The following is a 70,584-nucleotide window of genomic DNA, read 5'->3' on the forward strand; positions in this document are numbered from 1 at the left end:
GACAGGGGAAACCACCCCAGTCACAAGACAGGGGACACCACCCAGTCACTAGACAGGGGACACCACCCAGTCACTAGAAAGGGGAAACCACCCCAGTCACAAGACAGGGGACACCACCCAGTCACTAGACAGGGGACACCACCCAGTCACTAGACAGGGGACACCACCCAGTCACTAGACAGGGGACACCACCGAGTCACTAGACAGGAGACACCACCCCTGTAAAGCGTGTGTCCCCGCTGTGTGTGCAGTGTACCTGCTGTGTGTGTAGTGTGTGTACCCGCTGTGTGTAGTGTGTGTGGCTGTGTGTGTAGTGTGTGTGCTGCTGTGTGTAGTGTGTGTGGCTATGTGTAGTGTGTGTGGCTGTGTGTGGTGTGTGTGGCTGTGTGTGGTGTGTGTGCTGCTGTGTATCGTGTGTGTGGCTGTATGTGCAGTGTGTGTGTGTGTTGCTGTGTGTAGTGTGTGTACTGCTGTGTGTAGTGTGTGTGTGCTGCTGTGTGTAGAGTGTGTGGCTGTGTGTGTAGTGTGTGTGCTGCTGTGTGTAGTGTGTGTGGCTGTGTGTAGTGTGTGTGGCTGTGTGTAGTGTGTGTTCTGTGTGTGTAGTGTGTGCGTTGCTGTGTGTGTAGTGTGTGTGCTGCTGTGTGTAGTGTGTGCTGCTGTGTGTAGTGTTTGTGGCTGCGTGTAACGTGTGTGGCTGTGTGTGTAGTGTGTGTGCTGCTGTGTGTATTGTGTGTGGCTGTGTGTGTAGTGTGTGTGGCGGTATGTGTAGTGTGTGTGCTGCTGTGTGTAGCGTGTGTAGTGTGTGTGCTGCTGTGTGTAGTGTGTGTGCTGCTGTGTGTAGTGTGTGTGGCTGTGTGTAGTGTGTGTGGCTGTGTGTGGTGTGTGTGTGTGTAGTGTGTGTACTGCTGTGTGTAGTGTGTGTGCTGCTGTGTGTAGTGTGTGTGGCTGTGTGTGTAGTGCGTGTGCTGCTGTGTGTAGTGTGTGGCTGTGTGTAGTGTGTGTGGCTGTGTGTGTAGCGTGTGTACCCGCTGTGTGTGTAGTGTGTGTGGCTGCGTGTGTAGTGCGTGTGCTGCTGTGTGTAATGTGTGTGCTGCTGTGTGTAGTGTGTGTGGCTGTGTGCGTAGTATGTGTGGCTGTGTGTAGTGTGTGTGCTGTTGTGTGTAGTGTGCGTGCTGCTGTGTGTAGTGAGTGCTGTTGTGTGTAGTGCGTGTGGCTTTGTGTGTAGTGTGTGTGCTGCTGTGTGTAGTGCGTGTGCTGCTGTGTGTAGTGCGTGTGCTGCTGTGTGTAGTGCGTGTGCTGTTGTGTGTAGTGTGTGTGGCTGTGTGTGTGTAGTGTGTGTGCTGTTGTGTGTAGTGTGTGGCTGTGTGTGTAATGTGTGTGCTGCTGTGTGTAGTGTGTTTGCTGTTGTGTGTAGTGTATGTGGCTGTGTGTGTCGTGTGTGTGTGCTGTTGTGTGTAGTGTGTGGCTGTGTGTGTAGTGTGTGTGGCTGTGTGTGTAGTGTGTGTGGCTGTGCGTGTAGTGTGTGTGCTGCTCTGTGTAGTGTGTGTGGCTGTGTGTAGTGTGTGTGGCTGTGTGTGTGTAGTGTGTGTGGCTGTGTGTGTAGTGTGTGTGCTTCTGTGTGTGTAGTGTGTGTGCTGCTGTGTGTGTAGTGTGTGTGGCTGTGTGTAGTGTGTGTGGCTGTGTGTGTAGTGTGTGTGGCTGTGTGTAGTGTGTGCTGCTTTGTGTAGTGTATGTGGCTGTGTGTAGTGTGTGCGCTGTGTGTGTAGTGTGTGTGCTGCTCTGTGTAGTGTGTGTGCTGTGTGTGTAGTGTGTGAGCTGCTGTGTGTAATGTGTGTGCTGTTGTGTGTAGTGTGTGTGGCTGTGTGGCTGTGTGTGTAGTGTGTGTGGCTGTGTGTGTAGTGTGTGTGGCTGTTTGTGTAGTGTGTGTGCTGCTGTGTGTAGTGTGTGCTGCTGTGTGTAGTGTGTGCTGCTGTGTGTAGTGTGTGTGGCTGTGTGTAGTGTGTGTGGCCGTGTGTGTAGTGTGTGCTGCTGTGTGTATTGTCTGTGCTGCTGTGTGTATTGTGTGTGGCTGTGTGTGTAGTGTGTCTGGCGGTGTGTCTAGTGTGTGTCCTGCTGTGTGTAGTGTGTGTGTTGTATGTGTAGTGTGTGTGCTGCTATGTGTAGTGTGTGGCTGTGTGTAGTGTGTGTGGCTGTGTGTGCAGTGTGTGTGGTGGTGTGTGTAGTGTGTGTGCTGCTGTGTGTAGTGTGTGTGCTGCTGTGTGTAGTGTGTGTGCTGCTGTGTGTAGTGTGTGCGTTGCTGTGTGTGTAGTGTGTGTGCTGCTGTGTGTAGTGTGTGCTGCTGTGTGTAGTGTTTGTGGCTGCGTGTAGCGTGTGTGGCTGTGTGTGTAGTGTGTGTGCTGCTGTGTGTATTGTGTGTGGCTGTGTGTGTAGTGTGTGTGGCGGTATGTGTAGTGTGTGTGCTGCTGTGTGTAGCGTGTGTAGTGTGTGTGCTGCTGTGTGTAGTGTGTGTGCTGCTGTGTGTAGTGTGTGTGGCTGTGTGTGGTGTGTGTGGCTGTGTGTAGTGTGTGTACTGCTTTGTGTAGTGTGTGTGGCTGTGTGTGGTGTGTGCTGCTGTGTGCAGTGTGTGCTGCTGTTTGTAGTGTGTGTGGCTGTGTGTGGTGTGTGTGGCTGTGTGTAGTGTGTGTACTGCTGTGTGTAGTGTGTGTGCTGCTGTGTGTAGTGTGTGTGGCTGTGTGTGTAGTGCGTGTGCTGCTGTGTGCAGTGTGTGTGGCTGTGTGTAGTGTGTGTGGCTGTGTGTGTAGCGTGTGTACCCGCTGTGTGTGTAGTGTGTGTGGCTGTGTGTGTAGTGCGTGTGCTGCTGTGTGTAATAAGTGTGCTGCTGTGTGTAGTGTGTGCTGTTGTGTGTAGTGTGTGTGACTTTGTGAGTAGTGCGTGTGCTGCTGTGTGTAGTGCGTGTGCTGCTGTGTCTAGTGCGTGTGCTGTTGTGTGTAGTGTGTGTGGCTGTGTGTGTGTAGTGTGTGTGCTGTTGTGTGTAGTGTGTGGCTGTGTGTGTAGTGTGTGTGGCTGTGTGTGGCTGTGTGTGTAGTGGATGCTGCTGTGTGTAGTGTTTGTTGCTGTGTGTAGCGTGTGTGGCTGTGTGTGTAGTGTGTGTGCTGCTGTGTGTATTGTGTGTGTCTGTGTGTGTAGTGTGTGTGGCGGTGTGTGTAGTGTGTGTGCTGCTGTGTGTAGTGTGTAGTGTGTGTGCTGCTGTTTGTAGTGTGTGCTGCTGTGTGTAGTGTGTGTGGTGTGTGTGGCTGTGTGTAGTGTGTGTACTGCTGTGTGTAGTGTGTGTGCTGCTGTGTGTAGTGTGTGTGGCTGTGTGTGTAGTGCGTGTGCTGCTGTGTGTAGTGTGTGGCTGTGTGTAGTGTGTGTGGCTGTGTGTGTAGCGTGTGTACCCGCTGTGTGTGTAGTGTGTGTGGCTGCGTGTGTAGTGCGTGTCCTGCTGTGTGTAATGTGTGTGCTGCTGTGTGTAGTGTGTGTGGCTGTGTGCGTAGTATGTGTGGCTGTGTGTAGTGTGTGTGCTGCTGTGTGTAGTGTGCGTGCTGCTGTGTGTAGTGAGTGCTGTTGTGTGTAGTGCATGTGGCTTTGTGTGTAGTGCGTGTGCTGCTGTGTGTAGTGCGTGTGCTGCTGTGTGTAGTGCGTGTGCTGCTGTGTGTAGTGCGTGTGCTGTTGTGTGTAGTGTGTGTGGCTGAGTGTGTGTAGTGTGTGTGCTGTTGTGTGTAGTGTGTGGCTGTGTGTGTAGTGTGTGTGGCTGTGCGTGTAGTGTGTGTGCTGCTCTGTGTAGTGTGTGTGGCTGTGTGTAGTGTGTGTGGCTGTGTGTGTAGTGTGTGTGGCTGTGTGTGTAGTGTGTGTGCTTCTGTGTGTTTAGTGTGTGTGCTGCTGTGTGTGTAGTGGTGTGGTTTAATTCGTGGTTTTGTGGTAATTAATTGAAGGTGGAGGGGTTACCAGCCCCTCGCACCCGTCCAGAGCTGGAAATCTGTAATCATCGTCGTGGTGACGTCACCGCCACTTAGTGGCGAATGGCGGTTGTTGTTGTTGTTGTAGTGGTGTAGTGTGTGTGGCTGTGTGTGTAGTGTGTGTGGCTGTGTGTAGTGTGTGCTGCTTTGTGTAGTGTGTGCTGCTTTGTGTAGTATGTGTGGCTGTGTGTAGTGTATGTGGCTGTGTGTAGTGTGTGCGCTGTGTGTGTAGTGTGTGCTGCTCTGTGTAGTGTGTGTGCTGTGTGTGTAGTGTGTGAGCTGCTGTGTGTAGTGTGTGTGCTGTTGTGTGTAGTGTGTGTGTTGTTGTGTGTAGTGCGTGTGCTGTTGTGTGTAGTGTGTGTGCTGTTGTGTGTAGTGCGTGTGGCTGTGTTTGGGCGATGTGTGTAGTGTGTGTCCTGCTGTGTGTAGTGTGTGTGTTGTATGTGTAGTGTGTGTGCTGCTATGTGTAGTGTGTGGCTGTGTGTAGTGTGTGTGGCTGTGTGTGTAGTGTGTGTGGTGGTGTGTGTAGTGTGTGTGCTGCTGTGTAGTGTCTGTAGTGTGTGTGCTGCTGTGTGTAGTGTGTGTGCTGCTGTGTGTAGTGTGTGTGGCTGTGTGTAGTGTGTGTGGCTGTGTGTGGTGTGTGTGGCTGTGTGTAGTGTGTGTACTGCTGTGTGTAGTGTGTGTGCTGCTGTGTGCAGTGTGTGTGGCTGTGTGTGTAGTGCGTGTGCTGCTGTGTGTAGTGTGTGGCTGTGTGTAGTGTGTGTGGCTGTGTGTGTAGCGTGTGTACCCGCTGTGTGTGTAGTGTGTGTGGCTGCGTGTGTAGTGCGTGTGCTGCTGTGTGTAATGTGTGTGCTGCTGTGTGTAGTGTGTGTGGCTGTGTGCGTAGTATGTGTGGCTGTGTGTAGTATGTGTGCTGCTGTGTGTAGTGTGCGTGCTGCTGTGTGTAGTGAGTTCTGTTGTGTGTAGTGCATGTGGCTTTGTGTGTAGTGTGTGTGCTGCTGTGTGTAGTGCGTGTGCTGCTGTGTAGTGCGTGTGCTGTTGTATGTGTGGCTGTGTGTGTGTAGTGTGTGTGCTGTTGTGTTTAGTGTGTGGCTGTGTGTGTAGTGTGTGTGCTGCTGTGTGTAGTGTGTTTGCTGTTGTGTGTAGTGTATGTGGCTGTGTGTGTCGTGTGTGTGTGCTGTTGTGTGTAGTGTGTGGCTGTGTGTGTAGTGTGTGTGGCTGTGCGTGTAGTGTGTGTGCTGCTCTGTGTAGTGTGTGTGGCTGTGTGTAGTGTGTGTGTGTAGTGTGTGTGGCTGTGTGTGTAGTGCGTGTGCTTCTGTGTGTAGTGTGTGTGGCTGTGTGTAGTGTGTGTGTGTAGTGTGTGTGGCTGTGTGTGTAGTGCGTGTGCTTCTGTGTGTGTAGTGTGTGTGCTGCTGTGTGTGTAGTGTGTGTGGCTGTGTGTATTGTGTGTGGCTGTGTGTGTAGTGTGTGTGGCTGTGTGTAGTGTGTGCTGCTTTGTGTAGTGTGTGTGGCTGTGTGTAGTGTATGTGGTTGTGTGTAGTGTGTGCACTGTGTGTGTAGTGTGTGTGCTGCTCTCTGTAGTGTGTGTGCTGTGTGTGTAGTGTGTGAGCTGCTGTGTGTAGTGTGTGTCCTGTTGTGTATAGTGTGTGTGGCTGTGTGTGTAGTGTGTGTGGCTGTGTGTGTGGCTGTTTGTGTAGTGTGTGTGCTGCTGTGTGTAGTGTGTGTGGCTGTGTGTGTAGTGTGTGTGGCTGTGTGTGTAGTGTGTGTGGCTGTTTGTGTAGTGTGTGTGCTGCTGTGTGTAGTGTGTGCTGCTGTGTGTAGTGTGTGTGGCTGTGTGTAGTGTGTGTGGCCGTGTGTGTAGTGTGTGCTGCTGTGTGTATTGTGTGTGCTGCTGTGTGTATTGTGTGTGGCTGTGTGTGTAGTGTGTCTGGTGGTGTGTGTAGTGTGTGTGTTGTATGACTAGTGTGTGTGCTGCTATGTGTAGTGTGTGGCTGTGTGTAGTGTGTGTACTGCTGTGTGTAGTGTTTGTGGCCGTGTGTGTAGTGTGTGTGGCTGTGTGTAGTGTGTGTGACTGTGTGTGTAGCGTGTGTACCCGCTGTGTGTGTAGTGTGTGTGGCTGTGTGTGTAGTGCGTGTGCTGCTGTGTGTAGTGTGTGCTCTTGTGTGTAGTGTGTGTGGCTGTGTGTGTAGTGTGTGTGTCCGGCCAAACAACCCCCTACCTCATCGTGGTGCCGTACGGGCAACTCTGTCGTGGACAATGCTGTGAGGGGAGGTCCAATTCCGATTGGCTCCTCCCCTCATGGCGTCTGTGTCCACCACAGTGGCTAAACGGGGGCTCTGGACGGGTGCGAGGGGCTGGTAACCACTCCACCTTCAATTAATTACCACTAAACTACGAATACAAAATTTTACTAACAAGCTTGTGCCGGAGACCCCCGGAGGACAGGCGTCTATGACGTCTCCTGGCCAAACCCCAATTGGCGGAGCCAGGAGATTGAATATCTACCCTCGTGGCTCCTCCAGAAACAACGAAAAGCCTTTACGGATGGCCACGTGGAATGTTCGAACGCTCACTGCGGAGGAGAGGCTGCCACTCTTCTGTCGGGAGCTGGACCGGTACCGCCTGGATCTCTGTGGCATTCAGGAGTTCCAGTGGACCGGTTCTGGCTCCTGCCACCATGAGGGGTGGACAGTCCTCTACTCCGGGCAGCAGAATGCCAAACAACAGGGTGTGGCTCTTCTTTTGAACAAAAGAATGAAGGGGGCGTGGGAGCGTGGCGGTGAGGTGTGGGAAGCTGTAAGCCCCAGGTTACTTTGGGCTCGCCTTCAAATCAACCGGAGGCGAGGAGTGGTGGTCGGGGTTACTTATGCCCCCACCGAAGACGAACATCCGTGGAGGGATGCAGGCAAAGCCGATGAGTCAGATGCCTTCTATGACCTCTTGTCACAGGTGCTGGCTAAAGTGGCCCCTCGGGATAGAGTAATCTTGTTGGGTGACTTCAATGCCCGAGTTGGTCATGATGCTGGCACCTGGTCTGGAGTAATTGGAGGGCATGGGTCAGATCAGCTCAATAACAACGGTAGGAGGCGGCTAGATTTTTGTGCAGCCCATGGGCTTGTAATTACCAACACGCTGTTCCGGCATCGGCGCATCCACACAACATCATGGATGCATGCCGGGTCCAAGCAAGAACATCTGCTGGACTACATAGTGACGTACAAGCGGATGCGAGCTCATGTCCTTGACACCAGGACCTACCGTGGAGCTGATCTGCCCTCTGACCATCGAGTAGTCATCTGTAAGATGTGACTGCCATTCTTCCACTCCAGCGGTGGGTGTACACCCAGGACCCCATTCCAACCTAAAGTGGCCTGGTCTCAGTTATCTGATGAAAGTTGCAAGCGAGAATTTCATCATCGCTTGCGGCTCGGGTTGGCATCGTCCCCCACTCCTCCTGATGTCGAGGGTAAATGGGCGAGGTTTAGGACTGTGACTCATGCAACTGCAATGGCTGCTTTGGGTACGCGGTCCAGACCTCCCCAGAGACCCTGGCTGACAGAGGAGGTGTTCAGGATGGTTGAGAAAAAGCGACAGGCCCACTGTCATCGGCTACAGAATCCCACGTAAGAGAATGAGGAGGCTTACCGCAGCCTTCGCTCGGAGGTTCGGAGAGCCGTGAGGCGCTGCAAGGATGGGTGGTGGTCGCGGGTTGCTGAGGAGATGGAGTCTGCCTCAGTGGCCCGCGATCACAAATCTCTATTTAACTCCCTCAAAAAGTAACCTGCGGCGCCACACCTATTACCATCATTAGGGGAAAAAACGGTGATCCAATCTCCGACCCCCAGAAACAGGTTTGCAGATTTGCTGAGCATTTCTGTGAGGTCCTGGGGGAGGGGAAATCCCTCAGCCAGGAAAACATCGTGGCACAAAGTGGGGATGACCCTGCCGAGGCTGCGCTGCCTCAAATATTGGAAGAAGTCACCCCCTGTGAGTGGCTGGCTGAGGTGCCATCTGTTGAGGAAGTACGGAAGGCGATCCGGAGTCTGAGACCAAGTAAGGCAGCGGGGAGAGATGATCTCCTAAGCGACATATTGAGGGCAGGTGGCGTTTGTGCACAGACTGCCCTATATGACATCATAGCAACAGTCTGAACCACTGGACAGGTTCCGCAGGATTGGAAGGATGCCCTGGTGGTCCCCCTCTTTAAGAAGGGGGACCGCACAGACTGTAACAACTACAGGGGCATCTCACTCCTCAGTGTGCCTGGAAAGGTCCTGGCAAGGATTATTCAACATCGCCTTGCCAGGCACGCTGAGGAGAGGCTTGAGGGGTCCCAATGCGGTTTCAGGAAAGGGCGGTCCTGCACGGATGCCATATTTTCTGTCCCTCTGCTACAGCAGAGGTATTGGGAATTCCAGCAAGACCTACATCTCTGCTTTATTGACCTGGTTAAGGCCTATGATACCATCAGTAGGCCTGGGCTCTGAGTTGTTCTTCGTGGTTTTGGAGTACCTGACCCTCTGCTCACAATCATTAAGGACCTTCATGATGGTGAGCTGGCCCGGGTAAAACTACATGGCCAGGAGTGAGAGCCATTCCCTGTACACCTTGGGGTGCGACAGGGATGTCCTCTGGCTCCCGCATTATTTAACATCTATTTTGACCACGTTAAGCCTTCAATAGCTGTACCGGGGGAATCTCCATATGGTACAGATATAATGGGAGGCTGATCGATTCCCGGGTGCGGTCAAGGGATGGCTCCCTATTGCTCAACCACGTTATGTATGCCGATGATTTGGTAATAGCTGCTCATTCAGAGACGATGCTGCTGCTGAGACTGGAGCGTGCCACTAAGAGATGGGGCCTTACCATCAGCCCCACCAAAACTAAGCACCTGCCTGGGTATTTTGTACCATCGGACACTCCACCCCCACAACTCCCAATCGGTGATGGGGCAGTTGTGCAGAGAGTGGAGAGTTTCCCATACCTGGGCAGTGTGCTTATGACTGGCTCCAGTTTAACAGCAGAGGTCTCACTCCGAATCAGTCGAGCGGCAATATATTTTCATCGGTTGCGTAATGCTGTGTGGAAACTACCTGGTCTGTCGCTCGCACTAAGCTTTAGGTCTTCTCGGCCACGGTCATTCCCTCTTTTCTCTACGCTTGCGAAACGTGGACCCCCCTAATGAACATCTTCGCTGGTTAGAAACATTTAGGTTGGCCTGCCTACGATCCATCCTGGGTTTAGCCAGACTGGATTGTGTGAGGAGCTCACAAATCCTTGAAAGATCTGGGCAAGGTCCTATCGGTGAGCTCCTCCGGCGGGCAAGGCTGCGATGGCTGGGTCATGTAGCCCGCATGCCCAGCCACCGCATGCCGAAACAGCTTTTGTTCGGCCGGATCGAGGGGGCTAAGCGGGCGCGGCACGGGCTAGAGAAGAGATGGAGTGATGTGGTACAGGAGGACGTGGAGCAGAGCGGACTTGCCGATGACTAGTACCAGCGGTGTCAAGATCGGCTTCTGTGGAGGAGGCTCGTGAAGGATGCTACTGGGCAGTTGGAGGTAGTCGCCCTCCAACAACAACGGAGGGCGGAGGAGCGACGCTCAGAACAACGAGCGGAGCGCCGGGTGGCTAAAGCACAGCAGGTTGGCACAGTAGGGGGCACAGGTGGTGCATCAGCCAGTCATCTCAGTCAGTCGACCCGTGGCACCTGGGTCTGCCCCGTGACCTCCTGCCAGCGGGCGTTCGACACTTCACGTGGCCTCAGGGTGCACATAGCCTGGCATAAGCGTCGTGGTGACGTCACCGCCACTTACTGGCGAATGGCGGGTGTTGTTGTTGTGCTGTTGTGTGTAGTGTGTGTGGCTGTGTGTGTGTGGCTGTGTGTGTAGTGTTTGTGCTGTTGTGTGTAGTGTGTGTGGCTGTGTGTGTGTGGCTGTGTGTGTAGTGTGTGTCCGGCAAAACAACCCCCTACCTCCTCGCGGTGCCGGACGGGCAACTCTGTCGTGGACAGTGCTGTGGGGGGAGTTCCAATTTTGATTGGCTCCTCCCCTCATGGCATATGTGTCCACCACAGGGGCTAAACGGGGGCTCTGGACGGGTGCGAGGGGCTGGTAACCCCTCCACCTTCAATTAATTACCACAAAACCACGAATTAAAGTGAAATATGTAACAACTAAGCTTGTGCCGGAGGCCCCGGGGGGCCAGGCGTCTATGACGTCTCCTGGCCAAACCCCAATTGGCGGAGCCAGGAGATTGAATACCTACCCTCGGGGCTACTCCAGAAACAACGAAAAGCCACTACGGGTGGCCACGTGGAATGTTCGAACGCTCACTGCAGAGGAGAGGCTGCCACTCCTCTGTCGGGAGCTGGACCGGTTCCGCCTGGATCTATGCGGCATTCAGGAGGTCCGGTGGACCGGCTCTGGCTCCTGCCACCATGAGGGGTGGACAGTCCTCTACTCGGGGCAGCAGACTGCCAAACAACAGGGTGTGGGTCTTCTTTTGAACAAAAGAATGAAGGGGGCGTGGGAGCGTGGCGGTGAGGTGTGGGAAGCTGTAAGCCCCAGGCTACTTTGGGCTCGCCTTCCCATCAACCGGAGGCGAGGAATGGTGGTCGTGGTTACTTATGCCCCCACCGAAGATGAACATCCGTGGAGGGATGCAGGCAAAGCCGATGAGTCAGATGCCTTCTATGACCTCCTTTCACAGGTGCTGGCTAAAGTGGCCCCTCGGGATAGAGTCATCATGTTGGGTGACTTCAATGCCCGAGTTGGTCATGATACTGGCACCTGGTCTGGAGTGATTGGAGGGCATGGGCCAGATCAGCTCAATAACAACGGTAGGAGGCTGCTAGATTTTTGTGCAGCCCATGGGCTTGTAATTACCAACACGCTGTTCCGGCATCGGCGCATCCACACAACATCATGGATGCATGCCGGGTCCAAGCAAGAACATCTGCTGGACTACATAGTGACGGACCAGCGAATGCGAGCCCATGTCCTTGACACCAGGACCTACCGTGGAGCTGATCTGCCCTCTGACCATCGACTAGTCATCTGTAAGATGCGCCTGCCATTCTTCCACTCCGGTGGTGGGTGTACACCCAGGACCCCATTCCAACCTAAAGTGGCCTGGTCTCAGTTATCTGATGAAAGTTGCAAGCGAGAATTTCATCATCGCTTGCAGCTGGGATTGGCATCGTCCCCGACTCCTCCTGATGTCGAGGGTAAATGGGCGAGGTTTAGGACTGTGACTCATGCAGCTGCAATGGCTGCTTTGGGTACGCGGTCCAGACCTCCCCAGACACCCTGGATGACAGAGGAGTTGTTCAGGATGGTTGAGAAAAAGCGACAGGCCCACTGTCATCGGCTACAGAATCCCACGTCAGAGAATGAGGAGGCTTACCGCAGCCTTCGCTCGGAGGTTCGGAGAGCCGTGAGGCGCTGCAAGGATGGGTGGTGGTCGCGGGTTGCTGAGGAGATGGAGTCTGCCTCAGTGGCCCGTGATCACAAATCGCTATTTAACTCCATCAAAAAAGTAACCTGCAGCGCCACACCTATTACCATCATTAGGGGAAAAAACGGTGATCCAATTTCCGACCCCCAGGAACAGGTTCGCAGATTTGCTGAGCATTTCTGTGAGGTCCTGGGGGAGGGAAAATCCCACAGCCAGGAAAACATCGTGGCACAAAGTGAGGATGACCCTGCTGAGGCTGCGGTGCCTCAAATATTGGATGAAGTCACCCCCTGTGAGTGGCTGGCTGAGGTGCCATCTGCTGAGGAAGTATTGAAGGCGATACGGAGTCTGAGACCAGGAAAGGCAGCGGGCAGAGATGATCTCCCAAGCGAAATGCTGAGGGAGGGTGGCGTTTGTGCACAGACTGCCCTATATGACATCATAACAACAGTCTGGACCACTGGACGGGTTCCGCAGGATTGGAAGGATGCCCTGGTGGTCCCCCTTTTTAAGAAGGGGGACCGCACAGACTGTAACAACTACAGGGGCATCTCACTCCTCAGTGTGCCGGGAAAGGTCCTGGCAAGGATTATTCAGCATCGCCTTGCCAGGCACGCTGAGGAGAGGCTTGCGGAGCCCCAATGCGGTTTCAGGAAAGGGCGGTCCTGCACAGATGCCATATTTTCTGTCCGTCTGCTACAGCAGAGGTGTAGGGAATTCCAACAAGACCTACATCTCTGCTTTATTGACCTGGTCAAGGCCTATGATACCATCAGTAGGCCTGGGCTCTGGGTCGTTCTTCGTGCTTTTGGAGTACCTGACCCTCTGCTCACGATCATTAAGGACCTTCATGATGGTGAGCGGGCCCGGGTAAAACTACGTGGCCGGGAGTCAGAGCCATTCCCTGTACACCTTGGGGTGCGACAGGGATGTCCTCTGGCTCCCACATTATTTAACATCTATTTTGACCACGTAGTTCGTGAAGCCTTCAATAGCTGTACCGGGGGAATCTCCATATGGTACAGATATAATGGGAGGCTAATCGATGCCCGGGTGCGGTCAAGGGATGGCTCCCTATTGCTCAACCACGTTATGTATGCTGATGACTTGGTAATAGCTGCTCAGTCAGAGGAGGAGTTGGAGACGCTGCTGCTGAGACTGGAGCGTGCCACTAAGAGGTGGGGCCTTACCATCAGCCCCACCAAAACTAAGCACCTGCCTGGGTATTTTGTACCATCGGACACTCCACCCCCACAACTCCCAATCGGAGATGGGGCAGTTGTGGAGAGAGTGGAGAGTTTCCCATACCTGGGCAGTGTGCTTATGACTGGCTCCAGTTTAACAGCAGAGGTCTCACTCCGAATCAGTCGAGCGGCAATATCTTTTCATCGGTTGCGTAACGCTGTGTGGAAGCTACCTGGTCTGTCGCTCCGCACTAAGCTTCAGGTCTTCTCGGCCACGGTCATTCCCTCCCTTCTCTACGCTTGCGAAACGTGGACCCCCCTAATGGAACATCTTCGCCGGTTATAAACATTTAGGCTGACCTGCCAACGATCCATCCTGGGTTTAACCAGACTGGATTGTGTGAGGAGCTCACAAATCCTTGAAAGATCTGGGCAGGGTCCCATCGGTGAGCTCCTCCGGCAGGCAAGGCTGCGATGGCTGGGTCATGTAGCCCGCATGCCCAGCCACCGCATGCCGAAACAGCTTTTGTTTGGCCGGATTGAGGGGGCTAAGCGGGTGCGGCACGGGCTAGAGAAGAGATGGAGTGATGTGGTACAGGAGGACGTGGAGCTGAGTGGACTTGCCGATGACTGGTACCAGCGGTGTCAAGATCGGCCTCTGTGGAGGAGGCTCGTGAAGGATGCTACTGGGCAGTTGGAGGCAGTCGCCCTCCAACAACAACGGAGGGCGGAGGAGCGACGCTCACAACAGCGAGCGGAGCGCCGGGTGGCTAAAGCACAGCAGGTTGGCACAGTAGGGGGCACAGGTGGTGCATCAGCCAGTCATCTCAGTCAGTCGACCCGTGGCACCTGGGTCTGCCCCGGGACCTCCTGCCAGCGGGCGTTCGACACTTCAAGTGGCCTCAGGGTGCACATAGCCTGGCACAAGCGTCGTGGTGACGTCACCGCCACTTAGTGGCGAATGGCGGTTGTTGTTGTTGTTGTTGTAGTGTGTGTGCTGCTGTGTGTAGTGTGTGTGATGTTGTGTGTAGTGTATGTGTTGTTGTGTGTAGTGCGTGTGCTGTTGTGTGTAGTGTGTGTGCTGTTGTGTGTAGTGCGTGTGGCTGTGTTTGGGCGATGTGTGTAGTGTGTGTACTGTAGTGTGTAGTGTGTGCTGCTGTGCGTAGTGTGTGTGCTGCTGTGTGTAGTGTGTGTGGCTGTGTGTGTAGTGTGTGTTGCTGTGTGTGTAGTGTGTGTTGCTGTGTGTGTAGTGTGTGTGCTGCTGTGTGAAGTGTGTGTGGCTGTGTGTAGTGTGTGTGTGGGCTGCTGTGTGTAGTGTGTGTGCTGCTAAGTGTAGTGTGTGGCTGTGTGTGTAGTGTGTGTGGCTGCGTGTGTAGTGTGTGTGCTGCTGTGTGTAGTGTGTGTGGTTGTGTGTGTAGTGTGTGTACTGCTGTGTGTAGTGTGTGTGGCTGTGTGTGTAGTGTGTGTGTATTGTGTGTGCTGCTGTGTGTAGTGTGTGTGTGCTGCTGTATGTAGTGTATGTGCTGCTGTGTGTAGTGTGTGTGCTGCTGTGTGTAGTGTGTGTGTCTGTGTGTGTAGTTTCTGTGTAGTGTGTGCGCAGCTGTGTGTAGTGTGTGTGCTGCTGTGTGTAGTTTTGTGCTGCTGTGTGTAGTGTGTGTGTTGCTGTGTGTGTTGTGTGTGTGCTGCTGTGTGTGTAGTGTGTGTGCTGCTGTGTGTAGTTTGTGTGGCTGTGTATGTGTGTGTGCTGCTGTGTGTAGTGTGTGTACTTCTGTGTATAGTGTGTGTACTGCTGTGTGTAGTGTGTGTGCTGCTGTGTGTAGTGTGTGTGGCTGTGTGCAGTGTGTACTGCTGTGTGTAGTGTGTGTGGCTGTGTGTGTAGTGTGTGTGCTGCTGTGTGTAGTGTGTGTGGCTGTGTGTGTGCTGCTGTCTGTAGTGTGTGTGCTGCTGTGTGTAGTGTGTGTTTAGTGTGTGTGGCTGTGTGTGCAGTGTGTACTGCTGTGTGTAGTGTGTGTGTAGTGTGTATGGCTGTGTGTGTAGTGTGTGTGGCTGTGTGTGTAGTGTGTGTTGCTGTGTGTGTAGTGTGTGTTGCTGTGTGTGTAGTGTGTGTGCTGCTGTGTGAAGTGTGTGTGGCTGTGTGTAGTGTGTGTGTGGGCTGCTGTGTGTAGTGTGTGTGCTGCTACGTGTAGTGTGTGGCTGTGTGTGTAGTGTGTGTGGCTGCGTGTGTAGTGTGTGTGCTGCTGTGTGTAGTGTGTGTGTTTGTGTGTGTAGTGTGTGTACTGATGTGTGTAGTGTGTGTGCTGCTGTGTGTAGTGTGTGTGGTTGTGTGTGTAGTGTGTGTGCTGCTGTGTGTAGTGTGTGTGCTGCTGTGTGTAGTGTGTGTGTAGTGTGTGTGCTGCTGTGTGCAGCTTGTGTGCTGCTGTGTGTAGTGTGTGTGTCTGTGTGGGTAGTTTCTGTGTAGTGTGTGCGCAGCTGTGTGTAGTGTGTGTGCTGCTGTGTGTAGTTTTGTGCTGCTGTGTGTAGTGTGTGTGTTGCTGTGTGTGTTGTGTGTGCTGCTGTGTGTGTAGTGTGTGTGGTGCTGTGTGTAGTTTATGTGGCTGTGTATGTGTGTGTGCTGCTGTGTGTAGTGTGTGTACTTCTGTGTATAGTGTGTGTACTGCTGTGTGTAGTGTGTGTGCTGCTGTGTGTGTAGTGTGTGTGCCGCTATGTGTTTAGTGTGTGTGCTGCTGTGTGTAGTGTGTGTGGCTGTGTGCAGTGTGTACTGCTGTGTGTAGTGTGTGTGGCTGTGTGAATTGTATGTGCTGCTGTGTGTAGTGTGTGTGCTGCTGTGTGTATTGTGTGTGGCTGTGTGTGTAATTTGTGTGTAGTGTGTGTGCTGCTGTGTGTAGTGTGTGTGGCTGAGTGTGTAGTGTGTGTGCGGCTGTGTTTGTAGTGTGTGTGCTGCTGTGTGCAGTTTGTGCTGCTGTGTGTAGTGTGTGTGCTGCTGTGTGTAGTGTGTGTGCTGCTGTGTGTAGTGTATGTGCTGCTGTGTGTAGTGTGTGTGCTGCTGTGTGTAGTGTGTGTGGCTGTGTGTGTGCTGCTGTCTGTAGTGTGTGTGCTGCTGTGTGTAGTGTGTGTTTAGTGTGTGTGGCTGTGTGTGCAGTGTGTACTGCTGTGTGTAGTGTGTGTGCTGCTGTGTGCAGCTTGTGTGCTGCTGTGTGTAGTGTGTGTGCTGCTGTGTGTAGTGTGTGTGCTGCTGTGTGTAGTGTATGTGCTGCTGTGTGTAGTGTGTGTGCTGCTGTGTATAGTGTGTGTGGCTGTGGGTGTAGTGTGTGTGTATATTTTGTGTGTGCTGCTGTGTGTAGTGTGTGTGTTGCTGTGTGTAGTGTGTGTGCTGCTGTGTGTAGTGTACGTGCTGCTGTGTGTAGTGTGTGTGCCGCTGTGTGAATTGTATGTGCTGCTGTGTGTAGTGTGTGTGCTGCTGTGTGTATTGTGTGTGGCTGTGTGTGTAATTTGTGTGTAGTGTGTGTGCTGCTGTGTGTAGTGTGTGTGGCTGAGTGTGTAGTGTGTGTGCGGCTGTGTTTGTAGTGTGTGTGCTGCTGTGTGCAGTTTGTGCTGCTGTGTGTAGTGTGTGTGCTGCTGTGTGTAGTGTGTGTGCTGCTGTGTGTAGTGTATGTGCTGCTGTGTGTAGTGTGTGTGCTGCTGTGTGTAGTGTGTGTGGCTGTGTGTGTGGTGTGTGTGTATTGTGTGTGCTGCTGTGTGTAGTGTGTGTGCTGCTGTGTGTGTAGTGTGTGTGCTGCTGTGTGTAGTTTGTGTGGCTGTGTATGTGTGTGTGGCTGTGTGTAGTGTATGTACTGCTGTGTGTAATGTGTGTACTGCTGTGTGTAGTGTGTGTGCTGCTGCATGTGTAGTGTGTGTGCCGCTATGTTTAGTTTGTGTGCTGCTGTGTGTAGTGTGTGTGGCTGTGTGCAGTGTGTACTGCTGTGTGTAGTGTGTGTGGCTGTGTGTGTAGTGTGTGTGCTGATGTGTGTAGTGTGTGTGGCTGTGTGCAGTGTGTACTGCTGTGTGTAGTGTGTGTGGCTGTGTGTGTAGTGTGTGTGCTGTTGTGTGTAGTGTGTGTGGCTGTGTGTGTGCTGCTGTCTGTAGTGTGTGTGCTGCTGTGTGTAGTGTGTTTAGTGTGTGTGGCTGTGTGTGCAGTGTGTGCTGCTGTGTGTAGTGTGTGTGGCTATGTGTGTAGTGTGTGTGGCTGTGTGCGTAGTGTGTGTTGCTGTGTGTGTAGTGTGTGTTGCTGTGTGTGTAGTGTGTGTGCTGCTGTGTGAAGTGTTTTTTTGGCTGTGTGTGTTGTGTGTGTGCTGCTGTGTGTAGTGTGTGTGGCTGTGTGTGTAGTGTGTGTGGCTGTGTGTGCAGTTCGTGTGGCTGTGTGTGCAGTGTGTGTGCTGCTGTGTGTATAGTGTATGTGGCTGTGTGTGTAATGTGTGTGGCTGTGTGTGTAGTGTGTGTGGCTGTGTGTGTAGTGTGTTTGGCTGTGGGTAGTGTGTGTGCTGCTGTGTGTAGTGTGTGTGGCTGTGTGTAGTGTGTGTGGCTGTGTGTGTAGTGTTTGTGGCTGTGTGTGCAGTGTGTATGCTGCTGTGTGTAGAGTGTATGTGGCTGGGTGTGTAGTGTGCGTGTAGTGTGTTTGCTGCTGTGTGCAGTGTGTGGCTGTGTGTAGTTTGTGTGGCTGTGTGTAATCTGTGTGGCTGTGTGTAGTGTGTGTTCTGCTGTGTGTATTGTGTGCTGTTGTGTGTAGTGTGTGCTGTTGTGTGTAGTGTGTGTGGCTGTGTGTGTAGTGCGTGTGCTGCTCTGTGTAGTGTGTGCGGCTGTGTGTGTAGTGTGTGCTGCTGTGTGTGGCTGTGTGTGTAGTGTGTGTGGCTGTGTGTGTAGTGTGGGTTGCTGTATGTAGTGTGTGCTGTTGTGTGTAGTGTGTGGCTGTGTGCAGTGCGTGTGCTGCTGTGTGTAGTGTTTGTGCTGCTGTGTCTAGTGTGTTTGAGTGGTGGACAGTCCTCTACTCGGGGCATCAGACTGCCAAACAACAGGGTGTGGCTCTTCTTTTGAACAAAAGAATGAAGGGTGCGTGGGAGCATGGCGGTGAGGTGTGGGAAGCTGTAAGCCCCAGGCTACTTTGGGCTCGCCTTCCCATCAACCGGAGGCGAGAAGTGGTGGTCGTGGTTACTTATGCCCCCACCGCAGACGAACAACCGTGGAGGAATGCAGGCAAACCGATGAGTCAGATGCCTTCTCTGACCTCCTGTCAAAGGTGCCGGCTAAAGTGGCACCTCGGGATAGACTAATCTTGTTGGGTGACTTCAATGCCCGAGTTGGTCATGATGCTGGCACCTGGTCTGGAGTGATTGCAGGACATAGGCCAGATATGCTCAATAACAACGGTAGGAGGCTGCTAGATTTTTGTGCAGCCCATGGGCTTGTAATTACCAACACGCTGTTCTGGCATCAGCGCATCCACACAACATCATAGATGCATGCCGGGTCCAAGCAAGAACATCTGCTGGACTACATAGTGATGGACCAGCGGATGCGAGCCCATTTCCTTGACACCAGGACCTACCGTGGAGTTGCTCTGCCATCTGACCATCGACTAGTCATCTGTAAGATGTGCCTGCCATTCTTCCACTCCGGTGGTGGGTGTACACCCAGGACCCCATTCCAACCTAAAGTGGCCTTGTCTCAGTTATCTGATGAAAGTTGCAAGCGATAATTTCATCATCGCTTGCGGCTGGGGTTGGCATCGTCCCCCACTCCTCCTGATGTTGAGGATAAATGGGCGAGGTTTCAGACTGTGACTCATGCAGCTGCAATGGCTGTTTTGGGTACGTGGTACAGACCTCTCCAGAGACCCTGGCTGACAGAGGAGGTGTTCAGGATGGTTGAGAAAAAGCAACAGGCCCACTGTCATCGGCTACAGAATCCTATGTTAGAGAATGAGGAGGCTTACCTCAGCCGTCGTTCGGAGGTTCAGAGAGCCGTTAGGCGCTGCAAGGATGGGTGGTGGTCGCGGGTTGCTGAGGAAATGGAGTCTGCCTCAATGGCCCGCGATCACAAATCTCTATTTAACTCCATGAAAAAAGTAACCTGCAGCACCACACCTATTACCATCATTAGGGGAAAAAACGGTGATCCAATCTCCGACCCCCAGGAACAGGTTTGCAGATTTGCTGAGCATTTCTGTGAGGTCCTTGGGGAGGGGACATCCCTCAGCCAGGAAAACATCGTGGCACAAAGTGGGGATGACCCTGCTGAGGCTGCAGTGCCTCATATATTGGAAGAAGTCACCCCCTGTGAGTGGCTGGCTGAAGTGCCATCTTTTGAGGAAGTACTGAAGGCGATCTGGAGTCTGAGACCAGGAAAGGCACCGGGTAGAGATGATATCCCAAGCGAAATTCTGAGGGAGAGTGGCGTTTGTGCACAGACTGCCCTATATGACATCATAGCAACAGTCTGGACCACTGGACGGGTTCCGCAGGATTGGAAGGATGCCCTGGTGGTCCCCCTCTTTAAGAAGGGGGATCGCACAGACTGTAGTAACTACAGGGGCATCTCACTCCTCTGTGTGCCGGGAAAGGTCCTGGCAAGGATTATTCAACATCGCCTTGCCAGGCACGCTGAGGAGAGGCTTGCGGAGCCCCAATGCGGTTTCAGGAAAGGGTGGTCCTATACAGATGCCCTATTTTCTGTCCGTCTGCTACAGCAGAGGTGTAGGGAATTCCAACAAGACCTGCATCTCTGCTTTATTGACCTGGTCAAGGCCTATGCTACCATTTGGTACAGATATAATGGGAGGCTGATCGATGCCCGGGTGCGGTCAAGGGATGGCTCCCTATTGCTCAACCATGTTATGTATGCCGATGATTTGGTAATAGCTGCTCATTCAGAGGAGTTGGAGACGCTGCTGCTGAGACTGGAGCGTGCCACTAAGAGATGGGGCCTTACAATCAGCCCCACCAAAACTAAGCACCTGCCTGGGTATTTTGTACCATCGGACACTCCACCCCCCACAACTCCCAATCGGTGATGGGGCAATTGTGGAGAGAGTAGAGAGTTTCCCATACCTGGGCAGTGTGCTTATGATCGGCTCCAGTCTAACAGCAGAGGTCTCACTCCGAATCAGTCGAGCGGCAATGTCTTTTTATCGGTTGTGTAACGCTGTGTGGAAGCTACCTGGTCTGTCGCTCTGCACTAAGATTCAGGTCTTCTCGGCCATGGTCATTCCCTCCCTTCTCTACGCTTGCGAAACGTGGACCCCCCTAATGGAACATCTTCGCCGGTTAGAAACATTTAGGCTAGCCTGCCTACGATCCATCCTGGGTTTAACCAGGCTGGATTGTGTGAGGAGCTCACAAATCTTTGAAAGATCTGGGCAAGGTTCCATCGGTGAGCTCCTCCGGCAGGCAAGGCTGCGTTGGCTGGGTCATGTAGCCCGCATGCCCAGCCACCGCATGCCAAAACAGCTTTTGTTCGGCCGGATCGAGCGGGCTAAACGGGCGCGGCACGGGCTAGAGAAGTGATGGGGTGATGTGGTACAGGAGGACGTGGAGCTGAGTGGACTTGCCGATGACTGGTACCAGCGGTGTCAAGATCGGCCTCTGTGGAGGAGGCTCGTGAAGGATGCTACTGGGCAGTTGGAGGCAGTCGCCCTCCAACAACAGCCAGTCATCTTAGTCAGTCGACCCGTGGCACTTGGGTCTGCCCCGTGACCTCCTGCCAGCGGGCGTTCGACGCTTCACGTGGCCTCAAGGTGCACATGGCCTGGCACACGTGTCGTGGTGACGTCACAGCTACTTAGTGGCGAATGGCGGTTGTTGTTGTAGTGTGTGTGCTGCTGTGTGTAGTGTGTATGGCTGTGTGTAGTGTGTGTGGCTGTGTGTGTGTGTAGTTCCGGCAAAACAACCCCCTACCTCCTCGCGGTGCCGGACGGGCAACTCTGTCGTGGACAGTGCTGTGGGGGGAGATCCAATTTTGATTGGCTCCTCCCCTCATGGCATATGTGTCCACCACAGGGGCTAAACGGGGGCTCTGGACGGGTGCGAGGGGCTGGTAACCCCTCCACCTTCAATTAATTACCACGAAACCACGAATTAAACTGAAATATGTAACTAATAAGCTTGTGCCGGAGGCCCCGGGGGGCCAGGCGTCTATGACGTCTCCTAGCCAAACCCCAATTCGCGGAGCCAGGAGATTGAATACCTACCCTCGGGGCTACTCCAGATACAACGAAAAGCCACTACGGGTGGCCACGTGGAATGTTCGAACACTCACTGCAGAGGAGAGGCTGCCACTCCTCTGTGGGGAGCTGGACCGGTACCGCCTGGATCTATGCGGCATTCAGGAGGTCCGGTGGACCGGCTCTGGCTCTTGCCACCATCAGGGGTGGACAGTCCTCTACTCGGGGCAGCAGACTGCCAAACAACAGGGTGTGGGTCTTCTTTTGAACAAAAGAATGAAGGGGGCGTGGGAGCGTGGCGGTGAGGTGTGGGAAGCTGTAAGCCCCAGGCTACTTTGGGCTCGCCTTCCCATCAACCGGAGGAGAGGAATGGTGGTCGTGGTTACTTATGCCCCCACCGAAGATGAACATCCGTGGAGGGATGCAGGCAAAGCCGATGAGTCAGATGCCTTCTATGACCTCCTGTCACAGGTGCTGGCTAAAGTGGCCCCTCGGGATAGAGTCATCATGTTGGGTGACTTCAATGCCCGAGTTGGTCATGATACTGGCACCTGGTCTGGAGGGATTGGAGGGCATGGGCCAGATCAGCTCAATAACAACGGTAGGAGGCTGCTAGATTTTTGTGCAGCCCATGGGCTTGTAATTACCAACACGCTGTTCCGGCATCGGCGTATCCACACAACATCATGGATGCATGCCGGGTCCAAGCAAGAACATCTGCTGGACTACATAGTGACGGACCAGCGAATGCGAGCCCATGTCCTTGACACCAGGACCTACCGTGGAGCTGATCTGCCCTCTGACCATCGACTAGTCATCTGTAAGATGCGCCTGCCATTCTTCCACTCCGGTGGTGGGTGTACACCCAGGACCCCATTCCAACATAAAGTGGCCTGGTCTCAGTTATCTAATGAAAGTTGCAAGCGAGAATTTCATCATCGCTTGCGGCTGGGATTGGCATCGTCCCCGACTCCTCCTGATGTTGAGGGTAAATGGGCGAGGTTTAGGACTGTGACTCATGCAGCTGCAATAGCTGCTTTGGGTACGCAGTCCAGACCTCCCCAGAGACCCTGGCTGACAGAGGAGGTGTTCAGGATGGTTGAGAAAAAGCGACAGGCCCACTGTCATCGGCTACAGAATCCCACGTCAGAGAATGAGGAGGCTTACCGCAGCCTTCGCTCGGAGGTTCGGAGAGCCGTGAGGCGCTGCAATGATGGGTGGTGGTCGCGGGTTGCTGAGGAGATGGAGTCTGCCTCAGTGGCCCGTGATCACAAATCTCTATTTAACACCATCAAAAAAGTAACCTGCAGCTCCACACCTATTACCATAATTAGGGGAAAAAACGGTGATCCAATCTCCGACCCCCAGGAACAGGTTCGCAGATTTGCTGAGCATTTCTGTGAGGGCCTGGGGGAGGGAAAATCCCTCAGCCAGGAAAACATCGTGGCACAAAGTGAGGATGACCCTGCTGAGGCTGCGGTGCCTCAAATATTGGAAGAAGTCACCCCCTGTGAGTGGCTGGCTGAGGTGCCATCTGCTGAGGAAGTATTGAAGGTGATCCGGAGTCTGAGCCCAGGAAAGGCAGCGGGCAGAGATGATCTTCCAAGAGAAATGCTGAGGGAGGGTGGCGTTTGTGCACAGACTGCCCTATATGACATCATAACAACAGTCTGGACCACTGGACGGGTTCCGCAGGATTGGAAGGATGCCCTGGTGGTCCCCCTTTTTAAGAAGGGGGACCGCACAGACTGTAACAACTACAGGGGCATCTCACTCCTCAGTGTGCCGGGAAAGGTCCTGGCAAGGATTATTCAGCATCGCCTTGCCAGGCACGCTGAGGAGAGGCTTGCGGAGCCCCAATGCGGTTTCAGGAAAGGGCGGTCCTGCACAGATGCCATATTTTCTGTCCGTCTGCTACAGCAGAGGTGTAGGGAATTCCAACAAGACCTACATCTCTGCTTTATTGACCTGGTTAAGGCCTATGATACCATCAGTAGGCCTGAGCTCTGGGTCGTTCTTCGTGCTTTTGGAGTACCTGACCCTCTGCTTACGATCATTAAGGACCTTCATGATGGTGAGCGGGCCCGGGTAAAACTACGTGGCCGGGAGTCAGAGCCATTCCCTGTACACCTTGGGGTGCGACAGGGATGTCCTCTGGCTCCCACATGATTTAACATCTATTTTGACCACGTAGTTCGTGAAGCCTTCAATAGCTGTACCGCGGGAATCTCCATATGGTACAGATATAATGGGAGGCTATTCGATGCCCGGGTGCGGTCATGGGATGGCTCCCTATTGCTCAACCACGTTATGTATGCTGATGATTTGGTAATAGCTGCTCAGTCAGAGGAGGAGTTGGAGACGCTGCTTCTGAGACTGGAGCGTGCCACTAAGAGGTGGGGCCTTACCATCAGCCCCACCAAAACTAAGCACCTGCCTGGGTATTTTGTACCATCGGACACTCCACCCCCACAACTCCCAATCGGTGATGGGGCAGTTGTGGAGAGAGTGGAGAGTTTCCCATACCTGGGCAGTGTGCTTATGACTGGCTCCAGTTTAACAGCAGAGGTCTCACTCCGAATCAGTCGAGCGGCAATATCTTTTCATCGGTTGCGTAATGCTGTGTGTAAGCTACCTGGTCTGTCGCTCCGCACTAAGCTTCAGGTCTTCTCGGCCACGGTCATTCCCTCCCTTCTCTACGCTTGCGAAACGTGGACCCCCCTAATGGAACATCTTCGCCGGTTAGAAACATTTAGGCTGGCCTGCCTACGATCCATCGTGGGTTTAACCAGACTGGATTGTGTGAGGAGCTCACAAATCCTTGAAAGATCTGGGCAGGGTCCCATCGGTGAGCTCCTCCGGCAGGCAAGGCTGTGATGGCTGGGTCATGTAGCCCGCATGCCCAGCCACCGCATGCCGAAACAGCTTTTGTTTGGCCGGATTGAGGGGGCTAAGCGGGCGCGGCACGGGCTAGAGAAGAGATGGAGTGATGTGGTACAGGAGGACGTGGAGCTGAGTGGACTTGCCGATGACTGGTACCAGCGGTGTCAAGATCGGCCTCTATGGAGGAGGCTCGTGAAGGATGCTACTGGGCAGTTGGAGGTAGTCGCCCTCCAACAACAACGGAGGGCGGAGGAGCGACGCTCAGAACAACGAGCGGAGCGCCGGGTGGCTAAAGCACAGCAGGTTGGCACAGTAGGGGGCACAGGTGGTGCATCAGCCAGTCATCTCAGTCAGTCGACCCGTGGCACCTGGGTCTGCCCCGTGACCTCCTGCCAGCGGGCGTTCGACACTTCACGTGGCCTCAGGGTGCACATAGCCTGGCACAAGCGTCGTGGTGACGTCACCGCCACTTAGTGGCGAATGGCGGTTGTTGTTGTTGTAGTGTGTGTGCTGCTGTGTGCAGTGTGTGTGGCTGTGTGTGCTGCTGTGTGTGGCTGTGTGTGCTGCTGTGTGTAGTGTGTGTGCTGCTGTATGTAGTGTGTGTGCTGCTGTGTGTAGTGTGTGTGGCTGTGTGTAGTGTGTGTGCTGCTGTGTGTAGTGTGTGTGGTTGTCTGTAGTGTGTGTGCTGCTGTGTGTAGTGTGTGTGGCTGTGTGTGTGTGTGTATAGTGTGTGTGGCTGTGTGTATTTGTAGTGGGTGTGGCTGTGTGTAGTGTGTGTGCTGCTGTGTGCAGTGTGTGTGGCTGTGTGTAGTGTGTGTGCTTCTGTGTGTAGTGTGTGTGCTGCTGTGTGTAGTGTGTGTGGCTGTGTGTGTAGTTTGTGTGGCTGTGTGTGTAGTGTGTGTGGCTGTATGTGTAGTGTGTGTGGCTGTATGTGTAGTGTGTGTGGCTGTTTGTAGTGTGTGTGGCTGTATGTGTAGTGTGTGTGGCTGTGTGTAGTGTGTGTGGCTGTATGTGTGGTGTGTGTGCTGCTGTAGAGCGGCAGTGCTGGGGTTAACGCGCTGCGCTACAAACCCAGTATCCCGAGTCCAATGCCATCAACACTCGTGACGATTATCTGAACCGGCGTGTAATAATAATTAGTTTCATGTCGCGCTTTTCATCAAGGATCTCAAAGCGCTGTACAGGACACAGCAGCAGCACTCAGCATAAAAATAATATAAATATATTTTAAGAAGCATTTCCTAAATGAACTAAACATTTAATAAGCGGAAGCGTATAAATAGGTTTTAAGGCGCATTTTACAAATGTCCACAGACTCAGAGATCGCTGATATCCCGCGGACGAGCGAGATATCAGCCTGGGGGCTACACGCGAGAAAAACTCTGTCACCCATAGACCGAACCTCGACATGCGAATGCAGAGAAGATCTGCATCTCAAGATCTTAGGGACCTTGAGGGGTCGTATGGGGGTGCAGCATGTCAATGATGTAGGCTGGTGCAAGATGGTTCACTTCTTTGTAAGTTAATAGGATGATAAACTATTCGATGTGAAGTTGGAAGCCAGTGCATGGAGGCCAAAACGGGTGTAATATGATGTGAAAGTGTCCTCGTTAACACCCTAGTGTCGTAAACATCGCCACAGGGGAGACAAAGACGGCCAGGCGTAGTGCTGGCCAATCACCCCCTCGTGTGCCGTTCCGGTCCTTCATAAGTGCTCGCTAACAGCACTTGCCCCGACACTCTGTTAAGGCTATACGGGGGAAATTTGTCTATGTCGTGTGTGCCTACCGTGGAGCGGCAGTGTTGGGGTTAGTGTGCTGAATTTTGAATCCAGCCACCCGAGTTCGATTCCCGCTCAACGCTCATCGCAACTGGGGAGACAAAGGCGGCCGCGCGTGGTTCTGGTCACCCACCCCCTCGTATGCCATGCAGGCCCTTCATAGGTGCTCGCTAACAGCAATTGTCCCAACAGTCAGTTCCAGACTATACGGGGGATCTTTGTCTTTGTTGTTTGACCAACTCCTATGCACACGCACACACACTCCCCACATCTCACACAGCACCCCCCATCCACACACGCTTCCAGCACCCCCACAGTGACCCCCCCCCCCACGCACACACGCACACGCATGTGTGCGTGTGTATAAAGCGAGTGGTCGTCGCTGGGTTTGCCACCATTCGCAGCTATGGGGCTGCACTTGTGCCTCTTAATGTTGTTGGTGGGAGCGATGCTGAATGAGGCGGCGTCTGAACTCCCAATTCCGCACCAGGTGAGTCCTGCTGCTGCTGGTCGCCACCAGCGGTCGCAAATGCGCGAGTGTCTGAAAAGTAAAACATTGTAGCCTGGAATGAGAGAATATGGCCGTGGAACGATTCAACAAGGACGCACGGCTGTCAACCCACGCGGTTTACTACCCACGTGTTCTTGTACAGGGGAATTGCGTTTGCAGGTCCATACGGTGTACAGCCGTTTCAATCCGGGCAAAACAATGTCTATTTGTTTGTGTTTCTCCCTTGTGATGGGACTTTGTAGGATGAACGTTGATATTTATAAGGGACGGGCTGACCAATGATGTCTGAATTGGTGTGTAATAATAAGGTAGGGGCACTGATGACAGGCATGAGGACGCGCCCAGTCACTGAAGCTCTGGTGCGCGTTCTAAAGTTGAGGTACCTCCCGATTGTTACAGTGTGAAAGAAGTTCACATTACATTCGTGCTGAGAGTAAGATAAGTCTGCATTTAATATGCGCTGTTGATTGTTGTTGATTGCATGGTTGAGTGTTTTCTTTATACCCTGTATAGTAAAATGCTTCAATCGGCATGACAAGCTTCAATTATAATGTTTTAACAACATATGTATTCATGATATATGTGCATTCCAAGACGATTTGATTTGATATCGTTTGAGATACAGATTGATGCGTCAGATGTAACACGTGTCGTTAAAATCGATTGTGATTACTGGCAAAACGTCAGAATCAGATTGTAAATGTTGTGGCTTGGCTCTCCAACACACCGGTGTGCTGTACTAGTGTAGTGACACAGCGCCGACTGCTGTACATCAGCAACTGCAGTGGAAACTTAGCGCACACGCCATTGAGCATATAGACGGTGTGGGTGCCAGCAGGGCGGAGGAGCTGGGGCAAAGGTCACGGTAGACCTCAAAGGGAGGCCCCTGGAACCCTCTAGTTGGTTTGAGAAGGGAGGCGTGGTCAGGGCGGAGCCAGACCGCGCCGAGGGGAATAAAAGCAGCGGAGAGCGAGAGCTCTGGGCTGCCGGTTCTGGGAGTGAACTCGTCTCGTCGTCGCCTTCGTCCGATCATTGCGTGGCAGGACAGTAGTTGGCTGTCTCGGTCGATGCCGTCGGTGCAATGCAGACAGGGTCGTGTCTGGGCCGGGCCATATGGCAGCGTGGTCGAGAGAGAGGAGGCCGGAGTTTGTGGTGTGAACTAATAAAAGAGAAAGGGTGCCGCACGCCACGCGCACACACACAAGCCTCGAGGGAGAAAGAAGAAGAGAGACGACACTACACTAGTAACGAATTGGCATGTTATGTTTACATGACAAACCTCACTAATTGGCTGTGTCGGGTGGTGTCGGGTTTAACAACACATTTATATATTTACTTGATCTAACTCAAAAAACCTGTATTATGGATGATTTTAGTCGCGAAAGCCTACGTGTTAAACTGACGCATAAAATAATAACAACAAAGATACGAAACAAGAGTGAAAATTTAATCAAACTGTGAGATCATCATCGTAGGAAGCCAGAATACATTTATAAGGCTAAATTATATAAATAAGTCTTAAGCCTGTGAGTGAAATAACAAATCCAGTAACACGATATACAAATGAGTCATGATTTATGGAAATTTAAAATAATATCCCAGAAGAGAATGCATTTAAATAAATCAAAACAGACGGAGAAGGAGAAGTTACAGCAGTGAAGGTTTGTTCCAGACAATAGGGGCGCATCTTATCGTCACGAAGCGGTTGATGTGACGGTGGGAACTTAAGATAGAAGCGTTTTTCACGTGTCTGGGAGACAAATGGGACATGAGGCAATATATATATTCATCACAGGCCGTGGGAAGTGGTCCACGGAACATTTTCAGACGGAATTTTTTTTAGTGATTGACAGTGGTCCTCAGGCCCACAATGGTTGGGAACTACTGCACTACACGGACGAGCGCCACCATTGCGAGATGTTAACTACCTCGCCTGGCATACAGGGTCGTGAGTTCGATCCCGACCCTTGACGCCTGCTGTATATTTGGAGTTTGTATGTTCTCCCCGTGGTCGCGTGGATTTTTCTCCAGTTTTTCCCTCCACATTTAGAAACACGCGTTTAGAGTATTTGGCTGCTATAAATTTCCATGTAGTCATAAGCCACTTCGTTGGCCTGGAAGGGAACAGAGCTCATGGCTGGGGAACAGTGCACATATCTGGGAAACAGCGCGTGTGTCTAGTTAACAGCGCTCGTGTCTGGGGCAGGTCGTTTTAATCTTGGGAACAGCGTGCATGGCTGAGGAACAGAGTGTGTGGTTTGGTAACAGCGCTCGTGGATGTCAACAGTGCTCATGGCTGAGAAACAGCGCTCCTGGCTGGTGAACAGTGTGCATGGCTGGATAACAGCGCGTGGCTGGGTAATAGCTCGCCGAGCTGCGGAACAGCGTGCATTTCTGGATAACAGTGTGTGGCTGGGGGACAGCGCGTGGCTGTGGAACCGCACGCGTGGCTGAGCAACAGGGCTCCTGGTGGAGGAACAGCGTGCGTGGCTGTATAACAGCACTCCTAGCTGGGTAAGAGCGTGCATGGCTGGGTAACAGCACTCGTGGCTGGGGAACATCGCGCGGCTGATGAACAGCGCAAGTGGCTGAAGTACAGCGCACATTGATGGGTAACAGCACGCGTGGTTGGGTAACAGAATGCGTGGCAAGGGAATAGCGTGCGATACTGAGGAAGTGTGCATTGCTGTGTAACAGCACGTAGCTAGGGAATAGCGCGTCTGGCTGGTGAATAGCATGCGTGGCTGGGTAACAGCACGTGGCTGGGGAATAGCACGAGCAGCTGAGTAACAGCACTAGTGACTGGGTAAGAGCGTGCATGGCTGGGTAACAGCCCTGTTGGCTTGAGAACAGCGTGCCTGGCTGTGATAGAGCGTGCCTGGCTGGGAAAGAGCGTGCGTGGCTGGGTAACAGCATGCGTGGATGGGTAACAGCGCACGTGGCTAGGGAACAGCGTGCATAGCTGAAGAACAGTGCGCGTGGCTGGGTAACAGCGCACGTGGCTGTGGAATAGCACACGGGGCTGAGCAACAGCGCTTCTTGCGGAGGAACAGCATGCATTTCTGGATGACAGCGCGTGGCTGGGGAATAGCACGCCTGGCTAGGGAACAGCGCATGTGGCTGGGTAACAGCGCATGGCTGGGGAACAACACTCGTGACTGGGGAACAGCGTGCGTGTCTGTCTAACAGCACTCGTGGCTGGGTAATAGCGTGGCTGGCTGGGGAACAGCGTGCTTGGCTGGGCAACAGCGCTCGTGGCTGGGGAACAGCGTGCCTGGCTGGGGAACAGCGTGCATGGCTGGGTAACAGCACGTGGCTGGGGAACAGCACGTATCTGGGGAATAGCGCCTCTGGCTGGTGAATAGCGTGCGTGTCTACAGTGAGGGAAAAAGTATTTGACCCCCTGCTGATTTTGTACGTTTTCCCACTGACAAAGAAATTATCAGTCTATAATTTTAATGGTAGGTTTATTTGAACAGTGAGAGACAGAATAACAAAAAAATACGGAAAAACGCATGTCAAAAATGTTATAAATTGATTTACATTTTAATGAGGGAAATATGTATTTGACCCCCTCTCAATCAGAAAGATTTCTGGCTCCCAGGTGTCTTTTATACAGGTAACAAGCTGAGATTAGGAGCACTCCCTTTAAGAGTGTGCTCCTAATCTCAGCTCGTTACCTGTATAAAAGACACCTGTCCACAGAAGCAATCAGTCAATCAGATTCCAAACTCTCCACCATGGCCAAGACCAAAGAGCTCTCCAAGGATGTCAGGGACAGGATTGTAGACCTACACAAGGCTGGAATGGGCTACAAGACCATTGCCAAGCAGCTTGGTGAGAAGGTGACAACAGTTGGTGCGATTATTCGCAAATGGAAGAAACACAAAAGAACTGTCAATCTCCCTCGGCCTGGGGCTCCATGCAAGATCTCACCTCGTGGAGTTGCAATGATCATGAGAACGGTGAGTAATCAGCCCAGAACTACACGGGAGGATCTTGTCAATGATTTCAAGGCAGCTGGGACCATAGTCACCAAGAAAACAATTGGTAACACACTACGCCGTGAAGGACTGAAATCCTGCAGCGCCAGCAAGGTCCCCCTGCTCAAGAAAGCACATAAACATGTCCGTCTGAAGTTTGCCAATGAACATCTGAATGATTCAGAGGACAACTGGGTGAAAGTGTTGTGGTCAAATGAGACCAAAATGGAGCTCTTTGGCATCAACTCAACTCGCCGTGTTTGGAGGAGGAGGAGGAATGCTGCCTATGACCCCAAGAACACCATCCCCACCGTCAAACATGGAGGTGGAAATATTATGCTTTGGGGGTGTTTTTCTGCTAAGGGGACAGGACAACTTCACCGCATCAAAGGGACGATGGACGGGCCATGTACCGTCAAATCTTGGGTGAGAACCTCCTTCCCTCAGCCAGGGCATTGAAAATGGGTCGTGGATGGGTATTCCAGCATGACAATGACCAAAAACACACGGCCAAGGCAACAAAGGAGTGGCTCAAGAAGAAGCACATTAAAGTCCTGGAGTGGCCTAGCCAGTCTCCAGACCTTAATCCCATAGAAAATATGTGGAGGGAACTGAAGGTTCGAGTTGCCAAACATCAGCCTCGAAACCTTAATGACTTGGAGAAGATCTGCAAAGAGGAGTGGGACAAAATCCCTCCTGAGATGTGTGCAAACCTGGTGGCCAACTACAAGAAACGTCTGACCTCTGTGATTGCCAACAAGGGTTTTGCCACCAAGTACTAAGTCATGTTTTGCAGAGGGGTCAAATACTTATTTCCCTCATTAAAATGCAAATCAATTTATAACATTTTTGACATGCGTTTTTCTGGATTGTTGTTGTCGTTATTCTGTCTCTCACTGTTCAAATAAACCTACCATTAAAATTATAGACTGATAATTTCTTTGTCACTGGGCAAACGTACAAAATCAGCAGGGGATCAAATACTTTTTTCCCTCACTGTACGTAATAGCATGTGGCTGGGGAACAATTCTAGATTTGAGGCTTTCGTGACTGCAAGGATCCACACTCGTTGGTTCTATTCGGTAAAGTCACGTAGGTACGTACCTACGTGACTTTACCGAATAGAACCAAAGAGTATGTCTGGGGAACAGTTCGTGTGGCTGGGGAACAGCACATGGCTGTTGAACAACCCACCTTGCTGGAAAACAGTGCACTAGGCTGGGGAACAGCGTGCTTAGCTGGGGAACATCGCGTGTTACAGAGTAAAAGCGCTCATTGCTAAATAACAGCGTGCATGGCTGGGTAACAGCACGTGGCTGGAGAGCAGCGCACCTGGCTGGGTAACAGCGCTCCTGGCTGGATAACAGCGTGCATTGCTGGATAACAGCGCTCTTGGCTGGATAACAGCGTGCATTGCTGGATAACAGCGCTCTTGGCTAAGTTAAAGCGCTCTTGGCTGGGTAACAGCGTGCATGGCTGGGGAAAAGCACATGGCTGTTGAACATTGCACGTGGCTGGAGAACAGCGTGCATGGCTGGGTAACAGCATGCATGGATGGATAATAGCGCACGTGGCTGGGGAACAGCGTGCTTTGCCGGGTAACAGTGTGCATGGCTGGGGAACAGTGTGCGTAGCTGAAGAAAAGTGCGCATGGCTGGGGAATAGTGCGCCTGGCTGGGAAACAGCGCGCCTGGCTGGGGAACAACGTGCGTGGCAGCGTAACAGCACGTGGCTGTGGAACAGCAAGTGTGGCTGGGTAACAGCGCATGGCTGGGGAATAGCACGCCTGGCTGGGTAACAGCGTGCATTGCTGGATAACAGCGATTGTGGCTGGGGAACACCGTGTATAGCTGGGGAACAGCGCTCGTGACTGGTTAACAGCGCATAGCTGAGGAATAGCGCGTCTTGCTCGTGAATAGTGTGCGTGGTTGGGTAACATCACGTGGCTGGAGAACAGTACGTGTGGCTGGGGAACAGCACATGGCTGGTGACCAGCCCACCTGGCTGGAGTACAGCGTGCTTGGCTGGGGAATAGCGCGTGTGGCTGGGTAATGGCGCGTGGCTGGGGAACAGCACGCGTGGCTGAGTAACATCGCTCGTTGCTGGGGAAGAGCACACGTTGTTGGGGAACAGTGCGCGTGGCTGGGGAACAGCACGCTTGGCTGGGGAACATTGCATGTCTGGTGAATAGCGCACGTGGCTGGAGAAGAGCGCGCGTGGTTGGGTAACAGTGCGCATGGCCGGGTAACAGCGAGGGTGGCTGGATACCAGCCCTCATGACTAAGTAAGCGTGTGCGTCGCTGGGTAACAGCAGGAGTGGCGGGGAACAGCGCTCCTGGTTGGGTAACAGCTTGCATTGCTGGATAACAGCGCTTGAGGCTGGGGAACAGCGCTCCTGGCTGGGTAACAGCATGCGTTGCTGGATAATAGCGCTCCTGGCTGGTGAACAGAATGCATGGCTAAGTAAAAGTGCGCTTTGCTGGGTAACAGCGTGCATGGCTGAAAAAAGCGCATGGCTGTTGAACAGTGCACGTGGCTGGAGAACAGCGCGCATGGCTGGATAACAGTGCGCCTGGCTGGGGAACAGTGCGCATGGCTGGCTTACAGTACTCGTGGCTGGGTGCTGAAACAAACACAACATTTATAAAGATCGTGTAAGGACATGTTGGAGTGGTGTATGGGCATGAAGGCCAGTGATCTTCATTGCAAGGCCCGCGGGCCACTGGCGGCCCCTGGTGGCCTTTAGTGCGGCCCCTGACGTGCGGTCCACCGACAATACACAAATGGAGAAAACTCCCCCCATCATCATCGTGCTGCTGTCAAACCCCAATGGTTTCATATGCGTGGCAGCCCTCACACTGATGATGTTTTATCGGCGAAAGTGGCCCCCATCTGAAAATTAGTGAAGAACACTGATATAGGCACACTATAACTAAATAATTAATGAAAGGTAGCTGGGAGACAGTTAAGCAAGAGAAAGTCAGGGGATTAGTTGGTTGGAAGGAGGAGAGGGAGGAACGTGCTCCAAGGTTCCAGAAAGATCTAGGTCAGATGATCTAGAATGGGAGTGTGACGTGTGCTCGGGAGTTCTTGGACAGATGGCTTCTTACAAGTGCGAATGTACTCATTGGTTTTTTCGGTAAAGTCACGTATGTAGAAATACAATAAAATTACATTAAAACAAAACAATAACGACGTTTCGATCACAACACAAGCGATCTTCATCAGGTGTCAAGAACAATATCATGGAAAGAACAAATCATAGAGGTAAATACAACAAAAAAGATGAGAGACGAGAATTTAACAAACCTAAAAAACATTATGTGAAGCACAACCAATCAGGCCAACAACACAGTTAGACACTTCCTGGCGGACCACGAATTTCAGAAGAGTGTTAAATTTCGTGTTCAACTTCTGGATTGCAAAAAACCAGCATAGACAAAGTGAAAATACGAGGTACATGGTCAGTAGGAAAGACGGACAGAGAGGCAAGGAGAGAGAGAGAGGGATGAACAGCAGCTTAAATAGGAAATAAGGTTGGGGGGGGGAGGGGCCAGAAAGAGAGTGGCAGCTCATCTTGCGGCAGCTCAAAAACAGCACATCTTGCATATACACAGAAGCGGGGGGGGGGGGGGGACAGGTTTGGGGTGCACATTTAGGACAGAAATGCAACGGTAACTTCCCCGTAGAAGTTTGTTGATAAGGTAATTAAAGCTTTCGTGACTGCATAAAATTACTCATTGCTTTGTTTCGGTAAAGTCACGTATGTAGAAATACAATAAAATTACATCAAAACAAAACAATCACGACGTTTCGATCACAACACAAGCGATCTTCACCAGAAGATCGCTTGACCATGTACCTCGTATGTTCACTCTGTCTATGCTGGTTTTTTGAAATCCAGAAGTTGAACACGAAATGTAGCACTTCTGAAATTCGTGGTCCGCCAGGAAGTGTCTAACTGTGTTGTTGGCCTGATTGGTTGTGCTTCACATAATGTTTTTTAGGTTTGTTAAATTCTCGTCTCTCATCTTTTTTGTTGTATTTACCTCCATGATTTGTTCTTTCCATGATTTGTTCTTGACACCTGATGAAGATCGCTTGTGTTGTGATCGAAACGTCGTGATTGTTTTGTTTTAATGTAATTTTATTATATTTCTACATACGTGGCTTTACCGAAAAAACCAATGAGCAATTTTATGCAATCACGAAAGCTTGAATTACCTTATCAAGTGCGAATGTGTTGAAGTGTGAGGGATTTAACAAAAAATAAAGCCCTTACCCAAATATGTCCCTATGTGGACTCCCTTTCATATGATGGCAGCTGTGGGATGTCTTCCAGTACATGATGTAAACCCTCACCAGAAAGAGCCCATAGAAATCAGGAAAGATGGGGAGGAGGAGACAAACGAGATGGAGTAGTCGGATGAGCCAAGTCTGAGGACTCCCCTCGCGTTATCGGACTCCTCTAGTCACCCGCTCGCTTGGATCCCCTCATCCCAGCTTCTCCGGTGCTGGGGGTGGCTAACCTCCATTCCCTGGTGGGTGCAGAAATATTATTTGCGTAACAACCAATGCAGAGGCAGCCTCCACTGTCTCGGCTGGAAGTATACTGGCCCATGTGTAGAAAACTTAAAAGCATTGTCGTGTTAAAAGGGGCAGAGCCGTTTTCTTCCCGCCGTCTTTGGACAGTGAGGTGGAGCCATGATGCGAGTGGGAGTGTGGCCGTCCTCTGTGGCTGTTCACGTTGTTCATTATTATTTTTAAAGAGTTTTACTGTTAAAAAACCATCATGAGTGTGATCATTTTGGACTAGACTGGTTAGTAAGATGCAGAAATAGGAAATAGACGAGCCACAGTGAGAAGTCCCGTAGCTTCCAGCAATGACTCATGGATGGATACCATCAGCTTAGACAACCCCGAGCTGTCAAGAGGTCGAAATAATACAGCTCCGGACATTGTTATGCAATTTTGGAGATATTTTCAGTTGGGACGCCTGTGTACTTCACTCATGGATCACCAACATCGACACAAGCAATGTGGCCCTCATTCGGCAAAAAAAACTTGGAGCAGTTGTTGAGCTCCACCGAAAAGAATCACGTGCATCGGGTGGTGCGCAGGATAGCCATTAATTATCCTGTCCACCAACCTATATGGGAGGCCACCAGCACTTTTGTGTGGACTTCCATTGGCTAAAGGTAACATTGGACCAACGCATACTCCCCTTGCCCAAAACGGGTGCAAGGACACTGGAAGGGACTGTACCATTTCAATTGTTTGCCGAGACAGCTCCAGCAACGTCCCTTAAACTGATGGAGCTTGCGTTAACTTCTCCGGTTCGAGGAGCTCTTACACTGGTTGTGCCAAGTGTTATCTAGGGATCAGGAAGCTAATTAATCCATCCCGCATAGGCAGCGAAGGACCGTTTGCGCCAAACGTGTGACCTCTTGCAGCAGCATTTGCATGAACCGCTCTCGCTTCCGTACACAGGCATCTCGAGTGGGGTGGAGGGGGACTATGGGGATGGGGTGCCGCCATTCCTTTGAGGATCGCTGTCCACTTCGAACGTCGACCGCCAACCGAAGTGCGCTATTTGCTGCTGGAGCTTGCGCGTCAAGACGGGGCGACGGCGCCAACAGAGTGACAGCCGTCTCCCTCGAACTGAGCTCCATCGATCGCTAGGACACCGGTCGCAGATGCAGTGGTGACATTTCTGATGACGTCTAACCATCAGATACCAAGAAGACGTCTTTAGCATCACGTGTGAAAGGACTGCAGCCGATCCAAATCAGCTCCAAGCAATGTCCAGGCGTCTGCACCATATAACAAACCTGACAAAACCCAGCACAGGAAGCTAGGCTGAAGCTCAATCCCTTGCAATGTCATTTGTTTCAGTCTTCGCTGTGGCACTTGGGCCACATTACCAGTGCGGCGGGTGTCGCTACGGACCCCACAAAGACAGCGAGCATTAGGGAATGGCCCGTACCACGTCAGTATCCGATGTGCATAGATTTCTTGGCTTCGTGTCTTTTTACCAACAATTTGTGTCCCAGTTTGTTTCCATAGCGCTGCGCCTCAATGGGAGGATTCGCCATTGGTACGTTGATCCTTCTCTTCTAAAGCAAATATTCATAACCCAGACACTCTTCGTCCGTCATCACCTGCATCTTCGACGTCATCGACCCTTCCGGGTGCCAAGGTGCCATCTGCTGCACACCCATCTGCTCGCCCATCGGGTTCACTTCATCCTGTTCCTTCTCCAAGATCAACAGAGGTTTTGTCAGAGTCCGTGCGACCACGGACTTTCACAAGCTGAATGTAGCTCTCCTGGATATGGAGAAATTCACTATCAAGGAAGGGGAGTGATGTAAGGGTCGTTTAAGGACAAGTTGGGTGATGTAAGGGCATTTAGGCACAGCGGTGGCGAGATATTAACTACCTCGCCTGGTATGCAACAGCGCGTGGGTTCGATCCCGACCCTGATGCTTATATATTGAGTTTCCGTGTCTCCATCCCTGCAGTCGCGTGGATTTTTCTCCAGGTCCTCCAGTTTTTCCCTCTACATTTAGAAACATGTGTTGAAGACTATTTGGCTGCTATACATATCCACATGATATGCCACTTCGTTTAGCTATTATTTTTGATAGCCAGGTCGCTTCTGAAAAAGAGCTAAAATATCTCAGTGGGGGCCTTAACTGTTAAAATAACAACACATTGTTTATATTCTTTGGGTCAGTCGGTAAAGCCACGTATATAGAAAAAATAATAAAAATAATAACAATATCACGACGTTTCGATCCGTCGTGATATCATATATTTTTCCTGCCTCAGCAGCTCTCCCGCTATATTTTTTCACCTGATGACGATAGCTTGTGTTGCGATTGAAACGTCGTGATATTGTTATTATTTTTATTATTATATCTACGTGACTTTACCGAAAGACCCAAAGAATATGAATTCCTGCAGTCACGAAAGCTTTAAGTCAAGATTTAACACGTTGTTTACTTTTTAAAACTAAACATTGTTTAGTTTTAAAAAGTTTAAGTAATGTATTAAATGGCACTCGAAGACAATTGGAAAGCAGCGGATTGGTTGTTCTGGCAACGGCCCCCCCGCCCCGCCCAGTTTCCAGAACATGCTCCCTGGACAGAAGCTCCCTTCTTCACTCTGCTGTCCGGATACAGAACGGCCTCACTGAACACATTGTCGGCGAAATCACCGATTCTGGTCTTCAGACCTTCAAATACCGAGCACACACATGGACATCTCCTAACTTCACCACACGCCTTGTAAGGACTGAGTCTTTGAGCTGCCGTGATGTACTCATGTCCGATACGGTTATTGTTCACAATTGAAGGCAATACTAAAACAGCTACTGGAAGGTTGCACAAAGATAGAGTATATATAAGTGGGGTGTGAGGCGTGCTCGGGGTTCTTGGAGAGAGGTGGCTTCATGTGAATGTGCTGTAGTGTGAGGGCTGGAGTGGTGGCGTAGCGGCAAGCGCACTGCGCTACGAACCCAGCGAGAACGGGTTTGATTCCTGATCATGGTCATCACCGGTGACGATTATCTGAACTGGTACTGGGCCTCCCCTAGGTATACTCAGCCTCAAATGAGTACCCGGTGCGGTGTGTAAACATCGACCACTAGGGAGACAAATGCGGTCGGGCGTGGTGCTGGCCACACCACCCCCTCGTGGACCGTTCCGGCCTTCGTTAACAGCACTTGCAACACAATCTGTTGAGGCTACTCGGGGGTCTTTGCGTTTTAGATTGTTCAATAAAGCCCTTGTCCAAAGAGCACCTCGAGTGGACTTACATTCATTTGGCAACGCTCACATTCAACCCCGCCTCACCCCACCTCTGGCTCAGTTGATACCGTCCAGGGAAATGCATTTAACGCGCCAACTTCCATCGCACAAGCCGTGGTTGTTGCTAATGGTGGTGGTGATAATAGGGTTATGGGTTTTGGTTAGAATGCGCTTATTGTTGTGGCTATGTGGTTATACTCTTTGGTTCTTTCGGTAAAGTCACGTAGGTAGACAAAGAGATGCCGCGCTTGTTGTAACAGCTCTCTGGCTGGTTCAGCAGTTCCACTACTGGATTAGTTCCGCCTGATGACGACCGCTTGTTTTGCGATCGAAACGTCGTGATATATTATTTTTTATTTAATTTTTCTACCTACGTGACTTCACCGAAATAACCAAAGAGTATGGATTCCTGCAGTCACGAAAGCTTCAAATCAAGATTGAACCGCCTCTACGGAGAGGGTTTCCACACATCTGTTAGATCTTTTAACAGACTGCGAGACAAGAAGGCTCACCTGATCGACTCGCTCACCTTTCTCAAGAGATGCCGCTTGTTGTAGCTGCTCTCTCGTTTCAGCAGTTCCACTGCTGGATATTTTTTTCCGCCTGAGGATGACCGCTTGTGTTGCGATCGAAACGTCGTGATATATTTTTTTTTTTATTTTATATGTGGTTATAGTTAAGTAAAGCAGGTTCAGAAGTTGGTTCCCTGAGAGGTACGTTATTGACCAACGATCTCTAAACACCGCACAACAATCTCCTTTCCACTTCATTCTGCCGCATGTCTACTCCTGCCACTATCTCGACCAGAGCCGCAGTGCTAATGTCACATGCCCATACGCATTTCTCCTCTCTCCCCCTGAGCCTTCTGGAATCTCCTAGAACCCTCCGCCCAAGTTCCCGCTTCCACCACCAATAATACTCATCACCTATTTCTCCATCCCTAACCCGTCTTCATTTCCACATTCTCTGTCTCGCCTGGCCAATCCCTTCACCCTTTGCTAATCTCACAACTTCCCAGAATGGCTGTGGTCAGAGTGAACAATCGGGGGGGCTCTCTTAGTCTTGCGTGCTGCCAGCCCAGCCCCCCACTGATTCGCCTCGTCTCTCCACCGTCGGCTAACTCCTCTCCCTTTTTTGACCGTGGACCAGTTTGCGTTCTTGAAAGTCGCCACAAATCGGCAAAATCCGCAATCCATAAAATAAAAATAAGGGAAAACTAGGGGGTTTGGTTCATGGTTGTCGCAATATGACATCTACCAACTCACCCCTCCTTTTGTTTAACGTTACCCTACATCAACCCAACACATTCAACAGGTAGTATTTTTTAATGTAAATATTATTAATATTTTCGATAGTGTTAATATAACTCGTACAGTAAATGCATAGAATTACATACATTGAATGTAGTTAACAGGTATACGTGTACTGTACATGTATGCCTAAAAGTAAAGCTGAAAATAAAGACAAGGGTTAATTCTGATGCAGAAACTCCTAACTTTCTGAGTCGTTCTGATAATTCAACTTTCTCGCCAAGAGAGACATCACCTTTGGTCTGCTCATTTTCACTCGATTCGCTACCACTTCATTTTCTTTTTGGGACCATTTCAAAATACAGTAATCAATAAGGGGCACTGATATAGTCAGAAAAATCGCGCGGCTCAACCTCGCTACCTCGCTGGACGCTGAGAGCACGAGGCGAGCCGTGTGACCCCACAATGAGCCGTATGACCCTGCAATAAGTCGTGTGACCACGCTGTGAGCCGTTTGACCCCGCAGTGAGCCGCGTGACCCCGCGGTGAGCAGTGTGATCCAACAGTGAGCCGTCTGACCCCGTGATCGGCTACCATGGGAGATGATATTTAGACGGCGTGTGTGCTCTCTTGCGGCAATGTAAGGTTGTTCTTATGTGGTTGTCATCACGGTGATGATGATTATTAGAAACTCGTTATGTTTGTGGTTGTAATGCAGTATCGGTTATATTTATTTATACTGTGGTTGGGGTTATGATGTGGTTATCCTGTGGTTATGGTTTCAATGGTTGTGGTTATAATGTGGCTGTTGTAGTTATGTGGATTTTGTGTTTATAATGTGGTGGTTATGTTGTGGTTTTAGTTGTGGTTATAATGTGCCTCTTGTGGTTATACTGTGGTTATATTCTGGCTGTTGTGGTTATATGCTTGAAGTTAAAATGTGGTTCTGGTTATAATGTGGTGATGGTTATGACTTGGCAGTCCCACCCAAGTGCGTGGAAGTTCTAAACATCTATAAAATACCCGCCCCCCCACCCCCGTCCGTATGAGCGAGTGCCGTACACTGAGCGTCGCATCAAATCGTCGCGCGTTGCAGCAGTAGTGTACACGACGCTATGTGTGCGCACAGGCTCATAATGTCAGCAGCGGTGGTGGTGGATAGATCTAAAGTTAAATCACGTTTGTATACAGCTGCTGCTTTGAGGGATTTTAAATAGCAACACTAAATTAAAAAATGTGACTATTAATAGCACTCCACCCTTTGGCGTAAGTGTCCTTAAGCCTCAACAGCAGGCTTGCTGCTGCAGTCATCGATGCGTTTGTGACTATCTGGTGTCCATTCCTTACCACGAGTATGTAAACTTCAGTGTTCCATAAGTTGATTGTAGGGATTTCCACCTATTCCACGATAAACAAAAACCCGAGATATATCTCAGCCGTGGTCTATTATATTATTAAAACTGTGCGGTCTACTGTAATAAATGTTCACATGATACAAAGTAGCAGATCCGCCGAGCCCAATCAATCCCTGCCACACGAACGCCGATCGTCCTGATTCTGGCACTCTCCGGGTCAAACCGAGACAGGTGGCATCCCGAGTTTATTCGCTGAGTTCACCGTTGGAAAATGGAAATATTTAAACACATCTGAGCATAGTTTTGTGAATGTGTGAGTGTCAGAGCCACAGCACGCCTCTTATGAGGCTGTTTCTGCGGCCGTGGGACTGTGGTGAGCAGGGGACGTGCTTAGCGGATTGCAAATGAGCCGGTGACATTAATGGCTCCATTATTCACGTGGGAGAGCGTTACATTTAAATGATGTTAGAATTTGTCTTATTCTGGGAATCATGACTCTTGATATAGTTGAGTCCCATTACCTAATCACTGCACATCAACTTTGCTTGACCAGCAAAGCAACTAACATCATCTACCCAACCTTAGTCTACCACACGGGTCCCTAACTCATAAATGACTCATGATCAAATAAATACACTGCAGCACGTTGCTTTTATGGGTGTCAAATTATGTACGCCCAATGTTTAGAAACATGCGTTTAGTGTATGTGGCTACAGATACAAATTTCCACTTGATAAGCCACTTCGTTGTGCTAGCATGTGGTAGCCAGGTCGCTTCTAAAAAATAGCTAAATAGCTAATTTAGCCTTACTTGGTTAAAATAAATCAAATATAGTTTACAGTTTAGTTCATGTGCTGTGTATATCCTTTACGTGCACAACACGCTGGATGCAAAACAACGCAGGCCACCTGGCCTACAGGCACTCAGAAGTGTGATGACCTCTCCTTGCCAACAATTGAGCCCCGTTGCATTGGAAACACAAACTAACATCGCTTGTACATGTATTTTCCATCGTCATGTCACTCTACGCTTGTCTTTCCTCCATATCCCCCCCCCTCTAACCCCCGTCCCCCCAAAAAAAGATTCTTCAGAAGCAGATGGATCTCGTGATCCCTCCAAGGATACTGCGTGGCAAAATAAACTCCTCAATCAAAGGCGATGGATCTAAAAGTGAAGATGGAATCGGTCCAAGCGAAACACAAGCACACATCTCGCGGTCGGCGGTTAAACGAGGAACGGTTGCAAGTGATACACAGGCTCCAGTCTTCACCGTGGAACTCAGGAACAAAATGAACCGTGCAACACAAATTCCAACATTGGCCGCAGGAAGAGATGGAGATGGTATAAAAATGAGTACTAAAACATCCCCTCCTCAAGCTACTGTATTCAATTTCACCTCCAAACCAGTGAAATCTGGAATGCCTCCCAAATTTACGAATGTTTCTGCCAAAGCAAATCTTCACAAAGGCGTAAATGATACCACTTTAGCCTCTGCGTATAGAACACCTCTGAGGGCGTTATTAAACAGCGGGGGCATTCACGCATTGACCACATCTCAACGGTCACCCAAAGGCAATGAATTCGAGGTGGCAGACAGAGACACAAAATTCAAAATCTCCAAACACAAAGCTGAATACGACCACTCCATTATAGCAAACGATCACGGGGCTCACGGCGAGACGGAATATGCTGGCAAATCTAATTTGGCGCCGGATCAAAAAGCGACGTCTCCGAGCGACGCTCGCCCGTTGGCAGCGGCTTCGCGCGTGCCGGTGCTTGGAGGTGGCGGCAGGGGGCGCCAGCGCTCCGCTGAGCGGCCGCTCCACGCGGACCGCGAGAGCCGCCAGGGCCCCAGCCACGACCCGACACTGCACTGGTCCCAGCTCATCTCGGATTTCCTGAAATACCAACGGCGCTTTCGCGGCCGAACCCGCAAAGGGTCGCGGATGAACGGCGGCGGGCGGTTGGGCCGACGCCACGAGGAGCCCAACGGCAAAGCGCGCCGGCAGCTCGGCGGCCCGGGCGGCTACGCGGTGGTGTCGCGAGCATTGCTTCGACGGCGGGAGCACGAGGCGAGCTGGGATCGCACCGCCTTGTCGAGGCAAGCGTCGAGGAAAATCGGCCTCGTGAATCGCAGGGCGCTGCAGGAAGACGGGAAAGCGCGCAAGAAAGGTCGGGAGGCCAGAAAGGGGCGAAACGGTTGTTTTGGGTTGAAGATAGACCGCATCGGAACGTCGACACGACTCGGGTGCTAAGTCCATGCGGCACGTTCACAATGTGGTTGATTACATCCCGTTTGGATCCATTTCCGCGTAAACTAATTGGGAAACTATTAGATGTTTTTTTTTGTTGCAAGGCTATACTGTATAGGATAAACTAATCATTTACTCTGAAGCATGCAATTAATCTGCCTTGATTGAAGACTCTGAGACCCTTGTGCTGAGGATCGAAACCTAATTGACTTTTTTTGTAATCATCTACTGAAACTGGATTCGGAAACTAAAGCAACATGACAAAAGCCAAAGTGTCTCTCATGGTGCTTGCCTCGGTGAGCAGCTTTGAGCCAGTGGTGGACATTCCACATTATTTTGGTGGATTCCAATCTGTCCCAGTGACAACCACTGTTCGTGACCACTATTGACATCCCGAAAAACTTAAACTCAAACCCTTTATTTACATTGTAAGTCGAGCAATCTGGCACAACGCTTCCCGGCCGGAGGAAGCAGAATGAATGCATGTACATCAGAATATTTGTGTTTTTTATGTGTGAAGCATAATGTAAAAAAAAAACTGTTATGATTAATAATCGATTTTTTTGGATCAGATCGCGTGAGTAAAAACAAATGGCAATGTGTGCCATGCACCCTCCTCCACCCGATACAGCCAAGTAAATGAAGTTGTCATACGAACGAAAACGTCAATGTTTTTTTTGTTTAAATTGTGGAAATCGCCTGATGCTGGATGTAAGCTACCAGTGAAACACGGAGCTTCTTGAATTGCTGCGAATCGCTCTTCATCAGCAGCGGAGTGCTGAAGCAGTAATACATCGGCATGTTTGTTCACGTGACAAGTTTGATTATATAGTTGGGTGGAAGGGGGGTATGATGCACATAAGCATCTGACCCACAGAATGGTTAATCATCAGCCACTTGTAGCGGTTTCAGTAGGTTTTGTAGCGAGTGCAGTATTTAAACATCACTTTTGTGTGCAGAGAAGTTTGTGACATCTGATACTGATGGAAGTTAATTGTTGGTGCACCTAGGTAGCTTTATTCTGAAAGACAAGCCCCTGATTTCAGAGATTGGAGCAATGCTTTCCCAAAAAGGTGGTCGTGGCCCTGTTTAGCAAAATTAATTCAAGAATGGCTGTGGTTGATTGCGGAGTTCTGTAACAGCAACTCTCCAAGGTTCCCCGAATGGGGTTCTACCTGTTTACCCCAGTGGCGTGCGATGAGGTCAATGGCTGGGGAGGCACTGCCTCGTGTCAGAGCCAGAGTCACACACTGAGGGGGGCGTGGCCTCACTGAGGGGCGTGGCCTCACTTAGGGGGGCGTGTTAGACACATCCCCCTCAGTGAGGCAGATGTAATAGCTGCCTCCCCTGGTGCTTTTTCATTGCAGTTTCATAACGAGACCAGCGAGCCTAGATATATTTATTCACATACGTGAAATAAGTTACCTGGAGTATGGGAGGCGAGGACATGAAATGAAGGGGTCTACAAACATTACATTGGTGACATACTGAGATAGTAACAGGCACGCGCTTATTGCCCGCGCTCCATCCAGTTCCTGAGGGGTTGCGCAATCAGAGGGGAGGCTGAGCTCATCGTCTCTTCCTGTATTTGCAGCGGAGCTCCTCAAATTAGGCGATTTTGACTATAAAAATGATTGGAATCGTACAGCAATGACATTTATAACACAGATCAGTGGAAAAATCTTAATATTTATTTGATTTGATGTTTCTTTTTTTTTACTTTTCGTAACAGCTATTTTTTTTGGAGTATGACAGGTGAGGCTCTGCCTCCCCTGCCTCCCCTGACCGCACGTCCCTGGTGTACCCCGTGCGTATCGATTACGGCTCTTTCTGAAGCCTGTACGCGTGGCACCATTACCATGCTCGCTGACGTTTCGTGCCATTTTGTGATTTGTTTTATAAGCGGTAAGACAACGTGAATTTAGCAGCGTTCTGCATTTACGCATGCTTGTGAACTCGGCCTGTTACTGTAAACATGACTATTGCTTGAGTTGAATGAATAGGCGTTTGTCCCCTGTGGTGTCTGGGTTGTGTGGTAAGCATGCTGCCCCTATTGCTGTATCCATAGGCGGGGGGTGGGGGGGGCAGTGACGGATCAAGAGTACCTACAAATGCTACCGCCCCGCACTTTCAAGGGCTCCGCGCTAAATGCTTTCAAGCTATCAATTCAGTGATTCTGCACTTGCTCTATTACTATAGTGCTATGCTGCCTTGAACTTTTATGAACGACTGGGTGTTTAAGGTTAGCGATTTGTCGTATTATCTGGCTGTATAGCAAATGAAAAAATACAATTACTTTACTATGGAAGTAAAAAATGCGTGTTTTCATATTTATGTGTTTTTTTCTTCCATTTAGTGCCCCTTTATAACATATGCTACAGGCCCCGCACTAGCTTAATCCAGCACTGGGGGGGGGGGGGCAGGCGGGGCCCGGGGCAAACCCCACTGTGTGGGCCCCCCGAAGCTTTCAAACTAAACTGGAAGTGTTACATCTGACACTGACTTCTTCGAAACGCGCCCCCCCCCCCATGCACGGGGCCCGGGCGGTTACCCCTGATTCGCCCGTACCGTACCCTAGGGACAACTCTGGCTGTTACGTGAACATGGGCTCCTTCTTGCAAAGTTCGTCGTGTGCGTGAGGGTTTAAATGCTGGGGCATTCGAGTCCAGTGAGCAAACAGGTCGACCGTCACGCAGATCCACTGAATAGATCAATGAAGTCCTGAGCTTTGCAGAGCTCTTCAATGAATAGGCGTTTCAGGAAGAGCCTCGTGCGTTAAACAACAAAGAAACGCCGCAGGCGCGCTGTGGTTTGTTGGTGACCTCTGCGCACTGTTTCGAAACCTTTTATCTCGTTAATGTTTGTATTCTACGCGCAGAAAGTCATGCATCGTAAATGTGCTGTGAGAATGGCGACTAAAATTATTGTTGCTGCTGCTGTTTCTGATGATGCTGTTTAGAAAGAAGTGTGTTTTAAATTACAGTGAGGAAAAAAAGTATTGGATCCCCTGCTGATTTTGTATGTTTGCCCACTGACAAGGAAATGATCAGTCTATTATTTTAATGATAGGTTTATTTGAACAGTGAGAGACAGAATAACAACAACAAAATCCGTAAAAACGCATGTCAAAATCTTATGAATTGATTTGCATTTTAATGAGGGAAATAAGTATTTGACCCCTCTGCAAAACATGACTTAGTACTTGGTGGCAAAACCCTTGTTGGCAATCACAGAGGTCAGACGTTTCTTGTAGTTGGCCACCAGGTTTGCACACATCTCAGGAGGGATTTTGTCCCACTCCTCTTTGCAGATCTTCTCCAAGTCATTAAGGTTTTGAGGCTGACGTTTGGCAACTCAAACTTTCAGCTCCCTCCACAGATTTACTATGGGATTAAGGTCTGGAGACTGGCTAGGCCACTCCAGGACCTTAATGTGCTTCTTCTTGAGCCACTCCTTTGTTGCCTTGGCCGTGTGTTTGGGGTCATTGTCATGCTGGAATACCCATCCACGACCCATTTTCAATGCCCTGGCTAAGGGAAGGAGGTTCTCACTCATGATTTGATGGTACATGGCCCCGTCCATCGCCCCTTTGATGCGGTGAAGTTGTCCTGTCCCCTTAGCAGAAAAACACCCCCAAAGCATAATATTTCCACCTCCATGTTTGACGGTGGGGATGGTGTTCTTGGGGTCATTGGCAGCATTCCTTCTCCAAACACGGCCAGTTGAGTTGATGCCAAAGAGCTCCATTTTGATCTCATCTGACCACAACACTTTCACCCAGTTGTCCTCTGAATCATTCAGATGTTCATTGGCAAACTTCAGACGGGCATGTATATGTGCTTTCTTGAGCAGGGGGACCTTGCGGGCGCTGCAGGATTTCAGTCCTTCATGGCGTAGTGTGTTACCAATTGTTTTATTGGTTACTATGTTCCCAGCTGCCTTGAGATCATTGACAAGATCCTCCCGTGTAGTTCTGGGCTGATTCCTCACCGTTCTCATGATCATTGCAACTCCACGAGGTGAGATATTGCATGGAGCCCCAGGCCGAGGGAGATTGACAGTTCTTTTGTGTTTCTTCCATTTGCGAAAAATCGCGCCAACTGTTGTCACCTTCTCACCAAGCTGCTTGGCAATGGTCTTGTAGCCCATTCCAGCCTTGTGTAGGTCTACAATCTTGTCCCTGATATCCTTAGAGAGCTCTTTGGTCTTGGCAATGGTGGAGAGTTAGGAATCTGATTGATTGATTGCTTCTGTGGACAGGTGTCTTTTATACAGGTAACAAGCTGAGATTAGGAGCACTCCCTTTAAGAGTGTGCTCCTAATCTCAGCTCTTTACCTGTATTAAAGACACCTGGGAGCCAGAAATCTTTCTGATTGAGAGGGGGTCAAATATTTATTTCCCTCATTAAAATGCAAATCAATTTATAACACTTTTGACATGCGTTTTTCTGTATTTTGTTGTTGTTATTCTGTCTCTCACTTGTTCAAATAAACCTACCATTAAAATTATAGACTGATAATTTCTTTGTCAGTGGGCAAACGTACAAAATCAGCAGGGGATCAAATACTTTTTTCCCTCACTGTAGCTGTTTGATTGAACCTGGGAAGAACCTGATGAGCTATGAAGCTCTTGTGCACAGGTGTCCAGGCCAAACTGGGGTCGGCGATGGTGGAACATTACACTTAGGTAGATACCTACGTATTTATTGTGTGTGCCTGCACTGAGCCAGGCACAAGCTTCATCATTATCAATCAATCCATCAATCTTTATTGTACTTGCCAATATCGCCCTCCATTAAGTGGGCATCAGTGCACATTACAGCAGAACGGAAACATTACAGGGGGTACAGAGAAACAGAACAGGGGACACAGAGGAATAGAACAGGAACAGAACAGGGGGCACAGAGGAAGAGAACGGTACCGCATCAGAATGCATCAGAACGCAGTGTCGCCCTCAGACCGCCGCTAGGCTTGTTTAACGAACGCGTCCCGTGAGAGTGAGGAGAGTGATGAGAGTGGTCGCGTCCCGTGAGAGTGAGGAGAGTGAGGAGAGTGGTCGCGTCCCGTGAGAGTGAGGAGAGTGATCGCGTCCCGTGAGAGTGAGGAGAGTGAGGAGAGTGATAAGAGTGGTCGCGTCCCGTGAGAGTGAGGAGAGTGATGAGAGTGGTCGCGTCCCGTGAGAGTGAGGAGAGTGATGAGAGTGATGAGAGTGGTCGCGTCCCGTGAGAGTGAGGAGAGTGATAAGAGTGGTCGCGTCCCGTGAGAGTGAGGAGAGTGAGGAGAGTGATCGCGTCCCGTGAGAGTGATCGCGTCCCGTGAGAGTGAGGAGAGTGAGGAGAATGATGAGAGTGATCGCGTCCCATGAGAGTGAGGAGAGTGAGGAGAGTGATGAGAGTGGTCGCGTCCCGTGAGAGTGAGGAGAGTGATCGCGTCCCGTGAGAGTGAGGAGAGTGAGGAGAGTGGTCGCGTCCCGTGAGAGTGAGGAGAGTGAGGAGAGTGGTCGCGTCCCGTGAGAGTGAGGAGAGTGAGGAGAATGATGAGAGTGATCGCGTCCCAGGAGAGTGAGGAGAGTGATGAGAGTGATCGCGTCCCGTGAGAGTGAGGAGAGTGAGGAGAGTGATCGCGTCCCGTGAGAGTGATGAGAGTGATCGCGTCCCGTGAGAGTGAGGAGAGTGAGAATGATGAGAGTGATCGCGTCCCGTGAGAGTGAGGAGAGTGAGGAGAGTGATGAGAGTGATTGCGTCCCGTGAGAGTGAGGAGAGTGATGAGAGTGATCGCGTCCCGTGAGAGTGAGGAGAGTGATCGCGTCCCGTGAGAGTGATGAGAGTGATGAGAGTGATCGCGTCCCATGAGAGTGAGGAGAGTGAGGAGAGTGATCGCGTCCCGTGAGAGTGATGAGAGTGATCGCGTCCCATGAGAGTGAGGAGAGTGAGGAGAGTGATAAGAGTGATCGCGTCCCGTGAGAGTGATGAGAGTGGTCGCGTCCCGTGAGAGTGATGAGAGTGAGGAGAGTGATCGCGTCCCGTGAGAGTGATGAGAGTGATCGCGTCCCATGAGAGTGAGGAGAGTGAGGAGAGTGATCGCGTCCCGTGAGAGTGAGGAGAGTGATCGCGTCCCGTGAGAGTGAGGAGAGTGAGGAGAATGATGAGAGTGATCGCGTCCCAGGAGAGTGAGGAGAGTGATGAGAGTGATCGCGTCCCGTGAGAGTGAGGAGAGTGAGGAGAGTGATCGCGTCCCGTGAGAGTGATGAGAGTGATCGCGTCCCGTGAGAGTGAGGAGAGTGAGGAGAGTGGTCGCGTCCCGTGAGAGTGAGGAGAATGATGAGAGTGATCGCGTCCCATGAGAGTGAGGAGAGTGATGAGAGTGATCGCGTCCCGTGAGAGTGAGGAGAGTGAGGAGAGTGATCGCGTCCCGTGAGAGTGATGAGAGTGATCGCGTCCCGTGAGAGTGAGGAGAGTGATCGCGTCCCGTGAGAGTGAGGAGAGTGAGGAGAGTGATCGCGTCCCGTGAGAGTGAGGAGAGTGAGAATGATGAGAGTGATCGCGTCCCGTGAGAGTGAGGAGAGTGAGGAGAGTGATGAGAGTGATTGCGTCCCGTGAGAGTGAGGAGAGTGATGAGAGTGGTCGCGTCCCGTGTGAGTGAGGAGAGTGATCGCGTCCCGTGAGAGTGATGAGAGTGATGAGAGTGATCGCGTCCCATGAGAGTGAGGAGAGTGAGGAGAGTGATCGCGTCCCGTGAGAGTGATGAGAGTGATGAGAGTGATCGCGTCCCGTGAGAGTGATGAGAGTGATCGCGTCCCGTGAGAGTGATGAGAGTGAGGAGAGTGATAAGAGTGATCGCGTCCCGTGAGAGTGAGGAGAGTGATCGCGTCCCGTGAGAGTGAGGAGAGTGATAAGAGTGATCGCGTCCCGTGAGAGTGAGGAGAGTGATCGCGTCCCATGAGAGTGAGGAGATTGATGAGAGTGATCGCGTCCCGTGAGAGTGAGGAGAGTGATCGCGTCCCGTGAGAGTGAGGAGAGTGATGAGAGTGATCGCGTCCCGTGAGAGTGAGGAGAGTGGTCGTGTCCCGTGAGAGTGATGAGTGTGAGGAGAGTGATCGCGTCCCGTGAGAGTGAGGAGAGTGATCGCGTCCCATGAGAGTGAGGAGAGTGATCGCGTCTGGTGAGTGTGAAGAATGAGGAGAGTCAGGAGGAGGAGGAGAGTGAGGAGGAGAGTGGCTGTGTTCTACCGCCCCCTGGCGCCCACCCCTCGCACTCTCCTTGACCCCCGGGACCCGGCGCTCTCTGACCGCAGGCAGCGGCAGGGGAATCGATTCCCCTCCCCCCCTCGTGTAGGCGGAGATTGCGGAGGTCCACGGCAGCGGCAGCAGCCACGGGCAGAAGTTGTCCTTTAAAGAGAGAAGTCGGAGGAGTCGGAGACAGCAGAGCACGCGAGGGAGCCGTCAAGCCCCGGGAGAGAGACACACCACAGCGGTGTGAAGGCCACAGAGGAGGAGGAGGAGAAGCGGAGCGAGGAGCTCGTAGCCGGCGAGATGCTGCTCCAGGGGAAGGTGGCGCTGGTGAGCGGCGCAGCCCAGGGGCTCGGGAAGGCGTTCACCGAGGCCATACTCGCCAGGGGAGGGAAGGTGAGCGTGAGGTTGAGGCGACACGCACACGAGGGCAGACGCGGATGGTGGAGACAGTTATAATTAATGGACGGACACAGCGTGATGGTGGTGGTTGGTGGTGGTGGAGACACCGTTCGTGGTGGAGAGACGCAGAGTGATTGAGAGTGGAGAGAGTGATGGTGGAGACACCGTGGTGGTGGTGGTGGTAGTGGAGGCAGAGAGAAGTCGGAGGAGTCGGAGACAGCAGAGCACGCGAGGGAGCCGTCAAGCCCCGGGAGAGAGACACACCACAGCGGTGTGAAGGCCACAGAGGAGGAGGAGGAGAAGCGGAGCGAGGAGCTCGTAGCCGGCGCAATGCTGCTCCAGGGGAAGGTGGCGCTGGTGAGCGGCGCAGCCCAGGGGCTCGGGAATGCGTTCACCGAGGCCATACTCGCCAGGGGAGGGAAGGTGAGCGTGAGGTTGAGGCGACACGCACACGAGGGCAGACGCGGATGGTGGAGACAGTTATAATTAATGGACGGACACAGCGTGATGGTGGTGGTTGGTGGTGGTGGAGACACCGTTCGTGGTGGAGAGACGCAGAGTGATTGAGAGTGGAGAGAGTGATGGTGGAGACACCGTGGTGGTGGTGGTGGTAGTGGAGGCACCATCATTTATGCCCTCATTAAAGAGGTTACCTCCGCTCACGAGAACACAGCGCGACTGTGTAACAATTTGGGGCGAACTCTCCAACGCAAATATGTTCATTAATTTCTCCAACTTCTAATCGGAAGTTAGGTAACAACAACAGCATTACATTGCTTACACAGGCGTGGCATCCCCAGGAGAATCTCACTCAGGGGGTAGAGAGGTGTTCAGGAGCTGGGCCCTGTTGCTGCTACAATGGGTGGGTGTTTGGGAGCGATTGTGTGGAGGTTTTTCTACTGTTCGGACCTTTTGTGATCGACACATCTCACGGCACACACACACACCACATGTTCCTGTGGCACCTCTCCCATAATTTCCATCCACCCCCTGCAATGAGAAACGGCCCAGGAGCAGCAGCCCCAACAATGGCGCAGGAAGCTCGATCGATGAGGAAGTGGAGCACAATCGCCGCCGCCCCCCCCCCCGTGCGGCGCGCACCTTCGTGGGCCCCCTCGGGAGGTTCACGCGGTGGGGAATTCTCTCCGAGGGCCACCGCTTCGTGTTTGGCGCTGCTGGAGCCAGTCGACCGGGGGCGGCGCAACTGCGGATACATCTATCATGTAGAGGGGGGGGGGGTTATCCGATTCCTCATGAAACTAATTTGCCTGTGGCAGAGAGTGTAGTGCCGTGAGCGGATGGCACCCATAGATCGGTAATAACACTGAAATATGAGGCCAGAAGCGTCATCTTCAATGCCAACGTTCCGTTTTTCTCATCACGAATGTTACATGTAAGGTCAGCAGCCCTCTGCCCCTATCGGACAGGTTTGTTGTCCTGTCCCCGCACCCACGATTAGCACGGATGGTTACGTACGGTCCGCAAGAAGTTCAACATACAGCACATATATTTTCGCGATCTGTGTGTGATCCGCCAACCCAACTTTTGCACACGCCCTGGAGCGTGGGGGTACGTGGCAGCCGTGACGCGACACAGAGGGGGCCCAGCCGGCCACAAGGGGGGGCCCGAATTAACAGGCAAACATTGTTTTTTTTTTATATTCATAAACAAAATAGCTGCGGTCTACCATGGACCAATCTCCGACTAAGCCATCTGGTTATCGTATCAACAGAGGAGCGTAAAGTTACCGGATCAACCCTCTTTGAGGGAATCTTAGAGCGATGGGGCCGGCATGAAAGCAAGAATCACGATAAACTTAATTGTGAGTGTTTATACCTTTACATCTTTGTATTATCAATACTGTCCCTGTGAGACTATCTTCCTCTAAAGCCAATACACGGTCCAACGAAAACAATATATAGTATAGTTATAGCCTAACATTGTTATAAGTATGAGTCTGGAGGAGGGGGGGGGCACAGCCGGATCTTGCACAGCCACCCCCAGTTGAAATCGGTCGTTGCTCCCCTGGAGCCGGTGTATAAATTTCATCTATCGGTGTTGCCCCCCTCGTATGCGTGGGGTTTCTCTGGGTGCTCCCACATGTAAACCGGTCATTAGTTGGCCGGTAACATTGTCACTCATAGAGCAGGTGGTCGGCGGCCTTTGAAAAAAGGAGACATTTTTTTTTGTCTTTGATCAAAAAATAGTTTGAGAGCCACATCACACATAGAGCCATTTGTACACAAACACAGCACAAGGTATACAGCAGATAACAATAACAACAACACACATGCTGACTTAATCAACAAAATAGGTAATGGAATAAACTGCGCCTATTTACATTTTCCCTGTTCCCCCCTATTCTTTAACACTACAGTTTGACTGTTGTACATTTTGTTGTCATCAAGACATTCCATAGTGACCCCTATTCCCTGCCATATTTAATCAATCATCTTTACATTAAATTACGTTTAAGATCTAAGTTTAAAAAAAGAAAGCGACTGCCTGCAAGGGGGCAGCCAAAGAGCCGCATGGAGGAAGTGAAAGAGTCAGCACATGCGGCTCCGGAGCTACAAGTTGCCGACCCCTGGAATAGAGGACCGCAGAACTTGGGTAGTTGTCACCGGTTTACAGCCTGGCTGCTGCTGCCTTTCTGTTTGTCATTGGTTCCTCCCGGAGCCTCTTGAGTCACCCTCTCTCTCTGTCTCTCTGAGCGAATGCTGTGCAGCAGCAAATTACAAGCTGAACTCGTGCTATTATTAGTAGCGTTAATAAAACCCGGCGGAATAACCGCATTGTTTCGTTTGTGCATGTGAACCGGCGTAACCAGGGGAAATAGCCATTGGAAAGGGGAAGAATACTCAAGACCCCGTATCAGATGGGTCACACAAAGAAACATGTGCATTTGGCAGCAAAAAAAACCACGAGCAGTTCCTGAAGAAATGCATTGTGGCACTAATCGTCTTAAAACTTAAATTATAATTTGGTGATGTTGCGGTCACTCTCAAAGTAAATTTGAGTGATTGCGATCGACTGACAGGCAATAGGACCACACTACACGTTTCAAGGAAGCGCTGATGGTTTTGCACGCGATGCGAAGAAGCCGAGTAATTTGAAACGTGGATTTACAGCCTGCGCTATTATTCCTGTACTTTGGGTTTTTCTTGTCACAAATTTGATGTGTAAGGTCAACAGCCCTCTTACTTTAGTCTCTTACAGGCCTCTTCCTGCCCCTATAGGACAAGTTTGTTGTCTGATTAGCACGGTTGGCTACATATGGTGTGAAATAAATTCAACATACATATACATGTATGATCCGCCAACCCCACTTTTGTACACGCCCTGCAGCGAGCGCCAAGTTAGAAGACATGTAGGCCGTACAATACGGCTTACAAATCCGTCAGACACCTTTTAAGGTCGCTCCAAATACATTTGCAGGGACTCGGTAAATATAAGGATGATTAGCACAGTTTGGCTTTGCCTCAGCAGAGACTAAAACCGCTGAGGGTAAGAGCGCTATAATCTCAGGGTCTCCATGCACATAGAGGAAGTGCCAGTGTGCACCAGAGAGGAGGCTGGATTGTTCAATATTTACATTTGACTTTTCCCTCATGAGAAAAAGGAAATTGCAATCATCAATTCTCAGAGTAAGATCTCTCAATGTTTTCACAGCACAATTAGCGAAATGTGAAGCGAGGACACATTCCAGCCACGGGGTGGTCTGTTGAACGCAAAACAACACATTGCCGCCCACTCAGATTCCGAATATTTATTTATCCTTCAGAAATCCAATGAGCTATGAAGCTCTTTTTCACACATGTCCAGTAGGGGGTGGGTCAGAAAGTTAAAGCAACAAACAATACAAAAAAAGATAGGAGTGAAAATTATAGAAAATGTAAGCAAATCACTGAAAACAAATATACTAAAACTAAACTTTTATTTTACCAGGTTAGACCCACTGAGCGTTATAGCTCTTTTTAAAAAGCAATCTGGCAACAAATGATAGCGCAACGAAGTGGCTTATCATGTAGATACGTATAGCAGCCAAATACTCTCAAAGCGCGTTTCACTCGCATGGGTTAAATCGGCCACACCCTGCTGAGGGGACCAGGTGAAGTTAAAATTGACGAAGGATTTGTGTTTTTAAAAATAAATTTTGCTGTAATCACTAGCCCCGTGGAGGAAAGTCAATTGCTCATGAATAAAACAGAACGTTGGCATTGAAAATTATGCTTCTGGCCTTAGATTTCAGAGTTATTACCTTCTATGTGTGGGTCCCATACGTTCACTACAGTACACTCTCCACCATGGGCAAATGATTGAATGAGGAATCAGAAAAAAACACCCTCAAATAGGATCCTACTGAAAATGCGTCGTGGCCCAAGGCACTCAAATAATATTTCAGTGCACAACCTCGGAAAGAATCGTGTCGAGGGACACACACACGTGACTTTATTTTGCATCACCACAATTTCCCGCTCATGGCCACCAACACCAGTGACGATTATCTGAACCGGTAATGGGCCTCCCTTAGGTCGACTCAGCCTGAGAAGAGTACCTGGTGCGGTGTGTAAACATCACCGCTTGGGAGACAAGGCGGCCCTCGTGTGCCATGCCAGCCTTCATAGATGCTCGCTAACAGCACTTGCCCCAACAGTCTGTTCAGGCTATACAGGGGATCTTTGTCCTTGCGTTGTGATGCTCCAAATAAAACCATGTGACCTGCTCCTATATCTTAGGGGTTGGCTGCCGTCCATGGTGCAAATGTGCCCTCGGCCCACTTGGCTCCACTAAACAAAAAAAATGAGGAGACGATGCATGACGAGGGGGGGAGAATATTTTATCTGTCGTGATTTTTGTTGTTGTCCGAGGGCAGTTGTCGGTGAGCTCATTTATACTCACCATCCTGCCCACCCGATAGCACACTGTTCGGGCGTTGGACGCGGTGGCAAGCGGGTATGAGCTGCAGTTGTCCAGCTTTGTGACGGGTCCTTCTGCTGCCTTGTTCACCTATCGTGGAGGATGCCTTATCAAGTGGAGTGCAAATGCTTCTGGGTTTGAGGGTGTGCGATGGGGGCGGTCAACCTGGTTTATAGGTGAGATGGTGCCAGGGATTCTGTTCCGGTGGATTCAGGGCCGACCTGGGGTGGCAGTCATAACAGTCGTCGACGTTCAAGCATTTCAAGATGGATTGAGATGGATTGCGGTGTCACAAGACCTTTGGGAATGGTGATGATATGGAAACAGACCTTCATTCAGCCGTGGATTGATGATGATGTGTGTGTGTCTTGCACACGGCGCATTCACTGTTGACTGCTTGTTTTCGTGCCGAGCCGTATGTGTCAAAGGGCAAAGTCTCTGCTTAAGTGGCACTTTTTCGAGTTAAATAAATTCGCAGCCTTGACCCTTGGCATCTAATAAATTGACATTTCTGCATGCTTAATTAAAGTTGAATTTACTTTTAAGATCAAAGTTCTCCGAAAGCCACCCACATGCAGTACAACTTCTCTCGTGTGCTCGGACATGGGGGGTGTTGTGGGTGATGATTATCTGTGCATTTAACGTAAAACATGGGTAGTCAAAGTATGTGTAGGAAGTGTCGGAGCGCCGCGATGATGAAGCCTCTTCGTCCTGCAGCTGTCCACACTCACATGCCGTTTCCTCCTCTGCAGAACCGTTCTGAAGAGAGCCGCTATGCACGTCTGGCCATTGTGGCGAACTGGCATGTACCAGCCTACATCTCCACCACTGAACACGACTCTTTCTCTGCGCAGGTGTCTTTGGTTGACATCAACCCCACTGTTGGACAGGCAGCAAAGTCCGAACTGGATTCTCAATTTGGAGCAGACAAGAGCATATTTCTGCAATGTGACGTTACCAGTGCCACGGAGCTGCAGGGTTTGTGATGGTCACGTCTTCTACACCGCACTGCATGGGCACACTACAAAACTACGACATCCTATCACTACACCACTACACTACAGCCTACACTTTACCGCACCATCATTACAGTACATCATTATTCTCCAGCGCTATGCTTCACTGCACTGCTACACTACATCGCTACATGAAAACCATTGTACTACACCTTATCACCACACCCTTATACTAACACCACTACACTACACATTTATATTCCACCACAATCCTACACTACACCACTACACAATTACATTACACCACATGAACACAATCCTACACTACACTACTACACTGCACAATTGCATCACATCATACACTATCATCGTATTTACCTTATGCATTGATGAAAAGCTGTGTTGAGGGCGTGCGTTGTTTGTGCGTTGGCATTACAGGGAGAATATATTACTCACTCCAGGGTAAAGTATAGTAAAATATACTACAGGGTAAAGTCCAAATAATTTCCATAAATCCATGCCATGTGTCGACATGTTACCACGTGATGTAGGCAGCATTCATTTTATTGAACACATTCATAAAGGAAGATGATGTTTCGTACACTTGTGTAACGCATGGCAGGCTCACACAGTTCATTTAACACGTGGATTGGGTCCAGGACCGTGAGTGCTGTTCAACAGCAGCACAGCTCCCTGACCCACACTTGCTATGCTGATCATTGCTCGCACGCGACGCCTGCACTTGGAGCATTCCCACACAGGCGCTTCTAGCAGTGTCCCCCCACACCTCCGATTAGCATGGTTCGCTACATACTGTGCGAAAGAAGTTCAACATACATACATGCCTCAAGTGCACACATCTGAGCTGTTTCATGATTATTATTGTTTTGCATGTTTACCCAGGAAAGCCTCTCTGAGCTTCGTAATTCGTTTCCTGGAGGGTAATGCCCAAGTTTTCACAGTAGGGCATTACGATTCCTGTGCTGTATATCCTCTTGAGTAATTAGCGGTGTAATTTTTGTCACAATTTGGCCAAACGTGGACTGTGATGCCATCACGCCATTGTGCATAGACTGACAGTTCAAATTCTTTGTTGAGCTATCATGTAGCGCAGTGGATACGAGTTCATCGACTCACACAGAGACTTATAGACTCACACCGAGACCCATAGACTTGCACAAAGACCGTGATGTCGAGGGATCTGTAACGTCCACTGTGAAGCTGATGGTGCGTAATGTTACGGTTAATACTTTCAGAATCAGAATATTTATACTGGAGAAATCCAATGAGTGAAAGCTCTTTTTCACAGATGTCCAGTAGGGGCGGGTCAGAACGTTACAATAACAAAAATACAAAACATGATAAGAGTGCAAAGTATCAGAAAGGTAATCAAATAACTTTAAAAAAATGTACAAATACAACTAAACTATGTTTTTTTTTTCTTACCAGGTAAACGCCACAGAGCTATTCACTCATTTTTTCATAAGAGACCTGACGATTGCAAATGATAGCTCAACGAATAATTTGAGCCGTGAATCGATGCAACAAGCCGCAAACGCACTACCCTACCCCTCTTGTCCACCAAAGCCGTTTGAATAGAACAAAACCCAGACACACACAGGTGCTGCTCGCTAACAGCGCTTGCCCAAAGAGTCTGTTAAGGCTATACGGGAGATATGTATATTTTTGTGTGCGTATATAAATGCTAATACGCCACTACAATTTGGATAATATCATATAAATAAGTTATTTAGTTTAACAAGGAATACCCAGATCATGTTTGTATTGACAAGGAATACCCGGTTCATATCAAGAGTAATATCTTAATTCAGGTTCCTTCTAAAGCATCACGACATCATTCCATAAAATTCCGTGCACATTGGCCGTCACCTCCCAGGCCACGAAGACAGCAAGAGGGTCAAGTATTCTCTGGACGCCACCAATAACACCGAAATCTACTTCAGATCCTTATCTATTGTAATGTGGGCCCCACTGTCCCTGCTTTAATGGCCTCTTAGCATGAACACACGGCTTTTCCTGCTAAGCAGGTTTTACCGCCCCCTGGAAATGAAAACACAAGACAAAGAACCTCCGTGTAGCCTTAATAGACTTTTGGGGCAAGTGCTGTAAGCGAATACCTATGAAGGCTGACAGCTCATGAGGGGGTGGGTTGTCTCCTGAGTGGTGATGTTTTACACACCGCATCAAGTACCCATTTGAGGCCCAGGACTGGTTTAAATAATCGCCACTGGTGTTGGTGGCCGTGAGCGGAAAATCGAACTCAGGTCGCCGAGTTTTTAGCGCAGCGTATTGCTAAGCGCTACACTACCGCTCCCCACAAATGCATTCAAACACAAACACCTGAATGACAGATAAGAGGCCATGCCCACAGGCACAGGCCCTTTGCCACAACACACAAACATGTTCCCTGGCACCGAACGCACACGAACGTAAAGGCAACCGACTTCACGCCACCGTGCAGACAAACAGGAGAATAATGCCACTGCCTTCCCATGCGCAGTCACACGGCCTGTGTCGGGTGGATGCGAAGTCCACCCAGCACAGGTAGTGAGATGTTCACTCCCTCACCTGGTATACAGGAGGTTGTGGGTTCGAACCCGACCCTGACGCCTGTATATTTAGAGTTTGCATGTCCGGTTTTTCCCTCCACATTTAGAAACAACATCACACGTTTAGAGTATTTGACTGCTTATAAATTTCCACGTGATAAGCCACTGCGTTGAGCTATCATTTGTGGCCAGGTCGCTTCTGAAAAATAGCTCTATAGTTCAGTGGGCCTTACCTGGTGAAATAAAAAAATTTCGTTTTTAAACCAACGTTATGGAACACATTTGTCCAGAAGCTCCGGTGGCCGGGACTGAGCATTGCGATCGGCAGCGAGACGACGCTTCGCCCCCTTTCCATTGTGGATCTTGCCACGCAGATGCCTTCAACAAGACCAAGAGTCACTTTGGGGCGATCGACATCGTCATCAACAACGCCGGTATCAACAATGAAGCCGAGTGGGAGAAGACCTTCAACATCAACCTGGTACGTGTAGACCTTCAACAGCAAGCTGTCGCGTGCGTGTAGACCATCAGCATAACCCTGGTGGAGGCATGTAGACCATGAACGTCACCCTGGTGATGTGCTCTCGGAGAACTTGCGCAGTGGATGCGAGTTCATCGACTCATACGGAGACCCATAGACTCACACAGAGACCCATAGACTCGCACGGAGACTCATCGACTTGCACCGGAGACCCATAAACTCACACGGAGACCCATAGACTCGCACGGAGACCCATAGACTTGCAGAGACCCATAGATTCGCACGGAGACTCATTGACTTACACGGAGACCCATAGATTCGATAATATTAATACTGCTTGTGGGAAGTCAGCAGTGGTTAGTCTGTGGACAAACCGGTGTCTGCCAATGGGAATGCGGAATTTCCACCGGAGTGGGGGGGCGGGGTGCTGCCAGCAGATTAATTAAAGCGTAGCCCCCAATTGCTCCGAGGCTCTTGAAGTAGCGTCCGTGTGCAGCATCGAGCGAATTCCGCTCGATGCTGCACACGGATGCTACTGAGGCCGCGCGTGTGCGGCGGCGGCGGCTTCACACTATCAGGCCCCTGCACCCGCCATGCGTTGTGTGCAGGTGGCGGTAGTGAGGAGCACGTACCTGGCCCTTGAGATGCTCAGCAAGGGTGGCGTCGTCATCAACATCGCGTCGATGGCAGGTGAGCAGCCCTCCTCACGGTCCTCGTCCTCGTCGTGTGGCCAGCCGCCGCGAACGTCGTCGCATCTGGAAACGATTCCATGATTGTCGCGGTTGCTCCACCGTACCCCCTAAGGAGCCTCCCGCTTAAACTGGACGCGGGGTCGTTGAAAATAATAAATGAGCCCCTCCGTGGTAAAAATGTGGGGGGTTCGCTGTATCCGCAAAAACTGCTTCACGCTCAGTCAATGGCAGCCACGGCGTGGGAGTAGCGTGGACCTGTCGACGGAACAACGGACGCTGCATTCGTCTGTTTGTGATCGAGATTCACTCAAGCGATGCTGGCTGCACGCCCCCATCTTGGCGAGTTGTTTATGTATGTACGTTGAACTTCTTTCGCACCGTACATAGGCAACCGTGCTAATCGGAGTTGTGGGGGGAAAGGACAACAAACTAAACACAACAACAAGCAGTTCTAAAGAAAAAACAGTGGCTAGAGCCAGGGCGAGGGCCTGGCCCGGACAGAAAAGTGCCAAGCCTAACCAGGTCACGTCGCTCAAATCACGTGGCCTCCGGTCCATCCAACACCCCCCCCCCTCACCCCACACCCCCTCCCACACCGAACCCGCAAGGGCAGCAGTCTAGAAGGGGTCACGAGTGATGGCCAGTGAGTGACTCTTTCAAACTGCTGCTTAGATGAGATTGATGTCAGCATAGGGTCACTGGCGAGCGATATTTGATCGGGCCCTGGGCCCTATCCATCACCAAACCGCACTGACCAGCGTGGTGAGGCACAACCCACGTGACCAGGGCCCAGCATTTGAACAGGCCTCCTTCGTCCAGCAGGGGACCGACAGACCCGGGGAGGGTGGGGGGGGAGGCCTGTTAATAGCGATTGTTCCATCGGCGACTCGCTCTGCTTGTTCAACCTTTTGCTGCCGTTTCACCCGGCTCAACGTAATTTCATCTCCCGAGCAGTGCTGGCACGTTGTCGTAACGCCGGGGGGTGCACGGCAGTGGCCCGGGAGCCACGCCGGTGTCCACCCCACCACCCCCCGCTGTATACAGGCGCTGTTTGGCTCGGGCTGCGGCTGCTGCTGTTGTCTCGTTGGTCGCACTGCGGGGGGTTTGAGCTGTGCCGCTGTGCCCACTGTGTGTTTGCAGGCCTGGGCGTCATCCCGTATGCGCCAGTATACTGTGCATCCAAGCACGGCGTCGTCGGATTTTCCCGCGCCATCGCGGTGAGTTTTTGATTTCAAGCGCGAAAGGTGAAATTGTACAAAAAACAAGGAGTTTGTTTTTTTATTTTAAAATACAGTTCATCATCGATTACCCGGCTTTCAACATTATCCGGAGGCCCGAGGCCGATCCGGCAAATCTCCATCACAGCTGATGGAGTTGGATTCAGACTCTGAATGGCCACCTCTTAATTCTACAGCCCTCTATCATCACCCAATGCAGAGTCTTCGAGATTGAAGTAGTAAGTACAGCGCATTGAATACAGGAACTGTTTATAGTAGGATATTTATTTGTCTATTTGTAAACAAATTTAAAACACACAAAAAACATACACACAACAATAATGTGCAAAAATAAGCTGTTTTAAATCATTAGTGATTATCCGGTGCTTTTTAAAATCCAGCGCCCCCTTCCCCCCTAAGCCCCCAGATAATCAATGATCTACTGTGTCTTTCCATGAAAATGTACTATGAAATAATCATAATCTTTACACTTGTGCAGCGCTTGCTTGAAATTTTTCAGTAACTCAAAGGACCTCACGTAGCATCTCACCCCAAACATTCAAAGCGCACACCCCAGTGGCAGCTGTCCTTGTGTGGAACAAGGTGACTCAGGATTGGCCGCCATGCGTGATTACAATTGAGTCAGCTGCAGTGTCATTTTTTGGAATTGGGCATCTTCGGTCCACGACGCTGGCACGCAACTGCATACTCGTTATGGGAGACGTCACGGTATCTGAGAAGCTGTCGGCGGCGTCGTATCTGTGGTTGGTGCAGCGAGGTGTATAGACCCCAAATACGCGCCCTAGCAGGGTGCCCGAGCCAATTTTCAAGCCGCGAACCTCTGCAACGAGCGGTGACCGCGCCACCACTGGGCCACCGCGTAACTGCCTCGGGGTGTCTCCGGGCTTCACCTTCACGTGAGCGTTGTCTCGCTGCGAGCGTCGCGTGTTGCTCCCGGGAAAGCGTCCCCTGACCCTGTGCGTCACCATGCGTCCCCGTGCGTCCCCGTCCTGCGCGTATCCGTGTGTAAGCAGGGCGCGTGTGAGCTGCAGGGCCGTGGCGTGCGCGTGTGCTGCGTGTGTCCCACCTACGTGGACACACCGCTTCTGAGCACGGTGGGGAGGGCTGACACCATGGGGCAGTTTGAGGACCTGAGAGAGGGGTTGGTAAAGACTCTCATGGACACGCCGATAATGCAGTGAGTGGCGATGACGACATTAAGAACTGAGTGCGTGTGGAATTTGGGCGCTGCCATTCTTATAGCGCTGGCCGATCGTCACGCAGGAAGGAGCTGCTGTGGTTCACGCTAGGGGCAATGGTGCTGTGTGAGTCTGGCCTAGGGGCACCCCCAGTGGCAGCTGGCTCCGTGTATTATTCTGTCAGTAAAGAGCGATGTTGCCTTGTGTTTTCTCAAATTAAGTAAAAAAAGTAATTTGCGGTGTAATCTTTTTCAAATTTGGCAAATGTGGACCGTGATTTCGGCGCACTATGGCCTAATCTTCCATGATGCCACTAGACCACTGCAAGTGAAGCAGATGGCGCGTATTATTTCATGGTTTTTATGGTAATAACTGGGGGGGACCTGCAAGGATTTCAAACCGTCAACCTCTGCGCCACCGCTGAGCCCAAGCTGGTGACGCGTATGCTAGCGTCTCCGCCATAACCACGAGGCCTGCGTTGGCAGATTTTCTGATCCATTGCTGGCGATTCCACCTTTCCATAGCAGAAACCCCTCTCAATGTGTGACGGCTGAGCGCGACCTACCGCTTAGTTTACCGTGCCCAGAGAGGTGATTTGGCCGAATGTGGCGGGAAGGTTGTAGGGCTTTGGGGGATTGCATTTCACAATGCCTTGAAAACACGGTGACATCAGAGATGTTAAAATATCCACAAAGCGCACCTGTGTACACAAGTTTCACCAGCTTCCTTTGGTAAGTCGCTATGTCACAACAGTTTGCATTTTCAGGTATGGCTAGGGTGTAGTCTGTCAATCGTTTCTGCACACGGTTCATGCCAATTGTTCGTATAAAAATGCATGTTTAACTGTGTGCGTGTTGTGTTTACACATGCCTGTGCGCGAATGTGTTTTGTGCACGTGTTATTTTGGGGAGAGGTAGTGTACTTCCGATAAGCATGGTTCAAGATACGTACAGGCAGTCCTCAATTTACGAACACTGGACTTACGAACACCCGCACTACAAACCAGCTTCCGTTATTTTTTTTTACATTAACTTAAAAGGCAAACTCGCACTTTGCAAATTGAACCGCTGAACTATTTTGTTCAGCTTGAGCGATCCTGCGTGAGATGGAATGAGTCAGCCTCACACTGAGAGTGTCTGTGTGTGTGTGCGCCCGGATATGTGTGTGTGGTGGTTAGCGCACTGCACTACACACCCGGCGACCCGAGTTCGATTCCTGCTCTGAACCGGTCCTGGGCCTCGTCTAGGTCGACTCAATCTCAAATGAGTACCTGGTGAGGTGTAATATGGGACCTTTATTGCCAGTATCAAAATATAAGAATAGGTTTTACCCTTTCTGGCAATAAAACAGGTGTGAACATGTTAAAACACCAAACGGAAACCTTTTTGCAAGGAATCCTGTCTGCATTAACCACACGAACATGCAATCAGGGCATTTATATAATCCGGGCATTTATAGCTCGGGTTGAGTAGCTACTTATAGCACCCCAAGCTACAAATTCCCCCAGCACTGACCAGCGTGGTGAAGTACGGTCAAAGAATCCCATGACTGACATGGCACGCGGTGGCCTTCGGCCAGGAGCGGGCTTTGCCTGGTAGGATGGGGATGGTTTAGTTTTATTTGTATGTGTTTGGGTGATTTGTTCACCTTCATATGACTATCGTGTTTTTGTACTGTTGTTTTAATGGACATCTCTGTTCGTGGCTTGTTGCATATAGTCACGCTAGAATTATTTGTTGAGCTATCATTGGCGAGAGCCAGGTTGCTTCTGAAAAATGTGTTAATAGCCCAGTGGGCTTTATCTGGGAAGATAAGAAATTATAGTTTAGTTTAATTTGTATGTTTTTTTAAGTTATTTGTTTACGCCAGTCTTCTTTTTGTTTGTTGTAATGTTCTGACCTCGTGCCCCTACTGAACCGTCTGTGAAAAAGAGCTTTATAGCTCATCGGATTCCTCCTGCAGTATAAATACAGATTCTGATTCTGACAGTACTAATCATAACTCTGCTTCACAGTGGACGTTACAGGTCCCGTGACATCATTTGTAGGCCATTGTGTGTGATGGCATCACGGTCCACGTTTTGAAAAATATTGCACTGCAAATTACACAATAGGATATACAAGTATAAATAAATATTCTGATTCTGGAATGACGAGACCTGTGAATCGTAATTATGACCGTGAATATAAAAAGGAGCCAGGGGCTGTTTAGGATGGGCTTGCAAAGAGTAAGTCTGAGTCTCGGGGGTTGGCTGCTGAACTGCACTGTGTGAATGCTCGCACATGTGATGTTAGAACAAGACAAATTGCTGATAGCGAGCACCTATAAACTAAACTAAATTAAAAAAAAATATTTTACCAGGTAAGGCCCACTGAGCTGTTTAGCTCTTTTTAGAAGCGACCTGGTTACCAAAAATGATAGCTCAACGAAGTGGTTTATCATGTGGAAATATATTCTAAATGTGGAGGGAAAAACCAGAGGAGCCGGATAAAAATCCACGCCTGTGAAGGCCAGCATGACGCACAAGGCGGTGGGTGGCCCAACACCACTACCCAGTGCTGATGTTTACACAGTCGTCATCAGGCATGACCTATCCACTGCTAGATGAAGACGTCCCTCAAGCCAATGATTCACCTGGCACCTGCCACAGCGCTGCCCCGTCTTGTTTGCTTTTGTCATTGTAGGTGACCCAGGTCGCTCTTGCAAATGAGACTCCATCCCCGGGTCTCTTAAATTTCTCACCCGGTTAAAGAATGTACGCCTTGAAACATTATCTGACTGTCGACTTCACAGTGGGGCATCTAGTTGGGCACGTTCCCCCGCTCTGGCTGCCACTCTGCCGTTTGTCTCGGCCTCCAGAGGTCGTCCCCGCTTGCGATGATGCGTCTTGCTCAAGCCCCACTTACCGGTCAATGTTACTTCTCTGACCTGCGTGCGTTCTCTAGTCCACCTGTTCCTCTTTCTCTCTCGGTGTATTTCCAAGCCTGCGTCCCTCTTCACTTATTTTGCAGATTTTCACTTTTGTTCCATTTTGTTGTCCGCGTTTTTATCCAAGTCATAGGAGGTGAAAGGCACCGATTAAACGCAGTCTGCTCGAGGCACATCCATCATTTATGCTGCTCTTCATTGCTATGTTCCGTTTTTCCTAAAGCACCCCAACCACCCTTTCACCCGCATCTTAAAAATGTAGCGTACAATACAGCACAATATAAAATGTGAGGACAGGGAGGAAACTATTTTTGTGAAGAAAAGAAAAGAGCGTTGAAGGAAACGATTCTCAGAATTATGGCTCATGAAAGCGTCGGGAATATCGTAATCACAGAATTGCAATGGTCTGAATACAAAGTGCCTAAGGACGATTGCTGACCGGCGGCGAGCGCAACCGCTGCCCGCCCGCACGTCCGCCCGCTCGCGAGCGCGCTGATCACTGTTCACTCCGTGTCCATGCGCGCAGGCCCTGCTCGGTGGTGGAGGGAGTAATTCGCCTCCTGGAGGACGACTCGCTGAATGGCACCGTAATGTCGGTGACTCCCAAGAAAGGCGCGCACGTACACGCGTTCCCCAGTAGCCTGCTTTAAGAGCCACAGACGTCCAAGATGCACGACCACTCAACCCGAGACGTCATCGGCCTTTCGTCTATCGCGATACCCATGGGCCTTCTAAACGTTGCAAGCCCAACGAATTATATTGTCACGTGTATGTATGTATGATTAACTTCTTTCGCACCATACGTAGCCAAATGTGCTCATTTGAGGTCGCCTGGTGCACAAGTGTTTTTAGTGATGCGCCGGTTATTATCGTTTGAGCTCACCGTGGGGGAGTTGGAACAGCGATTCTCACAGCCAAACTTAGCGACTGGACAATGCAAAGTTTTTGCTTGAAACCGCGTAAAGCATCTGACAGGTAAGATCCCGGAAGTTGGAATGACAATCACCAGACAATCTGTAAAAATCAAATATGAATCAATATTGGCTGTGAAAATCTACAAGTTAACTAAATGTCAAACATTATGCAGCACGTAATATACCTCATATACTGTATGCTGAAGTGAGACAATCAGATCATGGAGATGAATATGAACCCAATTCCGTACGTCAGGTTGGGAAGTTCTGCGTGAGTGGATTGATTGCAATAGCCCCTGGAATAACTCAACAGACTTGTCAACTCAAGACGGTATTTTGTACCCAACAGTCTGGAGGCGGCAAACACCACCGCACTCGGGAGTTTTCCAGTGTGAGATGATGCACGCTCGGTGGCTTTCATTCACAGTTGTAATGTGATGACTCCATGGGGAGTGAGGTCACCAGGTGTGCGCGTGACACCCGGAAAGTCGTCATTCACTGTGCCACCGAGACGGAGCCACCCCACACTGAAGCCATGACCCTCACTATCACCTATGACCCCCACCCACGGTTATTCACGGGGGTTGTCAGGATTCGGGTAGTTCGCCGATCTATTCAAAGCCACATTCTTTTTTGTTCTGATTTCGACCGTCTAATTTGAATTGTTTCTTCCGTCTCTCGTGCAGTTTTGTTTTGCTGTTGGCCTGAGTATAACCCAAGCCGAGGATTTGCATCGAAGACTAAATAATTATTTACCACGTAATGGGAATGCTGATGTAATGAATGTAGGAGTCTATCAACCGTTGCAGCAATGCATCTTCTCGTGACTAATATCGTTAATTTCATGTATCATCATATTCATGTACTACCATCGTTCTCATTAACTCATTTCATCACACTATTTTGCTGTACAAATAGCTCATTCTTTGTTCAGCGCCTTAAGCCAAGGCGCTATATAAATTAAAATAATATTAGATAACTAGTACAGAGCGGAACAAGCAATGATTCATCATTGATTTGGGAGTGATTGTGAATGGTAATATCGGCTGTAAAAAGCGGAACAAGCAATGATTCATCATTGATTTGGGAGTGATTGTGAATGGTAATATCGGCTGTAAAACCAACGTGTTAAAGAAACCAACGACGTAACAGGACATGCGCTCGCTTGTGCCTGAACACTTGAAAAAGAGCGCGTGTCATTGTCGGCCGCCGCGTAGCAGTGCAAACGTACTTCACGTCCCTGTACCGGAGGGGCAGTACGAGCCTTCGTGCATCTACGTCAATTGCCTGCATCCTGCACGGCGCCAGAACGCGCCGGTGTGTTCGGTAGGTTCTAGGTGATATAACTCGATAACAGATCATCCTGCTGGTCACTCTGGCAGCAGATAAACCCATAAAATGGGATAATTTTTATTCTCAAGAGGCTGAAAGCTTAAAACAAGTGAAGTAATTTTTTTAATTTTTTGCTTAAACACGGTGCCTTTCTGCCACATCTGCCTTTCCCAAGTGTCGTCACATCAGTACTCATGAATGTAAAAATAGATTATTTGAAATCAAAACACTGATGTGCCTGAAGCGATGTGCAAAGTTACGAAACGGAAAATGCAAATGCGGAGGATGTGCGTGGGTATGAATGAGAGTGTTTTGAAAACAAGTGGATGGATTTGGTTTCATTTTGGTGGCATTTGCTTTTGAGTGTAATTTTTAAAGTTTTTTTTTTAGCTGGGAAACGAGGCAGCCGCTGCCACAGTGGTGTCAGCAGAGTTTACTCTCCAACACTCTCGAACACACAAGTGTGCTGAACTAGTAACGAATTGGCACGTTTTGTTTACGTGACAAACCTTACTAACTAGTGGTGGCGGGTTTAACGATACATTTATATACACGCGATCTGACCCAAAAAACCTCCATTAGAGATCATTTTGGTCGCGAAAGCCCAACTACTGCTACGTGTTAAACTGTCAGTGGTGTCATTTTCACCGCACTGGACTTGCACAATATTTGCCGGTTCGATGCCATCTTGGGCACGGCAGCGGAGGCAACGAGGATAAATTTCTTCAATCACCTCGTGTCCACCTAAGTGTGTAAATGGGTTCACGTGTGGTGAGATAAAGTGTGGGATACACCCATTATTTGGGCCGTCCCTGTGCAAGTGTAGTGAACGACTTCCGAGACACAACGTGTAAAGGGCTTCTTATTTATTTCTCAAACTTCAAGCACAATGACTGGGCGACATATATACAGTGAGGGAAAAAAGTATTTGATCCCCTGCTGATTTTGTACGTTTGCCCACTGACAAAGAAATTATCAGTTTATAATTTTAATGGTAGGTTTATTTGAACAGTGAGAGACAGAATAACAACAAAAAAATCCAGAAAAACGAATGTCAAAAATGTTAGAAATTGATTTGCATTTTAATGAAGGAAATAAGTATTTGACCCCCTCTCAATCAGAAAAAATTCTGGCTCCCAGGTGTCTTTTATACAGGTAACGAGCTGAGATTAGGAGCACACTCTTAAAGGGAGTGCTCCTAATCTCAGCTTGTTACCTGTATAAAAGGAACCTGTCCACAGAAGCAATCAATCAGATTCCAAACTCTCCACCATGGCCAAGACCAAAGAGCTCTCCAAGGATGTCAGGGACAAGATTATAGACCTACACAAGGCTGGAATGGGCCTACAAGACCATTGCCAAGCAGCTTGGTGAAAAGGTGACAACAGTTGGGGCGATTATTCACAAATGGAGGAAATACAAAATAACTGTTAATCTCCCTCGGCCTGGGGCTCCATGCAAGATCTCACCTCGTGGAGTTGCAATGATCATGAGAACGGTAAGGAATCGGCCCAGAACTACACGGGAGGATCTTGTCAATGATCTCAAGGCAGCTGAGACCATAGTAACAAGAAAACAATTGGTAACACACTACGCCGTGAAGGACTGAAATCCTGCAGTGCCCGCAAGGTCCCCCTGCTCAAGAAAGCACATATACATGCCCGTCTGAAGTTTGCCAATGAACATCTGAATGATTCAGAGGACAACTGGGTGAAAGTGTTGTGGTCAGATGAGATCAAAATGGAGCTCTTTGGCATCAACTCAACTCGCCGTGTTTGGAGGAGGAGGAAAGCTGCCTTTGACCCCAAGAACACCATCCCCACCGTCAAACATTGAGGTGGAAACATTATGCTTTGGGGGTGTTTTTCTGCTAAGGGGACAGGACAACTTCACCGCATCAAAGGGACGATGGACGGGGCCATGTTCCGTCAAATCTTGGGTGAGAACCTTCCCTCAGCCAGGGCATTGAAAATGGGTCGTGGATGGGTATTCCAGCATGACAATGACCCAAAACACACGGCCAAGGCAACAAAGGAGTGGCTCAAGAAGAAGCACATTAAGGTCCTGGAGTGGCCTAGCCAGTCTCCAGACCTTAATCCCATAGTAAATCTGTGGAGGGAGCTGAAGGTTCGAGTTGCCAAACGTCAGCCTCGAAACCTTAACGACTTGGAGAAGATCTGCAAAAAGGAGTGGGACAAAATCCCTCCTGAGATGTGTGCAAACCTGGTGGCCAACTACAAGAAACGTCTGACCTCTGTGATTGCCAACACGGGTTTTGCCACCAAGTACTAAGTCATCTTTTGCAGAGGGGTCAAATACTTATTTCCCTCATTAAAATGCAAATCAATTTATAACATTTTAGACATGCTTTTTTCTGTATTTTTGTTGTTATTCTGTCTCTCATTGTTCAAATAAACCTACCATTAAAATTATAGACGGATCATTTCTTTGTCAGTGGACAAACGTACAAAATCAGCAGGGGATCAAATACTTTTTTTCCCTCACTGTATACACACGGCTACGCATAGCTGACACAGCCCCATCGTCGGCATCTAACTATATAGCTGGCTGACTAATATAGCGACGACCATGGGAGCCGTGCAGAGGATCGGCCATGCGGGCGAACGATGAAGAGAGATGACGGCGAAGACAGCGACAGCACCCAAGACCCAGGACCCCACGACAGCCCCAAACCTACGGACATGTCCACATATACTCCCCGGCATGGCCAGACCCCGCCTCTGGCCACGCCCACTTATAGAACCTTCGACCAGGTTCCCGGAGCTTCCCGACTGACCCCGCCTTTTACCTTTAACCCAATTTCGCCCCTCTTCTAGTTGGTTCTTATATAACGCACCCATATTCGTGATCATCCCTCCTAGTCAACAGATGGCACCCTGTCATTACATCACCCCCCCCCCCCACGTTTAAAAGATAGCCGTCCCGGCTAATACTAACAATAAATAACCACCTGAGGCAGAAGAGTAATGCAAAAAGAAACATTAAAAAAAACGAAGACAACCACGGTTTTTGTTAAGGAGCAATCCACAATGAAAAAGCAAAACCCAGGCTACAACTCAGGAAGGCAGGGA

General features: G+C 50.4%; 1 protein-coding gene and 1 long non-coding RNA gene across 3 annotated transcripts; both read left to right on the forward strand.

The window, feature by feature from the left end:
- Window positions 1-25,871: 25,871 nt before the first annotated feature.
- Window positions 25,872-46,115, forward strand: LOC116947124 (uncharacterized). Its single transcript, XR_012945650.1, has 2 exons — window positions 25,872-25,981; window positions 41,484-46,115. It is a non-coding gene; the product is annotated as an uncharacterized LOC116947124 (long non-coding RNA).
- A 3,821-nt stretch (window positions 46,116-49,936) lies between these two features.
- On the forward strand, window positions 49,937-68,511 carry HPGD (15-hydroxyprostaglandin dehydrogenase). 2 transcript variants are annotated; one of them, XM_032962543.2, is made up of 7 exons: window positions 49,937-50,277; window positions 56,058-56,181; window positions 59,104-59,210; window positions 59,819-59,900; window positions 61,043-61,119; window positions 62,154-62,317; window positions 65,773-68,511. In XM_032962543.2, exons 1-7 carry the CDS (start codon window positions 50,185-50,187, stop codon window positions 65,894-65,896), a joined length of 771 nt encoding a protein of 256 aa, XP_032818434.2. In that variant the 5' UTR covers window positions 49,937-50,184; the 3' UTR covers window positions 65,897-68,511. The 2 variants fall into 2 exon arrangements, with proteins under 2 accessions (XP_032818434.2, XP_032818433.2); XM_032962542.2 differs by lacking the exon at window positions 49,937-50,277 and adding an exon at window positions 50,284-50,706.
- Window positions 68,512-70,584: the final 2,073 nt, after the last annotated feature.

This window comes from Petromyzon marinus, chromosome 29 (genome assembly GCF_048934315.1).
Source record: "Petromyzon marinus isolate PM22_M1 ecotype Great Lakes invasive population chromosome 29, UKy_Petmar_22M1.pri1.0, whole genome shotgun sequence".
NCBI lineage: Eukaryota > Metazoa > Chordata > Hyperoartia > Petromyzontiformes > Petromyzontidae > Petromyzon > Petromyzon marinus.

What these genes read in the sequence shown, in the direction of transcription:
- HPGD (XM_032962543.2), top strand. Translation starts at nt 50,185, where the DNA reads ATGCTGCTCCAGGGGAAGGTGGCGCTGGTGAGCGGCGCAGCCCAGGGG. An exon ending in TACTCGCCAGGGGAGGGAAG is followed by an intron (nt 50,278 to 56,057) that starts GTGAGCGTGAGG and finishes TTCTCTGCGCAG; the next exon opens with GTGTCTTTGGTTGACATCAA. An exon ending in CAACATCGCGTCGATGGCAG is followed by an intron (nt 59,901 to 61,042) that starts GTGAGCAGCCCT and finishes GTGTGTTTGCAG; the next exon opens with GCCTGGGCGTCATCCCGTAT.